Source organism: Ylistrum balloti, unplaced genomic scaffold, assembly GCF_031769215.1.
Source record: "Ylistrum balloti isolate Yb309-2 unplaced genomic scaffold, AGI_CSIRO_Ybal_v1 Utg369846, whole genome shotgun sequence".
In the NCBI taxonomy this organism is placed as follows: domain Eukaryota; kingdom Metazoa; phylum Mollusca; class Bivalvia; order Pectinida; family Pectinidae; genus Ylistrum; species Ylistrum balloti.
The window spans coordinates 617,497-689,585 of NW_026782001.1; the positions used below are offsets into that span (position 1 = coordinate 617,497).

General features: G+C 34.5%; 1 protein-coding gene across 1 annotated transcript; it reads right to left on the bottom strand.

Annotated features, from left to right (window-relative positions):
• Window positions 1–19,287: 19,287 nt before the first annotated feature.
• LOC132545421 (myomodulin neuropeptides 2-like) lies at window positions 19,288–34,486 on the bottom strand. The gene is made up of 2 exons (XM_060209110.1): window positions 34,430–34,486; window positions 19,288–20,243 (listed from the first exon to the last, which is right to left on the bottom strand). The coding sequence occupies exons 1-2, from the start codon at window positions 34,479–34,481 to the stop codon at window positions 19,288–19,290; spliced, it is 1,008 nt and encodes a 335-aa protein (XP_060065093.1). The 5' UTR covers window positions 34,482–34,486.
• Window positions 34,487–72,089: the final 37,603 nt, after the last annotated feature.

Sequence of the window (72,089 nt, forward strand, 5' to 3'; positions counted from 1 at the left end):
TTTGTTCATTAGATTACCCCATTATAGGGGTTTTTAATTAAGATCAAAAAAATAAATCCTTGCTAAAATTGGTCTTGTCATGTTAAAGTGGACAATGTGGGGTTTCATTTTTTTTTTTTTTTCAAAATAAGATTTTAGCATTGTGTTGGAGATTACTATTTGGGCAGTCTCGAATCTGTGTCTACGCACCAAAAGCTAGCTTTACAGGAAGTGAAATTTTCATAGTGTTTACATGTGGCCATGTTATGAAGAATTTCCGAGTTGGAATTTGCTGAAATGTAAGTAATTTATAACCATGACAGTGTTGTTGATTTTAAGATAGGTGTTTAGGAAATAAAATCTTCTAGAAAGTTGTAGTCTTAGGTTGGAATTAGCAGTATTTTTTTTTGCATTTTTAGCTATTTTCAGTAGGTAACCATGGCAATCACATGTCAGAAATCAGCGGAAATTTTTGATTTACACAAATTTTATCTCTCTACTATTAATGTAATTGTTATGAAGTTTATAAATACATATACATGTAATGATGTAATTTTCATAACCAATCTGCTATACCTGTATATCTCAAACATGACCAATAATTTCAGGAAAAATGCAAATTAACTGTTTCCTGCTACCTCTGTAATCATTATCTTGCAGATATTTTGATTTTTCAAGAATATAATTAGCATGTCTTTCCAAACGCCCAACTAATATTCCATTAGCAAGTCGTGGGTGAAGCGAAGAACATTGATATCCATTTATAAAAAGATGTCCCATAGCCATTGACCTGCTCAATTAAGTCCATTTGTTTACTTTCGTTTCTCTATAAATCTTCATAATTGACCAATGGTTTGTCATACTTTAAATATGTTTACATTCTACATTTTGGAATTAGGTTATTGTAGGCGAAAATGTGGCCTGCATGATTTTACAATACAGTAATTGGCCTTTCTTTTTGTAATCTTATACATCACTGGAGATGTAATTTTAAAATTAAACCTTTACCCTTTACAATATCAATTACACAGCTATTGTCCTTTTTTCATTCCATATCCAAAGCCATAATTTTGACAATTATTGACATAGAGATACCATCTTTGGAACAAATACACATCGTGTCATTTCTTATTCATTTTGTATGGTTATGTAAAATTTCTCATCCCTAACACGTTTCTCACTCAAATTATAATGTAAGATTATGTATCGATTAGCTTTTAATAGTTGCGATAAAAAACAAATCTATCACATCTGCTTTTATTATCATAAATAGCAAAGATTGTCTCAATTTTAAAATACAAATTCGTAATTAGAACAAACGGAGCTCTATAATATCAAATTGAGGTTAATCCTAGAATCTATACACAACTGTTAATCTTTGAATCACGTTCAAAAGCAACTTCGTTATTGCGTCGTTACATCACACGATATATTATAGTTTTATTTAGAAATCGTTTTTAATCCTGCCACCACGACATGGGAAGATCATATTTCAAGACTCTATTATCGTTATCTTCCTATTATATAACGTTAATCGAACTACTCGCTGTTAAATGTATATCTCGTTGGTCTAAAATGTTATCTGATGTATAGAAAGCACTTTTAATTCTTGAATTACTGGACTAGTTCACCCCGTCCAGATTCTGATATTTCTTTCGATCACTTTAGATTTTCCTCGGTCGCTTCCTAGGCTTCAAAATGTAGGTCCTCAGCGAAACAGCTGTGCGATGCAGTTTAATTCATTGTTTCGCTTTGTTGTATCTGACTCTAATATTGTATTAAAAGGTGCTATTCACTTGTTGGTTTTATTGTAAATCAGATAATTTGAGCTGATTGATTTTAAACTGTTCCCATTTGCTGCTAGAGGGAATTTATATCCTATTTTGGTCTGGTGTAAGAGAGAGAAAAGCACTTCAGTCATGTAATTTACTACCAGAAAATCAAACAAGTTCACCTAAGGAATATCTTATGTCTAAGTGGTTTAGTAGATTAATAAACAAATGATTGAGCTAGGTTTTATTAACGTTCATCTTACCTTTTGGTGTCAAACATCGTCTACTTCAGGATTTTTGTAAGGGACTAAAATTTTACTGACTTTTCAACAACTTTTATTTTGGGAATTTATTTCCGATCAAAAGAAAATTCAATACAGAAGAATATGGAACTATATTTACACACTGCAAATTCAAATTTCATTGGCACGTACATCACTTAAATGTAACAATATAAACTAATTATTTGTAATATTTGTAGGTAGAACTTCAGTACAAAATCTAAAAGTGTAAGGAACCATATGAAAACCTTGACGGCTTCCACGTTGAATATTAATTTCCTTTGAAATTCCCTGGTGATTTCAGATACAATATTATACTAGCCAGGTGAATGGTTCTTCTGCTCATTAGTTTGGCTGTTGGTTCTGCTATTGTATACATAGTTCTCATTTGAGAACGTGACATTGTCGGATTGACCAAAGTTTACATGGCGGGTGTCGTCGAAGAAGAAGGAGAATCTTCCTACACACCTGGTCTTCTTCTACTTGTACTTTTTCAGGAGACTCCATGTAAATCTTTCTTTTGTTCACATTTTCCTTTATTCTTTTGCAGCATTAAAAACATTGTACAAATGAAACGCGTGTGTGACGAAAATAGACGATGACGTCATCACGATCACACGAGGGTCGTCACTCACAGTACTTTGAATTCGTTTCTTATTCTTATCGAAACACAATCTGTCTGCATTAGATTTTAATTTTACGAAACAAAATCTGTCTGATGTAGTGTTGTCGTGTAAATGTAAATGCAATCAAATTAACCATTTTATTGATATTTTTACTATGAACCCTGTAAACAAGATCATCCGTCTTAACATGTTTTAGTGTTGAAATTTTGTTTTAACTTTGAAATTTGTGAGGTCAAATAGATCCCATAGACTAGGTCTACCTGTCGTGGTTTGTCAATTCTCCAGTAGGCTGCCACGTGGAATACGTCTTCGTAGATCCAACAGCTTAGTCAGTATACATATAAACCTATACAAACTGTTTTATAACTCTCTGTTACTCCTTTATATAGCGTCGATAATCTAGTGTTAGTTTTAACGGTCAGGTGCAGATCAGCGGCGGATGTTAGTAACGGAAATAGGTCCATCCTATCACATTTAGACATAGCGATGTCATAATCAACTAGTTGCGTCACATGAACTGAATGACGACACAACAAGACAGTTTCCATAGATACAGACTTGTGTTTATTTCGTGTATGACATTATAATACTCATAATTCAATGGATGATTGCACGTAAAATACTTGTTTTAGGTATTATCGAGGAAAGCATATATACTTCATGAAAAATAAAGGGGACATTTTGTTGGAATCAAAATGTGATAACAGTTTTAGTGAAAGACAGAATTGCCATATATTGGGATACTTGTCCGCTGCGCAATTTTTGCGAGCTTCATTATAATGTGCTAATGCAGTTCTCAGGTTATTCATCTTTTTTCCCCCATTTTTCATAGCCTGAGATAATTTAAAATGCCTCTTTTAAGGACTTTGAATATTTCAAATATATATATACCAGTGTAGATACAAGTAACACACCGACTTGTATTTATCACGACTAGAGAATGTTCAGGTGCAAGTACTTCATCAGATCTTTAGATGTGTTACTCATGCGTTGATTACGAAACGAAGAAAAATAATTTGATTTTATCGATATATCGTAATACCTTATAATAACAGTAAATCGATAACTAATCATTGGAATTGGATTATTGAAGTGATGAATTAAATAACTGATGTCATACTTTTGAATTGGATATAAATAGGTAAAAATACATAATTGAAATTGAAACAGTATTCTACATTTTATTTTATATATACTCAAAACAATGACGTATGTCACCAGTCACGAAAACAGTTTTGGTCCGACATTCCCACTTCGCCATGGTCATCCAATCATGTATATATTTCCTTCAGTATCATTTACACTGACATACAAGTGTACACTATCAATACTGTGCTTTGGTGTGTTGTTTGAATACTATATATGTTAAACATTTGGTTGGTCATTATAAAAGAAAGCACAGTATTTCGTAAAAAAAAGTTTTCGGTTCTTTAACCAGTTTAACCCGTACATCGTTGATACAGCTGCTGGCAATGTAAGCAGAACTTGTCCCTTCTCCATCCACCCTCGATCTCCGCGCGGTGATTCATTCCATAGGTAAATCATTTTTTATTGGACATAAAAAATCAATTACTCTAATAAAAGTTGCTATTTATGGCAAACGGGAGTTGTTATATCATATCGGAAAATTAACAATTATGAATTGTTTCACGGGTAATTTAATTTATTTTCCTGGCAACGATTTTTCTGTTTCATATTCGGCGAGTGTATAATAGGGAGCAATATCGAACCTGTCGCTCTACACCTACAAACAAAACGATTTGTCTTCTAACGTATTTTTTTCCCATTAAACAATTAATGTATCTTACAACAGTTCTAACAAAACGTTTTTTCTCAGCTTATTTGTGTGTCGTTAATTTATTGGTATCTACATTTGTTGAATAAATCAACCATTGGTTTTAGTAACATATAATGCATTGAAATCTGTTGATTTGGAAAAGAGACTACCACCGCCATTGATTACCCATCAAGCACATGGCGAACTACACAGGCTAATAAAATCATTTTAAAGGAGAAAATGACTTGTCATGAATGGTAAATGAAATTGGCTTTTTATGACAAAATCAACATTCTCATCTGCTGACTAATGGTAGGTATGTTATATCCCTTGTCCTGCCTTAGAACAGCAAGCACATTGTGATTTTGAAGAGGTAGTCAAACAGATGGTGATACAGAGGCGATATTTATCGAAATAAGGCTTGGCTAGCATCCGCTATATTCAAAAACCTTACTAGTAAACTCTTTGTTGCAGCATGATGTATTTCCGAAAGAGATTGTATCAATGAGTTGTGTTTTATTTTCCAATTAACAATTCACTTTTAGAATTTCAGATATTTTGTATAGTATTGATATTAGAGAGACCGTCAGTATTTTTTCGGCTAAGGAAGATTTGAAGGACTCATTTTTTCCAGCCTACAGATCTTTACTAAACTGCTTTGTTCTGATTGCAAATAGTTTATATCAGTTTAATAACAACGAAAAGAAAAGGCAGACACAAACATACAATGTATTTTGGTCAAGTACTAGCAAAACATTCATATTGTGTCACGGCATGCTCTGTCATATCACTGTAGTGTACAAATACAGCGTGAAGTGAACAATTAATCCCCTCAATATATAAGCATTATAGACCGATCTTACAAGGAACCCTTTGAATCTGACAGGCCACTTTAGGCTTCCATGCCGGTGTTAGGCCAGCGCTTTATAAGGAAATGCTTAATACCTTAAAGATGGTTCAAATATCCCCGATGTTATCAATGGCTTAGCACAGAAAATGAGAAGTTATAACAGATATTAGCGAAACGACTTACATTTTTTGATATCTTTGTTCAATGGTTATTTTCGTCGTGATTTTATTCCCTCGTCGAAATGGCGAAAATTAGAGCCTGTCGAATATAACTGAAATAAAAATCAAAACAATAAATTAATCTCCTTAAACGACACATTTTTGTTGAAATAAGTGTATCAACATAAGTTCTCTTGTTTTGATATATTGGAGTATTACTGTACATGCACATTGAAAATTAAGAAAAAAATTCCCCTGTTCTGGAAATTAGACCTAGCAAATTTATATCGCATGAAATATACTGGAAAAGCCGGAGGATTATACTTAAAAGTTTGAATCATGGACAATAGGTTCAGTTACTTGTGTAATTCTTGATTATAAGGGAATGAAACAATATCCATTTACATAAATGTATCAATAAACTTGAGCATTCACAGCATTTAAAAGAAGTATGTCGTTACTTCTAAAATATAATAACAATCGTGAATACGTTATAAATAAATTTGCATTAAAGTCGTTTAAATATTTATTTAATTCAAACATAATTATAGCATACAGTAATGAAAATAAACGTTATTATTGATTACGTAATAAGAAATTTTTCCGTATTTTTCCTCTGGCACTAAACACCTCTCTGAAAAATATCGACAATGATTACATGGCACCACTTTACAGATCAGTTGACCAGTTTTCATTGAGAGCCACCCCAATTCATGCCGTCCGAATTACGAAAGTTAGGGATAAAATTTCAGCAAGTGTATATATACAATAGATATAAAGGATATATCTATCGGGACAACATAGCTTTACGGGAGAGTGATTGGAGAGGTTATTAAAGATGTTCAAATATCAAGCAACAACCTGATGCTTTAGTTAATAAGTATTATAGATATATTGAAAAAGTGTCATTAAAAAGAAATTCCGAAAAAACTAAATTAAAACTGTAAGTAAACTGAGTTGTTCTATAGATTACACAACAGTATTTCTACAGACATACCGTAGTACGGCAGATATAACACTATAACATGGAGAATGTTGATGCTGCTGGGACATTGTCAAAAGTATTGCTAATGTATTGATTGTACAACTGACACACAAGTGAATAGAACACTTTGATACAAATGTAAGGCTAGATACAGTAGAGCAAACTTATGAATTACATTGAAGTTTACAGCTACAATTGTGGAGCCTAGGAAGCAAATGTGAAAACAATCCAAAGTGATAAGAGAAAAGTCCAAATCTCGACGGGGAGATGCACTAGGCCCATACTTAAGTAGATTACGTAATCGTGATTTTCAGATAATTTAGAAACAACGAGATCTACAATAGGGTTCTAATGTTCCATTAATCCTTATCCCGACATCACCATTATCACACATACCACTAATCACCAAAAACACCTACATTTTCATGTGGGTGGATTTAAAAAAAAATTAGATTAAAATTTGAGGAAGAAAGAGAAGAATTATTACATTACGTAAGATAGACTTATCTCTACGAAAAATTGAAAAAAGGACCTATTCCAAAAAATGTTGGAAATTTTTTGTTCTGGTAAAATAATTATTTGCTTGGGCGTTGAAATTCAGAGTTGAATATTATGTGTGTTTTACAAAGAATGAAGGCTAATGAATTAATTAGTTATAAAATATAGATATTTAGAAGACATGTAGCGATATTTTTGTATGTATAACCATCAGATTTGAGATTTAAAGTGAAATCGTGTTATTTAAACTGAATTCAAAATAGTAACTCATATACAGTACAAAAGCCATCGGTACAAATGTTGTAGCCACACTAATTCCAGATGTAAATAAAAAGATGTCTATAATTAATTTTATTACTTAAAAAAGAGAAGAAATAGAAACAAAATACTATGAAACAAATTAATGTTAAGTCAGTATTGCTACAATGGATGTGGAATAACTGACATTTTAGAAAGATAGATATACGTTCGACTAGTTCCTTATCCGAATGACTCCACTAAGAAGCTTAAGAACATAGAAGAGGTACAAATGATCGCCTTATTACTTTGAAGACTCTGCTACAAGAGGCATTAACAAAGAACCTGGAGGCGGTAATTCACATGAAAAAATACCGTGGCACCACCTGTCAGTTCGATATCATGACAGATCTCATCAAAATGTCCTATGTGGCCATCTTCCAATTAGCATATCAAATTACAATCTCATTGGTTTTAGTGCTAGAGAGGTCCACCTGCGTTTGTATGTATCTTTTTCAAAGAAACAAATAAAATACGGACAACACGTAAGCATAATTTTAATGAAACTCAAATTCCATGAAATTAAGCCAATATATCAACAACAGTTTGACACGGAGACCTCTGAAAAGGTATAGTGACAATAGGACCAGGTGTTGTGGAAGAGTTATCGCCTTCTGCTTCAACAACGGCATTCACAATGTAAACTTTGGTCAATCTTACTAAATAATGTTACGTTCCTTGTGAATAACGTAAACAACAACAGAACTGCCTGGCATACTGTTATAAAGAACACCAAACACGCTAAGTTCATATCATCATTCATGATCGTAATATACCACTCATTTTGGTAGAGTGACAACTTGTTTGCCCGTTGTTAGTATGGTGGCTTTCAGAAGCACTTAAAATTCGGCTTCAGTTTCCTAATATCACAAGTACACTTACCGACAAACATACTCACTTTGCAGAAATGAGCAGAACTGTGAACAGCCTGAGGTTGTGAAATGTGAAAAAGGTATTCATATACTGATATATGGTATTATATATGCAATAGTAAGGCGAACGTATTGATTGGAATGTAAATAGTTTAAAAAAAATTCTCCAACACGACAACACGTGTATCCCTAGTCTTAATACAACAGAATAATTTCACAGTGATATAAAACCGTTATGAAGTAGTATACGGTATCCTATGAGTATCCTATAACATACATATGTCCATTGTCAAACACAGAGTTGAACAAACTCGCACGGTTGATGTAAAATAATGCTGTTGTTTTACAAGTAGAATCATATTAGGCGGATTTTAGTTATATACCGATTTTCACGAGCTCAGATATTCAAATGTAAACGACTTTTAGGTCACTTGAAACAAAGTCTCAGGTTGACATATTGCGATCCCCTTTTTATTCAGCGTCGTGCATTATATACTTTTAACATTTTCGACTTCTCCTGGAAAACGTTTACAAATCATCCATGTCTAAAGGCTCACCAAATTTATAATACCCTTTTATAGATGTTGGGTTTACAAACTGGGCATATAAGGATTTGATTAATATAAGAAGGATTATTGAAACAGACATATATATTTTACAACATTTGTGAAACAAGCGCGGGAGAGGTCTAACTGTGGGAGGAAATCGGGGTACATGGGGAAAGTCAACATGATCGGTCAGGCGACCTCCTACCTTTTCACGAGTGTTCCAGATATCGCACCCCGGACGGCTAGGTGAAAGGCAAGTGCGTTACCGACCACCAAATATTGTACATTCTAGATACAGGGGTCTTAGGTGCGGGACCAAAAAGGGTCAAATTGATTGAAACTTCAAAAATCTTCTGCTCAAATTCAAAGTATGGTAGAATCACGTATTCCTCATCGAAAGATGGCGTTCAGATGCTTTACCGAAATTGCAAATTTTATGATCCCAGGGTGTCACAATTCCCCCTAGGGAGAGGGTAAAGTTTATTATAGTTTATGAAGGAAAATTAGATTTTTGAACATTATTTGTTTATTTTCTATTGGAAATCGTTCAAACTTGGTTAGGATGGCATATTTCAGATAATAATTTAATGAAATGCATATGTTAACCTCGGCTCACCCCAGGGTCTGTTGGGTGTGGTCAAAAATGGGTAAAACAGGTTAAAATTTAAAATAAATTCTTCTCAAATCAAAGGTATGGTACAACCAAACACTCTTAAATATAATTGCCGTTTACATAAGAATTATTTTTAGGCAAAACATATTTTACTGCATTTTTGATTTGGTTGAGCTAAATAAAGTTCGTTCACAGTGCTTCCCTTTGCATATTTTCTCAGCTCTTTATAAATGCTTAAAGGATTCGTTGGTACAAAGCATCTAAGAAGGTGAATTACCTTACTGGGACAGATCAATATTTACATGACGGATGTAATCCTTAAAGTAGAGGACACTAACCTTTCTGTCTTATCATTACTCTTTTCCCACTTTTCCGTCTCCGTGCATTTTTTCTTCTTTTGTCCATGATTTGACATCGGTTTATTGATTTTGATAACATGTCGACATTTTAATGTGTTTTTTAAAAAATAACTCTTCAGACGTACTTTAAATAATGCTGAAATAGGACTACAGAGAGCAATGAAGAGGTCATTTTGAGAATATCAAAGCAATATACAGATTTTATCGATATAACGATATAACTGATGACTCACTAAAGTGTTAACAATAGTACTTGTCTCAATACTGAGATGGTACTGTAGTTATACTGTAGGGATATCACTGATAATTCACTAATAAACAATTAATTAAATTGTATCATACCGCTGTTTCGTCCATCTAGGTCTCGTCAATGACGTTGATCATAAATTTGATTACGGTTTGAGTTTATCTTTAGCCCCTTTATTTTGACATTGCGTTACACATTTGCCTACCACACAAGGTTATATATCACGTAGGTGATTAACATTTCAATGTAGGATATGATTGATTGATTTAGATATTTTAATCTTCCTTAATCGCCTCATTAGATTCAAAATTTAAGTCCTTAGCATTGCTTACGAGTCCAGGAAAGGAGAAATAGCTGTATGATGCAGTGCAATATATTATTTGGATCTACTGTGTTTATTTCTAAATTTGTATTGTAAAGTTCTATTCACTTGTGTGTCTTTTGTAAATATTCTAATAGATTTTAACTAATGTACATCATGTCTTCTATGAAATGCTAATTGAACACTGTTTCTGTGGGTCACATGTTCGATACTTTTCGTACTAAAGACCATCACCAATAGACATGTTTCTTTACTATGAGGTTTTGTAAAATTTGAACTTTTGAGTTGAGTTTTCTCCATAACAGTATGCTAAGCGTGATGACTTCAATTTGCCTATTCGTGAATATTCAATTTCTCGAAAGCAAAAATGCCTGCTTCCCCAACCTATAGTGCTTGCATGTAGCAGTTGATTAAGTAATCTTAGAACTGTTCCGTATATCACGATGTTCGTGCACGATGTCAGCAACTGACAGACAAACTCGCAATGCAGAGCTTTAAGAGATGCAGGTTGATGAAGGTTATGGGAAAGCTTTATGGTCGTCATTAAAGGGTATATTTTTCTGTGAGCAATATGACACTGGATGTGTGTGATGCTCTGTATTATGCCTAATGGTTCTGTAATTGTTTACCTTGTTCTCATTTAGGAACGTGACATTACATGACTAGTGAAGCAAAAGACGCTTATCCTTCCAGCACGCCATATAGTATTTTCCTTGCACTCTGTTTCAGCATTATCTGTGTAAGTCTTTTGTTATTATTTCATCATAGATTCATCTAATTTGAATTTTAATCAAGATTTTGTTTTGATTATGTTTCTTTCTTTGTTTTGATGAGATTCCTTTCGTGAGCTGTTTTGGTATCAAAAGTCCCTTAATGACTTATGAACTATCGCGGGTCTTGAAACGATACAAAAACCTATACATGTACAAAGAAATTCTGATACTGATTTTGGCCAATTATGATTACCATAGAGGCTTCCTGGCAAGCTTAAAATGTTTTCAGATAATGATGGTTTTTTCATGAATCATTATTTTTCTAAACACGAATGATCTGTCAATTAGGACATACGAATATTACCTGCTGTTCCCGTTGCAGGATTCGTAAATGGTTAACAAATCTTGGATTTTGTTTTTGCAGACGGTTTTAGGATTCTGTCTCCGACCGAGACATATTACATCATTAGTTGACACTGTACTCACGCTCACGATTGTAGAAGTGTGGTGATTGATTTATCCATTGTCTTCTTTATGTCACCGGGTGTGGTGCTCTGTAAGGGGACTTCAGTGTGGTAGAACTGAAATAGGTCAGTTTCACACTAACATTTCGTAGCCTTCCGAAAAAGCACTCGTTGAAGAATGCATTATCCTTTCAAACACAGAAAGGCCACCCCTAAATGTAAATCAATATAGTTTCCAATAGTTTCAAAGCTCTAGGCACTTAACTGTACGATTACCCATTGTTATAAACTATGATCAGTTAGCCATGAATGTGTCAACAATCGTTTACTGTTCTCCACACAGTATTCCTGGTGCCCGAAGATCTCTCCTGTATTAGAGTATTCCATTTCCAACGTATTGATGTCCAATCATAAATATTTTCAAATATTCAAATATTGTACAAACATAACAGCAAAAGCAAAAGTATTTCAATAATATCTGTAAACAAAATGGTACGACATGAAAGTGGTTGAGATATAGCTTAGGTTGTTAGTAGGAAACAAACCTGTTTATTGTAATAGGTGTAAAACAAAAATGTTCAGATGATAGACCAAGTATAAAAGTGTTAACGAAAATTCATCAACATAATAAGTTTTAACCAGAATAGGTCGAAAGTTGTTCACTGAATATAATAGATGACAAAAGTGTTTATCTAGAATGTCTAGAGAATAAAGATATCTACTAGTACATATCGAAATCAAAGGCGTTTATAGAAACAGATCGACAACAAATATGTTTACCGCTTTAGATCGAGAACAAATGCATTTAATGGCATATATCTAGAATAAATGCTTTACATAAAATAGATGAAGATCAAAGACTTTAACTTAGATAGACAAAGATCAAAGGCGTTAACTGAAACAGGCAAAGAACAAAGGTTTTAATTGAAATAGACCAAGAGCAATGGTTTTAACTGATATAGATTATGAACAAAGGTTTTTAATTAAAGTTGATCAAGAACAAAGGCTTTAACTGAAATAGATCAAGATCAAAGACTAAATGAAATAGACTAAGAACAAATGTGTTAACCATAATAGATTAGACCAAATGTGTTAACTTAAATTAGACAAAGAACAAATGTGTTAACTGAAATAGACAAAGAACAAAGGTGTTAACTGAAATAGACAATGAACAAAGGCGTTAACCGAAATAGATCAAGATCAAAGGGGTTAACTGAAGTAGATAAAAAAATCAATGGCGTTAACCGTAATATGTAAAGATCAAAGGCGTTCACCGGAATAGATGACGAACCAAAGCGTTAAGATCAAGAAAAAAGACTTTAACTGAAAAAGTATTTAGATACATGGATGAAATTACTGAAGGTGTTAGCAAAAGAGGCAAAATGAAATTAACACATTACATAGCGAATAATAGGCCTCCTTACGATCATTATTTTTTATCTTATAATCATAGCTGTTGCTGTTTTGTTTTGAAAAGTATATAGTGTTACAATCGGTGTTTTGTAGATCTTTTTTGATAGATAGAAACATTGAGAATGTATGGAGTTGATCACTACACGGAACGTAATATCATTAGATTTTTTTTCTTCTTCGAGATTAGTAAATGACAGAATAGACATAATAAAGAAAACGAACCCGCATGTATATAGATCAGATGGCTGCTTCAGATAAAAAAGCTTAACCAAATACAGATATTCATGTGTTTCAATAAATATATCATAGTAGCTGTAGGTATATACATAATTACAATGGGTGCAAGAGGCAAGTTTTACTGTTACGATAGAATTGTGTGCAAAACAGAAATAATACTGTTTGTTAATTAAATCTGGAAACCTGATCTACTTGACGTGTGACAGATCGTGAATAGACCAGGTGTTTGTAAGCATCCATGTGTAATTGGTTTCATTGTAACGGAAGTATCATAGAGGTATATTCTGTAGCCTTCAACACTATGATAGTAGGATACGTGCAGTCGTGTTAACGAACAAGTAATGAGGACAACGTTAGATATTATTGAAGAAATGATATTAAAAACGTATGTGTTATCACTAATGAAAAACACGAATTAGAGACTAAAATGGATTAATTCCCAGTCAGTGGCCTGCAGAAGGTACCACGTCCTCCGGCCAGTTAACTACAATATCTGTAATACTGTGATGAAAAAAATCGGGATGTTAATGCAAGTGAGCTGCTTTAATATTAAATTTAAAATGATTAAATATTAAACACAACAAGCTGTTGATCTTTCTATGTTTACGCCAATAATTCAAGTGTTATGTTTGCAGGAATAGCTTAAGTGTGCATATAAGTTTATATATCGACATTTGTAGGGAAACAACTGCTTGATATATTCTTAATGTACATGGTAAAGAAGAGGGTACATTTGTATATCCTAGAAAATCAGAATCAGAGAAATAATTTTTTACCTGATACAGAAAGATAATATCGTTCTGCATCAAATGTCAATTTTCATCCTGTCGGCGCTATCGGTAAGAAAGTCGAACCTCGTTATCTCGAAGTCGGTGATTCTGGAGGGAAACTTCGAATTATCAGAGTGTTCGATTTGAATCTTTTCGAATGTTTGGTTTGAAAATACCCTTGACCGACGGTATACTAAGAATCAAACAGGGTCTTCGAGTAAAAAAACATCTAATTCTTGCAATACGAATCTAGTAACACTACAGTGACAGAAATTCACCAGAACCTTGAAAAGGTACTTGTGATATAAGACAATGTGTTCTGGAAGAATAAGCGTCTTCTGATTCAAAGGTGACACGCGTAATGCAAATTTTGCTCAAAACTACGCAGTAAGGAATATCATTTTCAAAAAAATGAAAAAAAGGAAACAACAAAGCCACCAGACATAGTATCAAACACGTCCAACTGAATATTTCGAAATAAAAACTTACTGACGACTATAAAATTTCTCCATAGTCTTTATCAACTTACATCTCTCGAACCTCTGTTTCAGTATAACCCTAATGATAAACGAAATGGCATCATACTACTATTTCGTTCTTTAAGAACTTTACAATGACGTTGAATACCAGAACAGAGTCAGTTGGGAAAAAGAAAATTGCCTTATTTGCCTGATCAATTACTAGGACTAGGAAATGTGGAATAACCAAAAAGGGACAAGAAATTAGAAATTGTAAACAGTTACAAAAGACGAAGGAATAGAATAGTCTAAAATGTTATTTTACATACCAGCATATATTTGTAAGTTGACAGCAAAAGATGTGAACTACATGTTCTTTGAAGCATATCTTTACAAATACTGTGTCGTTTTGTTCTATAAAGCAGCTACACCACTCAATGTATCTGTGGTCTGAAATCGGCGGACGAATTGCGATTTCACTATTTTTTTTTATCTATCAATCTGTAAAGTGTCTAATTTCAAAAACGTAGAGAAAACGTAGAGACTACAAACAAAATGTCATTCTAATTATACTGGTTTAATCGATTCAATGTGTCGTTTTCAAATACATCAGCGACGAATCTAGAAAGTTTAGTTTCATGGTGATGATAGAGTCCTCAAAAGAGCCGATGTTTTAGAAGAGTATCAGTGAAATGGTAATACATGTACCGCCTGTAGATAACAATGTGATGCATTGTATTAGGTTACGAGCAATATCCGTTACATATTCAGATAAAGAGCATGTTTACACTTCAATTATCATTTCAAAGTCCGGGAATAGCAATATTATTGAACCTCATTTTTTCAAAATATAGGTTTTCTTTATTTCACAGTAAATGGAACTCGAGATATGTACTTGTGACCCCATTGAAATTCAACTAGCAAGTGCAGTCCATAGGCACTGTTTCTCCAAAGTTATGTAAACTGGACGTATCTGTGTTTCATGTTACACCAGACATTTGTTTTCATTGATGAAACGATCTATGTATCACTTATCCTTTCGACCTTCCCCAACCTTGAAATGACGTTGTAAAATAAAAATAATAAACCTTAAACTAAAAAATATTAACAAGTAGAAGATAGCATGGATATCCTTCAAAATGTTTAGAGAAGATAGATAAAGTTAGTTACTCCGGAAGAGTAATGTTCTTTCTTCATTTTGGTCCTTAGCATTACTGACGAGTCCTAGAAGGACGAAATAGTTGCAGTTTAAATCATTGTTTGGCCCCACTGTATCTCACACTTTGTGTTAAATGGCGCTATTAACTTGTGTGACTTTTGTACATCAACGACGCCCGACATGTAGATCCGGGTAAGTCTCATACAAGATCGATGATGCTAAGGCAAAATTTGAACAAAGTCAATACGTAATTCGATACTTCATGGTCCTCAATGTGGTGAAGTGTGTTGGGACAACGAAATTTAAAGACAAATTATTAGAATAATGAAGCACAATTTCACACTTCATATCCAGCGTCGAAATAAATCATTTTCCACCAAGTTCATAATGGCAACAATTAAGGTTGATTTAAGCATTCATAAAACAGCATGTTTCGTAATCCTGTGATTGGTGCCCTTCAGCAATTAACGTCTATCAAAGTAACTATGATATATGAAGCAACCCTGAAGTGTCTAAGCTAGCTACCACAGGACTGGTGGTCAACCCAATGTTCGCGAGCGGAATTGAATTTCTTACAAGTGTTATATGGCTCAGTAGTATGTTATCTGTTGAACTAATTCTATAGTTCGAGATAAGTTGTGAAACCAGTGAGTCTACCTTAACAATGATAATGTCATACATTGTTTTGCAATGTTGTATCTTAATTTTTATTTGTATTGAAATGAACTATTATCTTGGATGTTTTCTGCGCAATCATTGATCAGGAGTTCAATATGAATTATCTCAACAATAAAGATATTCTAACTTTAGCAAAAGAAATTGTTGATAAAGCCAATTTTTTATTGAAATCTTCCATAAAATGTTTCTTTTACTTTCCATTTTCATTTCTCCAGTAATTTCAACCTTTCACGAAAACACATCTCACAAGAAAAAAGGCACAGAATATTTGTGTAGATTTGTAATCATTCGGGAAGAAAAATAGCATTACAGCGACGGTCATAAGGACTAGTACCATTCTCACGGTTCCTAATTCAAGATTATGTGTTATTTTGCAAAGACTGCTGCCAAATAGTTAAAATATCATATTGATGTGACTTTGCTAAGAAATAAAAGCTCTAATAATTGAAGTACTTTCATGTTCTCTCACACAGGTGTGTGGAATACAACGTTTAAAACAGAAATATTCACAGTAGGAAACATTTTATGTTCAGTAAATGGTTACATAACAAATGATCTTTTGAATTTAGACTTTGATACTATTAGCATCACATACTTTGATTTGATGGTTTTATATTGGTAGGTAGAGGTAACATCGTGGTTTACTAATTGCAGATCAGGCACTAGATAAAATTTGGTCTATCGCCAAATTTACAAATATGTAGGGTTTCGATGGTAATCAGATAAGCCTAGTTTATATTATCTGTTATATACATGTAAATACTTTTTTTTTTTTTTTTTTTTTTTGTAAATTCAGATTTTTCAATTGATGTGACTAAGAGATTTCTATACCTTCCATAGTTTTACATTTTCACATATCTAGGCACGTCCGGCCCAAGTGTCTTTCACTACTTATCCATGTATGTAAGGGTATTACGTGTTATTCGGTCTTGGTACTTTCAGTCGTGGTAGACCTTAAAATTTAATGACACAGTATTGAAAGACAAGTATATGTACCACTAGATATTTGTTGTACGTCACAACTGTGTGTGGAAACCCTCTTCTTATAGAAGAGGTAGGTACACCGTAGTTTTATCATATATTGTATATTAACGAATGTCATTAATTTAGTAATTTCATGTGATTCATTGTCAGATGTGAAACTGGTAAATTCTTTTGTATTATTAGAATTATGATAACAGTTAAATGTAACCTTTTTTTAAATATTTTGTAATAGTTTATACGGCAGAACGTGTAAGCGTTAATTACAGTGAGAATATAAAGGTATTCATCCATGTATAAGTTATTATGGAATTGTATTTTAATCCTATGTAATATGTTTCATGTTTTAGGGTTTTTTCATCCCTTCGCTGATTAAACGTGATATGATTGAGAACCCTCAGTTGTGTGTTGATCCCTCGGAAACACGATAATAGTCATTACGAATAACGTTTATGTAGTCATAACGTCTTCGATATTCTTGTCTTTAATTTATCATTTCCTTATAGTAGCAACACTGCTTTACCACAAGTATTGCTTGTACTAAATGTGTAAAGTTATATCATTTTTTAATTTTTTATATTCCAATTGAAAATATGAACATCTTATCATTAAAACCTGTATAAAAACTTAGTTGTAGCTCAAAATTTCGAACACTATATAAGTGGTGAGTATCACTTCCAGAACAGGTCTTTATTTCTATAGAGTTTGATATCAAGTATATAAGATTTGTGAAGAGAACTTAATCTAACCATCGGCTTTTTGGGTTTGCTGAGTTTTGTACCGTATATTCTAGTATGTCGGCCTCTATTGACTGGTGGAAATGTTTACTATAGGTTACTGTTGTTGACATAGTTGACTTTATAAGAGTTTCATGATATTCAGTATAGAACTCGCTACTTCATTGTATTGTCATGAAGTCTCGGACCCTGTTTCCAACAATCTCTCTAGGAACGTTTCAGATAAACACTTTCGTTCTGGTTATATGAAGAGAGGTGAATGCTACTTATATCGAACATGACGGACATCAAATGGTTAAATGTAGTTTCCGGTTGATTGGTACTGTTGATGTCTACGACTACAGAAGCGTTGGTTTTTACAGTCCTTCATTTACTAAATGTTTTGCTGAATTCAATCTTCAGCTCCACCCGGTGTATTAGTGACTATTTGCAAAGTGAGCATTTGGCAACAAATGCCATGTGATAAAAACAGTTATTGACATGTTTTCAGGTGAATAGAAGGTTTTATCAACCCGAGGTGATATCTAACGAAGCCGTAACCCAAGAAGATTGATAGGATCAAGCTTGAGGGTAGGCCAACATACTATAAATAGAATACCGAGACCAATATATCCTGACAAATATGGATACAAATTCCGGTAAATGACGACTTTTATTTTACCGATTTGTCATCTACATTAAACACTGTATAGAGACAATGGTAATCATTGCTATAGTGCATTTAGAATTGATTTGTATAACAAAAATGATCAGATACTATCTCACAATAATATCAAACTGATCTTACACAATATCATTCTATCACGTGTCTCACGTTTCAAGTCGACAACTTCCGGTTTAGCACGTGTTAATGTTTTGAACATGCAGGCCGTCTTACCCCGCAAGAAAGAGATATCTTATCCATACCGGAAGTGTGGATATATCTGTCCGATAGGATAGAAATTATTTCTCTGGGCAAGGTGCCCCGGGAAATATCATCTTCTTGAGTTTTCCTTATCACCCGAAAACAGGTCAACAATTGTATAATATTCTTCAAATGGTTCCAATTCTAAAAGAGACTTTCATCTATGCCGGCTTCATTGGAGAAATCCCAGGTCTTGCTGTAGAAATGATTGGAACTGAAATATTTCTCAAGTTATATCGTAGCAAACTTTCTTTTTGGATCCACGAATTAAATACCAGAATTCAAAGAATTTGTGTTCATCATTTGTATTTTTCCAACGAGAGATATTATGAGCGTAATGGGCGAATCTTTATACATATCTATGTAAAGATCATGTTTGATAAAAACAATCTGCATATATAAACAATAAAACAAAAAAGGAAACACAGAAACGTTAAATTTGTTCAATAAATAAGTCAGCCCCGCGGAGTTCTGAGTCATAGATTTGTTCACCCAGTTCTTGTCTTAGATAAAAATCACCATGATTTATATATAAACACTACTGTACAAGAGTCAAAAATATATGCTATCTGATATTAGTCCATTTTCATTATTTATATACATTTCTTCCCAGTCTGAGCATGTGCATGCCGCGTGTTTCCACACTGTGTTCAGATTCTGATCCACTATCATCAGTGTCCTTTTTACCCAAGCGCATCATGCGTAATGATCTTTTTCCGTCATCAGGGCGTTTGCCGAGACGAAGCATGCGCAAACGTTTTCCAAGACGGAGCATACCTAGAGATCGCTTGTCGTCGCCTTTATTAGCTTCTTGTTGGAGTTCACTTCTGCCAAGCCTGAGCATGTTCATTCCTCGTTTTCCAATTCTCCAAAGGTTCATTCCCCGTCCGAGCCTAAGCATATGCATTCCGCGTTTGTCGGCATCGTCTGTTTCATCAGATTCCTTCGTAGGATCAAGAGTATAAACGTAGTCGTACATGTCGTCACGCCCCAGCCTTGGCAAGGGCACAGCACGCTCGCCACCGAAAATTATTCGCCCAAATCTCGGAAGCGGTAGTGCCTTTTCCTCTTCGTTTTTGTCTTCTTCTTCATCTTCGATATAATTTTCTTTCTGTTCATCCTCCTGTTTGTCCTGTGTATCTGTAGATCGCCTGAACCTCCCCGGACGCGGTGCCAGTCTGATTTGTCGGGGTGACTCATCATCAAGATCGTAAATGCCTTCGGCACCGTCATCGAAGGACGTTCTGTCGGAATTGATGTGATCAAACAGCCACTGAAGTTCATTATCCTCACGACCGTACCTGGGAAGAGGGACCTGTCTCCGATGGTTGAACTTGTCCCCTAAAACTGATACTAATAGGTATTTTAGTTCATCTGAGCTCAAAGTGTCCAGCGATCTGCTCATCCTAGGTATGGGCATATTACGTTTTCCTAGTCGAAGCATCTGAAGACCGCGTCCTAAACGCAACATACTGAGTCCTCCTCGTCGTACTCTGTTTAACGGGGATCCAGTTTCTTCCGATGTGCTGTCATCTTCAGTGGAACCTGAAAAATGGAAACAAAAAGAAAGATAAGTTACACGGTATTAAACATTGTACAAAAGACGCACAAGTGAATGGCACATTTCAGTACAAAGTAATGATTAGATACGAAAACGTTAAATCAATCAGAAAACACAATCACACAGCTATTCCTTCTTTCTAAGACTTGTCAGTGATGATAAGGGCCTAGATTTTAAGACCTATGAGGCAAATGAGAGGAAAATCCGACGTGACTGGGGAAATGTCAAAATCTAAATAAGGAGGTGCTTTTGTCCCATTTGATAATTTCAAAAGAACTTCAAGTTCAAGTGTGTATTCTGAACCGTGTAAACATTAGGGGTGAAGCAATAATGATGGCATAGAAGAAAACATATTTTATCACAAAAGTGGCGAACACCAAGCATTTTCGATACTTTTGAAGTCTTTTGAAAAACTATAATGTCTTGAAATAAAATAACTATTGGTTATTTAAGAGTGCTTCTCTTGCTGCAGTCCGTACACAAGACGACTGTTTAAAAATCTTTCGTTTATCTATTAAAACTAGTTATACCCGCGATATCGCCAAACCTTCCTACAAATTGCTGTCCTCCCAATGTTGGCTTTCACACGATTTTTCTATCAATCGAATAACTGTAGAAATAACGTAAAGGTGAAGTGTATTGTGTGTGTGTGTGTGTGTTTCCCCCCCCCCCCCCCTTTTTTTTGTATTTTAATCGGAAGTAAGTCCAGACACTTCAAAATTTGCGATAAGCATGAGTCAATAATCTATTATTTTGATTATAGATCTAGAAACAATAAAGAAAAAGCGCAAATATTTGTCTTCCGTAAAAAGAGCAATAGCACACTCACAGCGTGTAAACGTAATGTATCGACAATTGAACGAAAAGGAAAACATAGTGAGAAAATTTGCTCGCCAGACAACATCGACACGCGTCACTGTTAATACAAAGCTACCGAGCAACACTTAAATGGCGTGTACTATTTAGTTGACGGAGTGTTTTTGACTGGTTGGAAGGCTAGAGGAGTTGTAAGATAAAGTTTGCTGTCAATGAAATGGTCATTTGTCACAGAGATGTGTAAAGCGTGGCGTCTTACAAGTTTGTCGGTAAACAAGGAGTGCGGAATTATGTACTCACTGTCTCGCTAAACCGATGTTATCCAGAGGATCTCAGCTAATTACTTAAGATCGATTAGATCGGAGAAGGGATTTGTGCGTGAAAGAAGGGTAAAAGTCATAGAAACGCAGTATTTCATACTTGTTCCAAATAGCAATGCCCAGTTTATACCAGTTTATTTTTTTGAAAAGAAGGAAAATATTTAAGAAATATAAATGTTTAAAGTTTAATCTTATAACATGAGGTCTTTTGTCTCACATTTTGGCATCGTGTTCGTAAATTCCATAGATTTCGATGTACGCTCCTGTATTACAAAATGTATATTTCTAAAACTAAATGTTACACGTTAGTTTTGGGGAAATCATTCAAAAAACATATCTGAAATGCGAAAAATATAAACCTGTTCCTCTTCCCCCTCCCAATACAGCTGTGATTCGTTATGCATGTAACGGATTTAAAACGCTTTCATTAGAATAATCTGTTTAATGGTATGTTCTCACTTGAATATATGAACGACAGAATGGATGCACGTAGTTCATGCGTCTCAGTGACGAGGTCAGACACGTGATTTCAGCTGATTGCGTACTGAAATATGATAATACCATCAGTGATTCGTCACCGGAAACAGATTAATATATCAGAGCATGTTCGGGAATCGCGTAATCAGAAAAGCGGAGAATTCCGGCAATCTTTCAAACAAATCTCTTGTTGAAAGTAAACTAGCTGTAGTCGTAATGTGGAAAATAATTTATCAATAAGCATACCAACACGGGCGTGTTGCCTTTCCCGGATATGTTCAGATATCATACCGTTAAATTGGATTCTGCAATATCAAAGATTATTAACGCAATGTTTGAATTTAACACTTTACTGAATATTTATATCTAAAATGTTTAGTTTAATGTGAATCAATAGCACGTGGAATCAGATAAATATATCGGAACAAATGGAAATTCGATAAATATTTAATCCGAATTCGAAATTGGATTTCTATCGCGTGTATCAGGTAGGACACAGGAAGATGGCAGTACAGCCTTCGCTGACGCAGAAAAAAAAAGTGTTAATTTTTTATTAGTTCAGCTTGGCGTGAATCCTGTACCAACACACATACTACAATTTTATCGGGCTATTTCAGGACAAGAAAGTCTTAATTCACAGAAAGGTCTCCTAGGGGTTGTTGCAATCACCGAGAAGTCAAGGTTATGAATCCAAAATTGAATCAGAGTGTCCGCTGGTAAAGTCTGATTGTATTACTGTCGTATGATATAGGTAGGATTGCTTGTTTTTACATGTGGGCCTACACCCACTTAAAAGTTCTTCATTTTCATATAATATCTATTTCACAATCTCTAAAATACATACATCCTGATGCATGTGCAATGTATTTGAATATTTTACTATTTGCAGTTTTTGCTTTTTTGTCTCTAATTTGTTATTTATTTATTTAAATTTTCTATAGAATTTCTTCATTGTAAAATATTTTCAAACCCACAAATAGAATCTTTCCTTTGTGGTGATAAATGTGTAAGGCAGGAATACACATTAATTCAAAAACACCGCGATGGGATTTATCAAAGCGATATCCATATTACACATTCAAACAGCTAGCCTGATAAAGGCTTGCTTGACCGTGTAAAGCGTCTTGTATCTTAACTATAGTGGCATATCTTTCCATTTTGGATTTCCATTACTGTAACTACGGATTTATCGCTGAAAAAGACGTTCATATCTTTAACTCATCTGACTTTTTTTTTTTTTTAAATTGATTTTTTTATTTTTTTTTATTTTTTTTTTGGGATGGGGGGAAGCTGCAAAACAACCATGCGAATGCATCTTTATCAAAACCATGTCCTCGCGCCAATGTGTAACTTACACGCCTCAGTTCTGTTTGTATAGTCATGAGGGGAGATAATCAATAAAACTCCTTTCTAAGGAAATTGGTAATGATTTGCAACCGATTCACAATATTTTCAGACTGCGTGTCTTTACAAAATATCATCAATATATGTTGTTTTTCGTTTAGCAATAAAACATTTGATCGTACTGGTTACGAATTGATCAGTTTGTCCACTAAGAAAGTCGACGACCATCATTCGGCAGATTCCCTCTCAAGTACAGTAGCATATGGAATAAAATTCGCCTCGCATTGTCAGAGTAAGCTACCCATAATCCCATAAACTTTATCCTGATGATTTTTAATGGCACCCCCGCCGTGTTACGAGATAATTGCTCATAAAACAATGTCATCTACATTTCTGTGGAGGTTTTGGCAAACAATCACAGGTGCCTTAACTGCCTTTTTCTCCCAGGGCCGGGCGCTGCGCGTTCACAACAAGCCCGCGGTGACGTACAAATTAAGTCGTTATAAGTGTCCGTATTGGCTTTGTACGTTTTATGAACGTCACGGAAACACCGAAGACAATAAAAGGCGAAAATCTATGAACACTCGAGGCATATGGATTACTTACTGGATCAGCTAAATGGTATACCCATTCATAAATGTATAATGTTTTAATGTTAGATCATAAATAAGATTGATAGATTATAAAACCTAACAGTTCGTGTCAGGAGAGGTAATATGAAATTATTATTTTTCCTTAAAGCTTGAAAATCGAAGTTTTACAATGCAGGATGTAATTTCCCAGTCAAGGTAACATTTTTTTTCTCTGTCTATCCGACATTAATCAGGCCACGGTTCGACGAGATCGGCCATTACCGGCCATTTTGTTCTTGAAGTCGAGCTATTTGTGTGCCAATCTAGTGTAATAAGGTGACCTGACAGCCTCGTTGACTTTATCACACATGATTAATGTGGCACCTACCACATCCTTTCCACATAAAAGTCTTTGAATTAGTTGTAGAGAACCTTCCTTTTTATCATATAACGGTGAAATATATCTGTTTTCATATGGCAGTCTCGCAGAACATCCGGTCTTTGTACAACGTGTCACTAGTTTCTTAGAATTTACCCTTCTTTCTCTGTTATGAAAGAGTATTTCTATCCACATCTTAAACATCCTTATGTATTACTTTGTGTTAATTCTTTTTGGTATGCTTTCTACAAAACATAATTGATTTCTGTGTTTGCAGTATTAAGTCAAGTCAAACGATGAACACGTTTCCGTCATTTTTTGGTTGTCTTCAATATTGATGTTGGGTAAACATAATTTTAGTTGACTGTCAGGATTGCAGAATTAATTCTATACCAGGCCACCCAACGGATGCAAAAACCAAATAATGACAATTGATCCAAAAGCCAGCGTGTTTAACCATATTAAACAATTTATTGGTGTTAGCTGTGCTCTTCAATATACAAATGTAGTTATAGTTGCATTTAAGGTTTTTTTTTAATTAAATCTTTATTCAATCGTGATTCAGTGATACCTTTGTTTTCCTGTTTCCTGTACACTTGTTGTTGATTTCGGTATTATATGTATCACGTCCATTAACACTAATTCCAGCGAATTCTAGTTGTTTAAACATGTACTGTCCGGTGACAGGTACCCAGTTAATTGAGCTCGGCACTTCGACAGTCTCCGCTGTACGCAGTATTACAGGCGATAATGGTTAGTTTCTGTCCATCATCATTAATATTAATATCTACTTTACTTTAATTCAATAATAAGTTAATACCTAGGCTTGCAGCAGAAGTACCGGAAGTGAGAAAAGGATCCTATTCAATGTTAGGATAATGGTAGTGAGTAGTATGTGATGTTCAGAGAGGAGACGGACAAAGAAATGCGGATTTTCCAGATTAACGTTGGTAGTTATTGTTATCACGTGACAGGTCATTACATTGTACTTGACTGCCCACGATGTTTACCTGAATATGACTTAATCTGACGTGATTTCTGACTATAATTCGTACACAACCTGCGTTCGGTGAGAACATTATACATGTATATTACGTACCATTGATGTTACCATACAAGTTCTACTACATGCGTTTATTAAAGGTTTATCAATATTGGCGACGGTCATTACGATAAAATTAATACACAGCAAAACTCTATTTGCACCTCATCCCATCAAGAGTTTCAAATTAACACTCTTGTTAAAAACAATTTCAAAACCCCGAAGAAAATTCATGTACAGTGCCAAACAGAATACTCGTAACGTTTCAACTGTCCGCTCTGTTTGACCCAAGCCCCTACGTTTCCGATTGATGTACAGTAGCCACGCTAGTGCAAAGATACTAAATATACACAGAAAGATACTCTAAGGAATAATAAGCGAAACTGATATATGCTATGACATGTTAACTATTTTTCAGTTTTGAATAATCACAAAATTCCAATGTGAAAAGATTATTGTCGTTTTCATTAAAAATCCTAATATGATTTTTCACTTCCAGATTAAGATCATGGTAATATAACGCAGTTTCTTATGTAACGATCTCACGCAAAATCCTCCAAGTATGACTTTAAAATGAGATCAAATTTTGTCCAAAATTCCAAGTTGTTTTTGCATCGTACCTTTCGCCGTTTGTCTTAGTTACAAAAGAGGATAGTTGTAACAACCGAGAGAAATGTAAACTTGACGTGAAGTATTCGGATCGCTCAAATAGTTAGTATACTTGAAAGCTATTTTTTCATGAAAAGCTATCTGTGATAAGATCAATTAAGGAATGAAATTCAATACTCCTCTTTTTTAACACAGGTCAATAACGACCGTTACTGATGGCAACTCCAATACCAGGTTACTCAATAAGGCTTAACACCCACACCATAAACCAATAGTCGCCCCTTCTAGTGGAGTACAAACAATGAACCGGCAAACACGCCATTCATTTACACAGAGTGAAAAAACATAATGATAAAATTGTGTTAATATATAATTAAAGTAAACAGCGTGGGTATTATCTTCTCACAACTCTGGCATGTAAATTCCCAAAATTAAAAACACACATATTTTGTTTCAAGCAACGGTGGCGCTTTGCTTTATAAATAAGATCTGTTTGGCTAATGATGTTAACATTTAATTAATTTCAGCCTTTCAAACCTTCCGAGCAATAAATCTATTCAAATCAGCTAGTTTCTCATGTTTTGTTGTCCTAGTACCTCACATTCTGACATCGCCGTATTTATAGTTCCCGCAAGAGGTAAAGCCTTTCGTGTTGGTTTGTTATCAGATAGCTATTTATACGACACGCTGAACTTTTTACCGATTGGGTGTAATTATTTATACGACACGCTGAACGATTTACCGATTTAAACGAAATAAGATACTGGCATCAAACTTAAGCAATGACAAAGAAAAAGGCAACAAAGCAAAAATATATAAATCAAGCCGGGAGCTAAATTTGTATGTAGACTACTTCCGGTCAGGGTCTTGTTGAAGTACATGTAACCCCTGCTTCTTTCCCACAATCCGTCTTCCAACCACGCGCCCTCTGTCTTTTCTTATTTACATGATGTTATATAATGGCCCACCAAATGAACACCCACTAACCGACTAATCAGCGAACCATGTTCTAAAGCTCCCAGCAATAAAGGTGTTTATATCAAAGATGCAAAAAGACGACATAAAACAATGGTATACGTGTTTAATTCTTCCACGACGACTATTCTGGGGACCACCAATGCCGCAAGCGACACGTGACTTTTGGTACGGAACTGGCCAGTGAATTCGATCATAAATCAATGGCCTTTTTTTCTTTGATGGGTAAAATTATCTGGAAGTGCCCCAAGACATAATTAATAATTGATCAGTCTAATGTGTATAATGGCGGCCATTCGTGCCCTCTCGGACTGTAACCAGTAGCGCTCTACATTAAATAGCGAAGGAGCTTCCGGCGAACAACCACCGTCATTGTCATCAACACGCTTGTCATTTTCCCAGACGTGCCTTATAATGGTGACACAACAGAACACTCCCTTTGCAATCACGCATTTGCATTTTGTTTTCCAGAATAAAACATCTTCAAGGTTGTTCAGTTTATTGTAGAATAATAAATCAATTATATAATTTTTTTGTGTTTCTTCTTGACGTGTCTCAGAGTCTATACCATGTAATATCGACATTAATTGATAGCCATTATAACCATTTGACCTTGACAGGCTTTTGTTAAGTTGAGGAGTTGAAAAAAAAATTTGATAGATTGATATAAATATATTAACATTTTAGGTTATCACAATTCGCCTTTAAATCTTAGTCCTTTTTTACTTGCGCTACATTACACAATATTCCTTAAATGAGATTTGTTGATCAACGCCTTGATGTGAAAAATATAAATGACGATGGATGAGAAATCATCATTGAATGATAAAGCGACTGGAGACAGTCTTCAGTAGACTAAAACTACTGACACAATAACGGAAGTTATTTCTGAAATAGTTGTTGAATACAGAAATAGTTATGCTACTAAAATGTTTTAATGAAACGTTAGACGAATGGATATCTCATTCGTAACGTCTTGAGAGAATATAATCTCTAAGTTACAATCTAGATTACAATACGTGAGATATATCTAGTCATCTAGCAAATACATATCTCGTCAATAGCATCAAAATCATCGGTTTTATCATTAAACATCCCTTTATTCTGATAATGTGATAGCATATACACAAATTGTAACCACTACTTTTGAATCTTATCTTGTCCTGTATCGAGGTCCCTTGTCATCCACGAGAGAATTACCAAGAGGTTGACAAGATTAGTTAAGGATTCAACAATACACAAACGCTGTCAATCCGATCATTCGAAAGGTCAAGGCCGATTAATCAGCTGTAGTAATAGGTACCTCACCGCGTGTCATTATTAATGAAAATCTGCTTTGCCCTTGGAATATTACCTATGATACTACATTCTGTATTTATGTAAAATTACATAAAAATATCATTACTTGTAATTTCGGTTTCAAAATGAAATCAGGAACAGCCAGGTAACATGGCAATTAAAAAAGGCAAATAAATCACATGTTATGTATTTTGACAAGATAAAACACATTTCATTTTAGGCATTGAAGGCATGTAAAAGAACTAACTGTGACATTCATAGTGAATCTTATAAGACATTGATCAACAGATACGATTCGGTTTCTGTTCGCCTGTCAAATATCTATTGACTAGTCTGTTAATCAATCATCATTTATATGTGTCAAAAATAGAATCAATTATGATCCATAAATATTTGTTGTTTTAACAACAAGATATAATATCTGCGTATTTCTGTCGGAACGCAGTACGGTATTTACCTCGACTAGAGATAGGTCCGGACTAATTAGAGCAATCGATGATTGAATACATGATTGTTGACGCGACGATGTTTACGACGAAGTACGATAGCTCACGCGCTACGTCTCGTGTCCGAACGATGAAGACTGACTCTTTATCTGATTACGAGAGTTCCGTGCCATTGGCTGTCTTGGACCTCGTCCTGTTTCTGCCGATAAATCAGTGCTTATCGCAAAAATCTTTCCTTTCATTGAACTCGCTTCCGCTAAGAATCGGTTCGATTACTGATCCAAAGTGTTTATCTGAAACTAAGACTGCTTTTCCGCTCGAATTTAAATCATTTGACGTCACCAACAAGCGATGTGTAATGTGAAAGATTGACATTCAACGTGCCAATAGTCAGTTGTGTTCCGGATTTTTAGAGCTTGGTCCGGATCTAATTTTGTATTTTGGTGTGTTTATTTCCGGTTCCCGTGGAAGAACTGTTTGGCAGTTTGCCTTATCCAATTAGTTTTTACTTCTATTTAACGTGATTTATATTGAAGTTGTATTAATTATGACAAATATCTCAAAACGATATATAATAACTTTCTCTTCTGGTTAACCATTGCTAATTTCTCTTTCTTAGTCTATATAAGGTAAATGGAATGCCAAATTGAATGTTCGATGTATATTTATATACGGTTTCCCGTTTTCATCTAAAGAATTACTATGAAAGCGACCAAAGGGCGCCTTATTGTATTACAGACGCTTTAATTAACTTTGGAAAGGGAACTTAAAGGTTATGAATTGTCGTTTGTTATTAATCACAGAGATTTTTTTTGTACTTCCATATAAACCAAAAACGAGCACGAAGAGTGATTAAATTTAGTGTAGATCAGTGAGCACTGGTCTGATTATTCATGAAGGAATCGTTTACGTAGCAGAACATATGAGTAACAAACAGATATTTGGCAAAGTTTACAGCTTACCTGTTCTGGCATATCACAACTTTCAAAATATCCATCCGGGAGAAATAGATAGATATATCCCCTCCCCCCTTAAAAAAAGTTTGCTTATAATATTGACGAGAAATACTATTAAGCAGGGATATTTTCATCGGAAACAAAAAAGAAGCTTGGCAGGGTAATCGAAGGTGTACTGAATTCCATAGATTCTGAGCTGTCTTCTGCTTATTATTTCTTATATGGAAGTATGACCCATGCTAAGCACACAGGTCTTTTATGAGGTCTAATCCCGACCCTTGAGTCAGGTAGAAACAGGTTACATAATTAGTGGTAATTTAAATAAGACATGATATATCATATATTGGGTAGCTGCCTTTGGCGTTTCGTTTCTATCTACTATCTTAACTCGAGTGCCTCTTGTCGCTAGGGCACAATCCACCTTACCATCGGAACAGAACAGTGATCCGGTAATTGCATCTAATTGGCCATTTCTTATCTCTGAATGTTGATGCTAGAAACTGATGCTCGAACATGGTTGAGCTAATACACTTTTATGTATGTTTAGAACGAGGAAGCTGAGAAGTAGAGAACCAATTGAACTTCCATAAACGGCATTAACGTCACATGTATTGCCGTGCACGTGCCCGACCATGCATATGTCCATGCATCATTCTGGCTTTGTGCCACCTGGAAAACAGTTTTGATATTAGTAAGTACATTCAAGCATCGAATAAACCAACTTTTATATGATAACGAAGAACGTTGATTTATCTGTTAACACTCAATCAAATAAGATTTCTAAACCTGTGACAGTTATTGTGGCGCGCCCGCGGTTTTACTCTGCTGGGGTTTGTGGCTTTTTGGACCCAATTAGATACACAGTCGAGTCTTTAAAATAATAATTATAATTAGGGTAGCGTATGCGTAATCGTCAGAACGAATGAATCAACTTTAGTGATTTTAAAGGTTTTCTTTGCATTCATTGTAAACGTGTTTGTAGTCTAAATCTGCCGCTATAGATTTTGTATTGTTAACGGAGGTAGCGCAATACAGTTCTGTACATATCAAAGTGCCATTAGCGAAGACAAGATAGTACAATAAAGTGTCGATGCCAATCAGCACTGAATGGAAGCACGAACATATTGTCTGTAGGTGACAATCCTGGGAGTGTATGATTGTCGACGTCCTGTGCCTTTGTTATATACCTCGACAGTAACTTCTGTAAATGTATCAGGTCTCATACAATACATGGATACAAGAGTCAAATTTTAGTAGGAAATAAATCAAATATGTTACATAGGACGTGTTGTGTTTGAAACAGTTGATAGCATCTCCGGCACTTGATACATGAAGCTGTAAGTAATTCTAACACGGATATGTGAATGAATATTTTTATAGCTGTCGTCCACGATTCATTTACCAAGTAGATGTCAGTAAAGAAAAAACGTGTTTTTGTTTATAGAGCTATCATGTTTTACAACATGTCGATATAACATTGTAAATATGAACATAAGAAAAATATAAAAATACATGACATGTTTTATCTCGATTCCGTATGTTTAAATAGGAATCAAATCTTTGGTTAATTTACAAAAGATATTATTTGTCTTCAGACTGATGAAATACGAAAAAATATTTCATCAAATGAACACGGATGGTAGATTCTGTTTAGCAAAAGACAAATGTTTTAAAAGTTTTAAAATATTCTCGAAAAACAACGTTTTTATCAGAGCTCGTTTATATCATACATTCTAAACCGTTTTATGGCGCACATAGTGTTGCACGAAAACATAATCTCATTTGTAACGTCACAATATCAACCCTGGAAACGTGACTGCTACATAGTTTACTTTGATTAAGTTAAATTATCATATCATTATTTAGAATAAGTAACAAAGAAAAACAAAAAAATACAACGCGATATCAGTAATAATTGTGGAATATGATCACTTCACAGCCCTTCACCAAAATACATTTTTTCATTCTTTTTATTTTATTTTCCCATTATTTTTTTCCAATATGTCATGAATGCATTACTTAAATAAGGAATATATTCATTGAATTGCTCTGTATTACCTTAGCGTTATAACTTTAAGGTGAAAATACGTGAAATTTGTAAGTGTTCCTTTATTTCATTGTTTTTCAATTTTGAAATTTTGTTAATCCACAGAAGTCCGGATTCCTTCCTCGTTAGTGGCTTCCTAATACAACAACGATTCTGAAGTTCACAACATCATAGGGACACCTGCTATTGGGTGGGTAGGGGACGATATTCTATAGAAACGACAACATATAATCTAAACCATAAGCAAAGACTCTACACGCATAACCGTCGTCTCACCAGACGAAACCATTTATTTAACAGATGTACGTTTTTTTTAATGAACAAAAAGATCTATACTCTCAAAGCACAATGTCGAGAATGCATTCACCTACACTAAAACAAACATTGACCGTTTCTGATGTCTTGTACGGTGTTTCAGAATTATCTAATTTTTTTATCGTTGGGATTCTCATGAAGGGTACCAAATCAATGTTAATCTCCTTAAGTTGACTTTGAAATGATGAATAAAACTGCAATTAAATGTACCCAATCTACGTTATCAGGTTAAGGCTTTTATCCGTCCTGTAATTGTGTAATTTGATGACACGATGTTTGAAGGACTTGAAGGACGAAGTTGCGTTTCGCAATCGTGTCTGTCAAATAAATTGTATCGGTAATATTTATTCAATTATGAAGACCGACTCACGATTGGGGAAAAGGTAAGGCTTGTCGAAGATATTTTGTTGTAATTATTTAGAAAAAAAATGGAGGGGGGCGGGAGCGGAATTAACCAGTTCTACTTACATAATTGTAAGTAATTGTAAAAGTTACGCAGCGAAAGAAAAAAAACTTAAATCGACTTAGAAATCTCGATTTCTAGGGGTTTAGAAGTTAGAAAGAAAACATTTACACACGGGAGTGTTAACTCTCTTAAGATATTTTTATTTTCCACTGATCGTCTCTCTTTAGATCATTCAATTAAAACTTGAATTTATGCGTGAATCTCAGAAATCCTACTACACCGAGAAAAATTGTTTATTCAATTCACTACAAGCCTTCTAAAAAGAGCAAGCATTTGTGTTTAAGTTTAGAAAATGATTTTAAACATGTAGACGGCTCCATCTATACGGGTACTGATATTAGTGTGTATGCTTTAATTGTCTTTATTACAGTTTCAGATCAATGTATACACTGTATTGCGTGTCGAGCAAGAGTATAAATACAGTTATATAAAAGGACAGTGTTCAGCGGACTGTCTGAGAATGCTGGAGCCCTTATGTAGACAAGAAAATGCCATCACTAGAAAAATGAAGTAAACGTTTTACAAGTAGTTAATAACAATTGCAAACATGTGTACTATACCTATGCTAATATGAATCTGTGTCTGACATTCCCATCCTGACCGCTATACATAGAAACTCCGGCTATGGTGGATGTTCGGTTTATAGCCCAATTTATGTACCCACAAAGACCTATTATAGAACATGATGATGTTTTTTTCCAGACACTGGTGTATACTTAACAATCAAGTACATGCATGTTTATAATTCTGTTATTTGGTTAAGTATGATGATGTAAAATAAATTAAGTTTAAACCTCTACTAAATAGCGCCATTGGAGTAATAAACATAGATAATTGGTTTATATCCACAAAGCGTATTGGACATTGTAAGATATAGAATAACAGAATAGTTTGTTTCGATTTTCCAAGTTTTTCATCTTCCGCATTCGGCTTATAATATATTTAAATTAATTGATTTAACTTGACGTAATAATGTCAATTCCATGTACTTTTGTTAAAACTTGGAAGCGATCACACTATAAAGTTGGTTTACGTTTTCGTCATTGAATCAAGAGCTCTAATGATCACCATTCATTATGCACTCTAGGCTTCAGCATTGTAATTTCAAAAACAAATGGACATTCCGTCAAATTTCATTAATTTAGGTCTTGTGCTCGTTTTATATTACTCAAATTATTCCATACGCCTCAATGAAAAGGCAATGCCAAGCTATATAAATTACTGGTTTTTTACGAAAGGTTTCCCGGGAAGGTTTTATGAACTAAAGTGAACGAACGAAAATCAAATCAAACCTTTAACTTTTGCAAATTTTATCATTATAAAGAGAAGAAATGCTTTGAAATGGACACTAATTGTATTTGACAGAGCACGGAGGTATTACAAAAAGCGTTTGTTTAAGATGTCAATAACGGAGACCCGCTTCGGCTAGTGGTAGGATTGATTACGTCATAACCAGTCTGTTATCGGGTCTCTGTTCCTTAGATCATCTTACAATGTATACCTTCTAAATGATGTCATTATTGATAAACAACTGTCTACTTCACAACATTTGAAATTCCCTCAGGAATAACTTGTAACAACCTATCGGTACACGATTCTCCTCCTCTTACAACCTCTGCTTTTACACCATTTTTCGTTATGTCTTCACACTCTTCACAAACATCGAAATGACAATTTAATATCACTTTGCTAGACTCTACATTTATTCTTGTCATATACTAACAATAGCCGAAAATTACGATAGAAAATAATACTTGCATACATTTCCACGATATAAAAATAAAATAATGTTTTAGTTAATTTTTCTTTTGGTACTGTTTGCAAATATCAAACGGTATTTAGCTGTTGTATAATATCAGATAAACTTGGTAGAGAAAATTAGAATGCTTCGACATCGCGTGGTAACGGAATTATCTGAAAACATTTCTTACTTGGCATTTTATACACTTCGATTTATATAGTAATGATCGGATAAAATGTGATGCGATAATTTTTTAAGAATTAAATGCAGTCTTATCGCTAATATTTCTTTCAAATGATGAAATTATTAATGATAAAAAGGTATGATTTCTTATTTAATGCATAGATAATATTGTCATAGACTTACCTGATGTTAGGTGACAATGAAGTAGCAGTAATATAGGTAAAATGTATTTCATCCTAATCTCCAACACACACCAGCTATCCAAAAAGTCACGTAAATGATAGACAAGCAATGTCCGTCACGCAATGTCCAGTGTTTGGTGGCTGCAGTGGATCACAGTTGATGCTGAGCGCTTGCCGTATGCCACCTTTGTTGTCGTAACGGGTGATACCGCTCTTATATCTTAGCTGTGACGGAAAGTGACGCCAACCATCCAACCATCGAATCATTGATCTACGATTAACTCTTTTGTCAGTGAAATCTGTATTCGGTTAGGACACGCCCCTCCTAGCGACGAAATCAGTTGCCGCATCCAATCGTTGACTAAGAGAAATAACCATTGTTGCCCAAACTGCCTTTCCCTTGGGCCCTACCCTTGAACACGTAGTGAATGACAATGATAATGGCATGATTGTCTCCCACTCGAGTACATTAAATTAAAGCGTACCTTGACGTGTGGGGTGCCAGTCTTCAGACTAGTTTACATGGTTTATAGCCAATAATCCCTAGGTCTTTCATCAGATTAGTGACCAGTTTTCTGTGGGACATTCTCTCGTTAAGCTGTGCACTGTTTTAAGGATGATATATTTGTGCAATTGTTTTCATTACATTCTCTCTACCTGAAATCTCTGTTACATTAACGTTCAGTTACGTAATGCCTGTCTTTGAAGTTATTGTTCGTTTAGATGTTTTTTTTATTCATTGAAACCTTTTATCTGCTAACGAAACTGATATTTTCATTGGATCTACAGACCAGGGAAATATTGTTGAATCGAAAAATCACCAAACATGTTTGCTATCATTGGCACGTTTTACTTTAGATATGATACCCATATGTAGTAGACGCACACTCTGACAATTATCCTAATTGTCTTAACTGTATTTTCATGCTAAGGACCTTTTTTCTTAAGACCATTTTCCTGCTTAAGCTGAAGTTAAGGGTTCAAACCACACAGTTATTGCTTTTCTTGGAGACCGACCTTGTACCATGGCAATTACTTGTGAAAAGGTAAAAGGATAAAATGAATTCCCATATACCTTAAACCTGAATCAGAACAAAACATACCACAATTCCTCACTCCCTCCTCTTCGATCTCGAGACTCGAATTTCCAACTCATAATTTGCAATTTTCAACTGTAATATAGTTTTCTTTCTTTCTTTATCGGACTGCATTATTTTAAGGTTGAAGTTATGTTTGTTTGTAGGTAACGATTTATGGTTTTCTGTGCTGAGAACAGCAAACATGTCAATACCACTAGTGCGTAGAATTATTTCTGAATGGTTTTGAATATTGAGATTTGATACGATCAATGAGCGATATTAATTATCTAGACCACTTTTACTTGGGTAAAATGGTATTGTCCATCCATATAATATTTCTAATGCGTATATTGATTTCCGATAAATTCTAGAACCTTGTCAGGTCCTTCTCCACAACAGTTGAATCATTTTTAGCAGTTTGCTTTTCATTTTTGTACAAACAAGACAAATTCTGAAATATTTTGCCTTTTAAAAAATCAGAGTAGACTTTTCTGAGATTCTGCTGATAAAAAAATCATGGTGTTGTCCTCTTTGACTCGATCGATGTTTAGTGGTATTTCTTTTTCCATTTTAAAACAATGCTTTTGGTCCAAAATAGACATGTTCAAAGATGTATATATAGAAAGACTTGATTGTTCTGACAGACAACTGTTGTGTAACACACACCCTGGAACCAACTGTGTTCATAATTGTTTCCGATGTTGATTCGTTTGGCTATCCTTATTCTATGGTTATCATGGACTGTCCATTCTTCTGTATTTACACAGCAGTAAAATTAGGTATCGTACCTCTTCTATCTACCTATGATGTTCGTAAATCCATCAACAGAATTAAACCTGTTGTGACTTAGAACAAAACCAAATCAAAATAATCTAAAGACGACATATGATAAGCATCAGTTATTGGAACAAGGTACAAATGCATATTGAACAACTCACTGATTGAATCATATACTCTTTCAACAATACTTCCGAAAGGATTGTCATTGCGTTTCTCTATGGAAGAATTTGAAACCATGAAAGACCATGCCTGATTATCGCGTGATGCCGTTTCAAATACGGATTACTGTGATACTGCAGGGAACCATTTTACCGAGTGAATAGGAAGAAAAGGCTACAATCATAACCTGATATCACGTTACTATCGCAGCTTCCATTATATCATGATTTTTTTTCAACCTGACATTTCACTTTTAATCTCATTATCATTTACATCATTCGCTACGAATTTCCGCCCACCCCCCCTAAAAAAAAAAAAAAAAAATTGTACCAAGGTTCCCCTGAATGCGTTTTGTTTAAGAAATGTTTCATTGAATATTAGAACTAATGCTATGTTGAATAAGCTCAAGTGATATAAACTTTTTAAGACGTCAGTTACATTGGTATTGTATTGTACAGTCAATTGGACACCTTTAAGAGACAAAGTTCAAAAATTAAAAAACGGTCCTTTCTAAGGCAAACCAAGATTTCGATAGAGCAGTATAGAGAGAAAACATAAATTAGAACAACCAATACATAACAGTTAATATGTCGCTACATACCAGATATCAGCAGACAAAATCTTAAAACCAAGTCCATCCACTACAGCATAGAGAATTCAGTAACACAGCTGCAAGTCCATAAGAAACAACCAATGTTACGGAAGGGGAAACGTTGTTCTAAATATCAAACCCAAAATATTTCCGCGTAAGTATTTACAAGAAAATTACACGTTTGAATATATTTTAATTAGATACAACAGAAATAAATATTCAATAAACTGCAACATACAATAACGGACTCCTTCAACCACTTTCAATTATGCTAGAGACCTTAGGAAAAAGCGTTCGACTTGATATACTCACAAAACCTTAATCAATCTTAATTTTCGTTTCTTACGGAAAGTACCATAAAGGTTATCATTCAAACCTAATTGTATTTCTATCCGGATGAACAGTCGTAGACACTAATGTGGACATATACAGTATCCTTGATAGACGTGGCTGGATTGTAATGGTAGCAGGGGACAATGGTACGGTATTTAAGGTAGACAAATACTATTGGGAGTACAGTACAAGGCATTAGATACCACAGATTGGCGCTCATAGACGTTTGTTAAATCCTATAGAATTATACAACCGAACTAAACAAATGATGTTGTCTGTGGACGTGATCAATACGTACTGCTCGTGAAGAATATACAGCCGTCAACACACAAGTATGTCAAAGAGTCAGACATTAGGGTCTGCTTACACGGAACACAGGTACTCCAGACAGTGATGTCATTATACACGGGACACAGGTACTCCAGACAGTGATGTCATTATACACGGGACACAGGTACTCCAGACAGTGATTTCATTATACACGGGACACAGGTACTCCAGACACCGATGTCATTATACACGGGACACAGTTACTCCAGACAGTGATGTCATTATACACGGGACACAGGTACTCCAGACAGTGATGTCATTATACACGGGACACAGGGACTCCAGACAGTGATGTCATTATACACGGGACACCGGTACTCCAGACACCGATGTCATTATACACGGGACACAGTTACTCCAGACAGTGATTTCATTATACACGGGACACAGGTACTCCAGACACCGATGTCATTATACACGGGACACAGGTACTCCAGATAGTGATGTCATTATACACGGGACACAGTTACTCCAGACACCGATGTCATTATACACGGGACACAGGTACTCCAGACAGTGATGTCATTATACACGGGACACAGGGACTCCAGACAGTGATGTCATTATACACGGGACACAGGTACTCCAGACAGCGATGTCATTATACACGGGACACAGGTACTCCAGACAGTGATGTCGTTATACACGAGACACAGGTACTCCAGGCAGTGATGTCATTATACACGAGACACAGGTACTCCAGACAGTGATGTCATTATACACGGGACACAGGTACTCCAGACAGTGATGTCATTATACACGGGACACAGGTACTCCAGACAGTGATGTCATTATACACGGGACACAGGTACTCCAGACAGTGATGTCATTATACACGGAACACAGGTACTCCAGACAGCGATGTCATTATACACGGGACACAGGTACTCCAGACAGCGATATCATTATACACGAGACACAGGTACTCCAGATAGTGATGTCATTATACACGGGACACAGGTACTCCAGATAGTGATGTCATTATACACGGGACACAGGTACTCCAGACAGCGATATCATTATACACGTGACACAGGTACTCCAGACAGCGATGTCATTATACACGGAACACAGGTACTCCAGACAGTGATGTCATTATACACGGAACACAGGTACTCCAGACAGCGATGTCATTATACACGTGACACAGGTACTCCAGACAGCGATATCATTATACACGAGACACAGGTACTCCAGATAGTGATGTCATTATACACGGGACACAGGTACTCCAGACAGTGATGTCATTATACACGTGACACAGGTACTCCAGACAGTGATGTCATTATACACGTGACACAGGTAATCCAGACAGTGATGTCATTATACATGGGATACAAGGACTCAGTACGAGTACACAAGAAACTCAGGTTATCCAGAATGTAACATTATTACACATGGGGCATCATTGTACTGCGCTCTCAGGTATTCTATATGAGTATAGAAAGATATGTATAGATCAGGATAATTTTCCTACCAACAGTTCTATGTTAATCAAAAATAAAAGTAGTCTCATCTTACAACTGTCTTAAGGTTTTTTTTGTGTTGAGGCGCCTTATCGTTATAGCGTTATACTCATATTGACGTCACCACAGAAAACATTCAGTGTCACGAGCTTAAAATATGAACAAAATAAAAATAACACGGAGACTCCTGAAAAAGTAAAACGAGAATAGGACGGGTTGTACAAGGAGAGCAAACATCATTTGCTTCATCGACGAAACCCGCCATGTAAACTTTGGTCAATCTAAGTAAGTTATGTCACGTCAACAAACAAGGTATACGACCACGAACTAACAGGCAGAGTAACGAACACATTCAGCTACATATCATACAAAAAATATCATATTTCTCAGAGATCACTATACTACCCGTACAACTTCCACATAAATTTCATTAACCTGCATCTTTAAAACCCAGTGTTACGAGTTTTCCCGTCAGCTGACGACTTCTTGCACAAAAAATAATGGGATAATGGGAACAAGTCATGTAATATCGAATCAACTGCGGCATGTTAACACCATGTGCTGGAGATGCAGGAATGTTGCTATCTAAAAATGGAAAATTCAAAATAGAGAAATTGAAATCATCACACTACAGAGTGAGAGTAACTCCAGTATAGGTTCCGTATTAGTCTAATAAAGCAATGTTTTCAAGGTGTTTTGAATAAAGACATAGTGAAGTAAAAGTAGCTTAGTTTTGTTAGAAACAGAATCTTCAGATCGTTACCGTTTTCTATAAGGTTCATGGATCTTGTTATGCAACGCGTATACAAGCAAATGAAACATACACTTCAAATATGTAACCGCACATTGTTCCAGACATTTAGACAGTACTAGAGTCAGCACAATTTTATATGATACATTACAACTCTGATATGTATTCACTATAAAAGTAAGGATCAGATTTAGGAAATATTTCAAAGATTAGGGATTTCACTAACATATTCCAATTTCAACATGTGATCTGTGAAATGACTTGTATTTTGGCTGTAATCGCCGATCAAGGTATTATACTGGTGTTATGTCAGGAGCGGTTATGCGGAACCTCAGTACGATGGCTAAATCGTGACAGTAAAGCTTCTGTGAGCTTCTGCTATCCTATTATATGAATCCATTTTTCTACCTACATTTACAATGATAAGCACTCCTTTATTTTATGTTTCGTATACCTGAGGCCTATGTTGTAGGTTCTGACTGGAAGTTATCATTTTGTTACAGTATTGTGATTTGGTATGATCATTTAAGGTCTAAACAACTGAAGTTAAGACTAAAATAACTTTGTAAGACACAAATGACCAATATCTTATACATAACATGGCCTGAACTTAACGTTCAACCTTGATCGATTACCACGTCAATACCATAACTGCATATTATAATACTATGATTGGGTAAATATTAACCACAGCTGTTGAAAAGTTCACACAAAATGACATTGAATCGGCACAGAATTCGATGGAACGGGAAATGGGTAACATTAGGAGAGTGGAAGGGGTCATATTTAACCTTGAACCTTGACCGATGACCATCTGAATACGATATGGGGTAGAACTTGATGCTATGAGATAGTGGTGAATTTGAACCAATCAGCTGAGCGCACACACAATGACTTTGAATCGAAAGGCGTCTCGACGGAAAGGGCAAACAGAGTGAAAATGCTTCCGTAGGACTGACTACGTGTCTACATCTATCGCATCTAATACTTGTCACTAACTTTACGTATTGGATGACGACAATAACGTTTTATTCCCGCACCATATTAGTTTTTGAAAAGTCTTAAGAGAACGAAGAACTCTAAAACAACAAATAAAACTAAGTGGTTTCTTTAAACTTCGTTGTGTAAATCATAACAGATAATGGGATTTGCAGACATTGCCAATGGTAACAATACTGCCCCACATACCGTTTCGATAAAGGTAATTTTATATTTGAAATATAACTTGCAATAGTGATCCTCCTCATTAATTTCGATGACGGTCACTCTAGTCTTTTCAGTAGGAAATTTAGAATTTCGTATAATTCTTTTCCACTTCTAGAATATCTAATTACCATCTTTGCATAAATGAATACTTCCAATAATATTTCTATTCAGTAACAATAACGACAATTATTTAGAAACCTGTCAGACTCATACAGTACCGCGCATTGTTTAACGGTGTGCCATACTGGTCAGTGGAGTCCTTTCTGTAACTCATCTTAATAGAGTCAGTTCTACGATCAATGTGTGGTAAGCACTACAGAATAAGTGAACTACATTTTCAGCTACATATTTACCCAGCTCGATATTACAATAATCTCATGATATCATTGATAAATATTCTTTTTGTGACATGAAGCTTGTCGTGTTTGATGCTCGTTAATTTGCCCGTTGGTTCCGTTGTTGTATACCTTGTTCTCATACGAGAACGTGACATTACTTGGATTAACGAAGGTTTTCATGGCGGGTGTCGTCGATAAAGCAGAAGATGTTTACTCTTCCGGAAAACCTGGTCTTATTCTCTTTGTAATTTTCTTGGTATTTCTTGATGTTTTATTTTTTTTCCAGCTCTTTTTCCATATTCCAGTTTGTACATCTTGCCAGTCTATATACAATATGTCTGACTAGAGCGTACAATTGGAGGCATTGCATAGCGGTTGTTCTGATACAAATATAGAGATGGATACAACAGAGCCAAACAATGAATTAAACTGCATCATGCAGCAGTTTCGTCTCTCTAAAGCTCTTCTGTGATGCGAAGGGCCTAGATTCTGAAGCCATGGAGGTATGATTAAAAATATATCTGATCATTTATAAACAAACACCCTGTAAGTGTGTATACTTTGAACAGTGTCATTATTTGAATGAATTGAAACATGAAGGTTACGGAAGACCTCAGGGACTAAGATCTTTTCTGTTTTTTGAGAGAATTTTAATATTTGAGTTTATATTTACTATGATACTCTGAAATGTAATTATTTGAATGCAGCTACGATGTCTATGAAGTTGAATATTAAGTGTTTCTCCATTTCAATGCGTTCTTAATGCAATACATGTTTAAAGATAAAATACAGTACATCTTTGCAGATTTCAGTCAAAGATCCAGAATTTGCTTTGTTTAACAATATGCTATGATCAGTAGAAACCGAGGATATTATTAATTTTATTATCAGTGATAACTTATCACCCATGTTTTAAATCTAATGATTGATTTGACGACGTTATTTAGTGCACAATTTCCGACATCAAACACTTATGACTAAGCCAAAGCTAATAGTGGTACAAACCAAACGCTGGTGTAACCATGTAATTTGGTGCATTATTTGTGACGTCACAAGAAAGGTTATTAAGACGTCACGAAATCAGGACTAAAGCCGAGCTAGTGGCGTTTTAATGTATTACAACAATACTGATTACACCTCCCCTGAAATAGCCAGGGTTTGGATCCAGTAAGAATCCATTAAACACATGTATAAATGCATCCCTTGTTTACATACAAACAATGCTGTTTATCTTTATTTATTAGATAAGAACATCAATAAGCTTTTAACATTTGAATAATCTTTAACCCATGGTTTAAAGTGATTAATCAAACGCTTGAATCTTTCAGAAGCAACATGTAGTTATTATGAGACTGAGATTTCCGTCGTATTGATTTTGTAAAGATGTAAGAAAATGTTCTCGATCCGAGAGATATCACTATGACATAAATCTACGTAAAGTGAATTGACGATTATCAAATTAAGAAAAAATAAATAAAACGAAAAATTAATCTAAAGGAAATGTACAAAACTCTTTATCCCTATAATCTGTTATTGTTGTCGGATAATAGTGTTGTGTATGTTTAGTGTGATAAAACTTAATTACAGGGACAAAACAATGTTTATTTCCACATATATAAGTGTGACTTAGGCTTCAGGTAGATATATTAAAGTGATGAAAGTGAAACAGATAAAAAATATTCGTGGACACAAGGATGCCATTCTGTCTCAAATAAGAGAAAATGTCAATCATTTAGCCTATATATATATATATATATATATATATATATATATTCCCTTTCCCACTGTTAAAAAAGGAGTGTTAATAATGGACCGGAAGTAAAATATAGAAATACATAAAACATCCGTCTGTCTCTTCGATGTTGTAAACGCATTAAGAATCTTTGATTTTCCTCGGTCGCCCCCTCGTTTAAAATACATTGGATCCCACGCATCAATAACGTGTCTTATAAGGACGGAAGCAATTCATTATTCTATTGTAATGTTTCTGCTTCTATCTCGTATATATGATATTGATGATTGTAGAAACAGAAGCGAATAGCAAATGAACTTCAGAATTAGAATGCGGTAGTATTTAAATTTTATTAAACTGTTTCGTCCTTCAAATTTGATTTAGAATTATATTTTTCGGCAGATATGTAAGCTATGGAGATTGAATCACCGTAGGGACTAGGCAATTGCATGGAGATAATGAGCGTTAATTTCGTTGCTACTGAGGATGTTCTAAAGGTACTGTTTGGAACCGAAATTGACCGAGTAGACCTTGAAGTTATTCAATGATCACCTTATCAGATTTCAACTGGCATAATGGTAAAGTATCGAGAAACTGAGTTGGAAAACTCGAAAACTTACATTACAGTTAAAATATTAGTGTAATGAGTTCTACATTACGTATTCCGTTATGTAAGAACCAGACTTTTTGATCACTTCAGAGCATGTTTGGCCAGTAAACATCCAGGAAAAGTCATCCTACTGATATCTGTATCACCTCCAACTACATACCCTAATCAATAAAGAAGCTACGAAAGTAGTACCTCATCTGTAATTATCTTTATGTCTACAATGATGTATAGGTTCATTCTGTAGTCACCCACATCATTGTAGTATAGATTTAATAAATAACAGTCAGATGCGGGACTCTAAGTACAGAGAGTCAGAACAAGATGAAAAGAAATAAAGTTATGGGTTTCTTTTCACGTAAACTATCAAACGAATGAAATAATAATGTACTAAATTTTCTTTATGAACAATAAAATAAATATGATAAAGATCTATTGAAAACTGTGATGTCTGCATGAAGGGGTTGTTCCTCCGAGACCTGTCCTAGTTAAGGATTTTAATTGAAAAATTATTTCGTTTTCTTAATATTTGAATCAAACTAACAAAATGGCCATAACCAATGGTTAGATCATTTACAGGGAAGCATGCCACGTCATCATCTGTTAACTTATTATACAAGGACATATAACAGTGAACACTTACGTGTCAAATCCATCTGGTCAAGGTCTTTTATGTATTTGTGCATTAATATATCGCCAGAAAGTGGGTTGTGTTAAAAAAAATGAGATTTCGAGAATGGAATCATGATGGAGAACGGAATAATAAAAGTTGATCTTGTATAAGTTTACGACGGGGTAAAAATCAAATTAAATTTTAATTTTCTCTGTCAACGAAACATTTTAATCCTACAGCTCAAACTTCTCTGATGAATAAATATAGTCTACATAATTTTGATTGACACCATAGTTAAATCATCCCGAGAATAATACAAAATGACTCGCATAAATTGGAGAAAATATATATATAATAAATCATCTTATCGGTAAAAAAGAAGATTTTTGACATTGAAAATAACGGCATGTAAATTGAGTATGAACGCGGGCATTTCTATACAAATGGAACTTATCATTTATTTTATTTTAATTGTTATGTTTGTAAAATGTTAATTGATCCCTATAAAGAAAACATCAACTGCGCTGGAAATGTGACAAAGCAAATATCAAATTTGATTGAAAATGGTTCAGCCCTAAAGACAGTGCTACAAGGATTTTATGTTTTCCTTTATTTGTAAATTATCCAAAATACTGAAAATATTGTTTTCCTGCTTCCACTAAATTACAGGTAAACTCACCTGAGCCCGTTTTAAAGATACAAAAAAGCAATGTACAAGCATAGTTCTGTGGATCAAATGTCCGGTTACTGGAATTCCCTACGCTATACCTCATTCTGTCTGCTGGGAACAGTACTCAAGTCTCATATTTTATACACATATCTATAATTTTCCCTTCTATACACAGAAAGAAACCTAAGGAGAGACCAACAGAATGTGATCGGGTAGGCAGCTCACACCTTTTCAAGCCCGGATTCCGATTTGAGTGTCGGCATTCTAGGCAAAAGGAAAGGTGCACCATCAAATATGGTAAAACATCTAGACATGACGTTGTTGATCTAAAATAAACAGATCATCAAATTACTCAAGTCTACTCCAACGCAAGTTTCATGCGCGTGGTATTATTGCCAACCATTTCCTTACCTTCAGTCGAAAACGTTCTGTTCATGAGGAATAAATGGCTTAATTAATACCTTCGCTTGAATGCATTTCTGTACATTAAATGCAAATGAATAAGCAAAACCAGTCTCGACGTTCTGTAACGAGTAAAAAGCTTCAGATACGGACATTATGGCTGAGATTCAGACCATGTAGATTTCATCAGACAAATGAAGTTTTGAGATCTAAGATAACTTTGGTAGGCATTTGATAGGCTAAGCGGAACCTTAATCGGCATTATAGGGGCTTTCGGTCTAATTTGGTGAAATGGTTAGAGAATTAAGAATGTTTATTAGACACTCGCCTTTTAAGCAGTGATTGGTGTGTGGAGAATATTAATGGAGCTGGAAGTGACGTGACACTCAGCAGGGATGTTGGCTCCAAAAGTGCAGTCTGTCACAATGACAACAGTAACGTATGGCTTATCGGCTGATATATTGATGCATCGAAGAGACCTAAGCAGAGAAAGGTCAGCTGTATCACATACCATTTTAGCTATTTACTCGTTAGATAGAAAGAGTAATTGTGCTGTTTTCAAAATAAAAGTAAAATAAAATTAAGAAATATAATATCAATAAAATAAAATTAAAAAATAATCGAAGGAAAAATACTTTCACTGAAGAATTGCAATGAGAAAAAGACACATTTTGAAATACATTGTGTATGTAAAATTCAATATCAAGGAATGCATATTTTGTACTGATTCAATCGCATTCAAACAACAGAAATCGTAGTGACATGATTTTCTTTTCTGTTGATGTTAAAATTGATTATTAATATTCGTCTATAATTTTCCTGCCGGAAGAGTCAGCATTAATCTGCCATAGGAATTGGAATTGAAAATTTGGCACGCTTTTGTAAAGATATGGGTAATCTACTTTACAACCACTTATATAATCTTACTACTGTGAACTATTCAATTCCGCCAAATTACATATATGCATTACTTCATAAGAGGATTGTGATATCGTCAAAAACGTTTCTATCGGATGAAGCGCTCTTAACGATGACCGAATTTTTAATCATATGTAGTGGGAGGTTAACATACTGACCTTTACATGGAAAAGTGTAAAAACTAAAAATGATCAATCATGTGTTCAACATTATAAACCAAGACACAAAAGGCAAACTTTTGTAACGTAGCAAAACAAAAACAGAAGAAAGATGTGTGTTTTCAAGTCACAAAGGTGCTGTATTTACGAAAACCTTCGGCAAAGTTTTGTAACGTAACAAAAAAAAAACAAAAAACAAAAAAAACAAAAAAAAAATGAAACTGAATGATCTGTGTTTTCAAGCCACAAAAGGTGTTTTAATTGCGTAAACCTTCGGCAAACTTTTGTAACGTAACAGCAGAGCGAACATAGGTGTATCGGAATACCCAGGAGGAATGTTCTGACAATATTTGAGTGGTTGCTGTCCAGACAGATCAGAAGCCAGTGCACAAATCTAATAGACAAAATCTGTGAATCGGCAGATGTGGGGATATACTTGCCGTTGGAAAAGTTCTTCGATGAAGCTCTCTGTTAGATATTGGAATATATCTGAGTGTTGTATTAAAGTCTAGAAACAAAACGTCTGTATAATATCATCACGTAAGCTGTGGCTTCAGAAGGTAGGTCAATGTCATACAACTCCGATGACAACGTAAGAGTCAAAGAAGGTATATATTTCACAGGTTAATGATAGTTCATTGAGAAGTTGCAATTTTACTGAACAAGATATATCATAACGTTAAACGATAAATAACATTGTTAAACTATTGAATTTAACAATCATATCCATAACTGATACACACAGTGTAATTAATAATGTATGACTGTGTCATATCTTATTCATTATATTCTTCGCTGAATGCTTGGGAGTTGTTAAATGAGTTCATAAAATTGTTGTCATAACTTGTATTCTTATAGCGAGTTAAGCTTAAAACTAAACAGTTAGAACGCTTAATTTGGATTCGACGAAAACATCAACGACTTTCAATATTTTGCTCATGGCATTTAAAGAAAAAACAATCAATGAGATGTTTTTCTTGAACGCGAAAATGTAGATGGAGGTACAAAGCCATTTTCAGCTCTTGCTAAAATGTTTACACACGTTAGGTGTAGAAAAAATTAAAATCAAGGCTGCACACATTTTCCCTAAAAATACAAAAATAACACTTTTTTTTAAAAAGATGTGTGAGCGTGACTACGAAGAATGCAATTGCTTTGCTAGCAATCAACATCAGTAGAACGTTTTAATAGGCGTGTGTGATGTGGCAGCATACAAGGTAAAATACTACCTAGATTAACGGAAGTTGTAACATTAGGCAGGGTCGTTTATGATGCTACAAATGTACTTTTTATTTGTTCGTGCGGTGCATGATCATGGTCTTCATAGAGACGCTTCATGGAACCGGAAACAGCCAGGTCACTACCGTACAACAGCGGCATCTTTAATCTAAGTGTTTCTTAGTTAGGAAGAAGTTTGTGGTTTGTCATATAGAGCTTGGTCTCTCATGGCCTGGCGAATGATTTGATTACTTCGCTAATGTGTTTGTAGTTACTGTTCAACTACAAAACACGCAAAGGACAACAAATACACTTCGGTGCACAACGCACTAGAAAACAAGTGTAAGTCGAAAGACGGAGAAGACAAAAACATTGTGTTCAAGATATCAGATTGTACAAAAAAAGAGAAAAAAAACACAGGTAAAGAACGCCTTCTAATGCAAAGTTACAGTTAGAGACAGACAACAATGAGGCTAATGAGCAAAAATCTACAGTAATCGAAATAAATGTTTAGATGGTAAGGTTCAGTAGGTTCACAATTCAATATATTTGGTATCTTTCATATATCTGATAATGTTAGAAACAATATGGTGTACGTGCATATGAAATGTGAGACAATCCGGATTATCTACCTGTGTCACACTTGTACTCATATATCTGATGAATTATATCACAGATCGTGACTTAGAGAGATCCAGGAATTATATAATGACAGCAATTAGATTTATATAGTGATATATGGATTCGATCACCGTGTAAACAGTAGAACCAACGTTATCAGGAATAGTAAAGGAGACAAAAACAAGCTATTTCCAGTACTATTACATAAGTTGCATATTGCACAACAGTTGGCAGTCTGTTGGAAATAGAACATGTTCAAAAAATCAAACTTGTGTAGTTCTAGAATTAACATCTGGGTTTGTTTGTTTGTTTGTGTGTGTGTGTGTGTGTGTGTGTGTGTGTGTGTGTGTGTGTGTGTGTGTGTGTGTGTGTGTGTGTGTGTGTGTGTGTGTGTGTGTATGTATGTGAGAGGGTGTGTGTGTGTGAGGGTGTGTGCGTGTGTGCGTGTGTATGTGTGTGGTGTTTAAATACTATATGTATTTTAGCGTATAACGCTAAACAATGTATACCATTTTAACTGCGATGGAACATTTCCCGTTAATATTCTGATCGATGAAAGGTTAACAGTCAGGTCCATTTAAGTATTTGAAATGCATCAAATAAACCAGCGCCTTGTTTTGTGGTTTTTTTCAATTTCAACAGTGAAATTGTGTTCATAAAGTTCAAAGAGTATAGAGTATTCCCTTTTAACTTCTGTCTTCATCGTTCGTTCTGAGAACGATATCGGGTGTTTATCTTAACAGTAGGTTTCCTGTATGTCTGTATGTACTGCAATTGTCACCAATACCCATCCATTAGTGCTGCAAAACATATCTTTGTTTTGCTTTAAAATGGCAGGACAACATAAATAAATTTTGCACATGGTTTTTGAAAGTCTTGATGTCGACTGAGAGTACAGGACCATCATCCATCCATCCCAAATAATTTCTGGATAAAACTTCTCCATTTTTGTATTAGATATTATTTTATGAAAATACAAAAAAATAAGCACAAATGGAACTTCTTTCAAAATATCTATGTTCATAGTAAGCATTCAGGTACACCTTCAAGAAGACGACGACACGTACATTGGTATTTTTCGCTGGAGTGATAAATGTAATGTACTTTACAATATTTATCGATAGATAACAGAACTTCTTATACTGATACCTAGCCACGTCATATGAACACATTTAGTTAAAAGCCTTTCGTAGAGCATCCTTAACTGCATCACTGATTCATTCTATCATTTTTGTATTGCAGGAATTGTTTTTCACAAAGGGAAGATAAAAAACGTTTTATTCTGACACTTAACTAAATGTTTTAAGTGTGTAAGTGTGAACCACAAACCACGTGAGAACGTGTCAGTAGAATCGTAATCCGAACTGAGAATCGATAATGCAAGGGCAAAAAGTACAAAAAAACACGACCAGGTGTTCCCGAAGTGTTAGCGCTCAATTCGCCATATCAATCCAAGAAAGTAATGTTTGCATCAACCTAATTTTTTTTTATTCAATTGTAGTAAGAGGGAATCGATGTCAACTGCATAATTCGACATCACATTATCAGGGGATATTCTGTAGAGAAGTAGTAGCCGAGCAAGTTGAATCAATGATAAAGAAGATAGGAATTTACTAACCTGCAATGTTATCTCACCAAGAAAAGTACCAAATTATCAATGATCTTATGTTTTTCACGATGAAAAATTGCAAGGCAAACGTCATATATATGAAAAATGCAACAGCATCCAGCGTTACACAATGAGAAATGAAAAATGCTGACACAAAGCGAGCCTCCTAAACAATAATGGAACGCAATGAGAACTACAGACACCAAATGTCAAGTAAGCGTACACCAGATAACGCAGGAAAACTGGGAGAAATATGACCCATTTTGTGACAGAAGTGAACACATTGCTATAATAACACGATACAGACTAAAGACACTGGCCTGCTTGACAAGTGATGGATAGCTAAATCCCACTACAAACGGCTTGAATAGGACTTTCAGTTATGACGGAAAAAGAACGATACTGACACCGTTTATTTCAACTAGGAATTGATTATAATGGTGCTACCAATAGCAGAAAGAAGCAACGATGATACATTTACCATGACCTTTGGGTATTTCAACGATATATGAGTGACTAGTATTTATAAATCGTTGTTGCTGACAATTCAAATACAACCACGAAAATACCGACATGTCAATGTCAATTCCTAAACAAGTACAATGCGAATAAGATCAGGTTTTCGGATTAACAAGCGTCTTCCTCCGTCAAGTAAATCCATGTAAGTAATGTTACGTTCCCGAAAGAGAACGAGGAAAACATCTACGAAATGACCAGACACACTAACTTACAGAATATTTCCCGGTGAACAATAGCAATGTGATAAATAATGTCATCAACAAAATTTTTATTATGATACTATTACTGTTTTTACGAAACTCCAAACATGTATTATTAGTATTAAATTCATAATATCTAGAAAAATATCATTGTTATGCAAATCGTAATTCTCAGCAATAGTATTCTTACTGCAAATATCATAATTTGAAGAAAAGAATATTGTTACGAAAAACTTAATATCTAGTATTCGCACTCTTACTATGAAAACCATTTATATCTATAAATAGCATTCTTACTAAAAATCTTAACATCTAGTAATAATATTCTTACTACGAAAACCGTTATATGTAAAAATATTTTTAATTCAACTAAAATCCTTACATCTAGGAATAGTATAATCGTTTCACCTGGGCATGTACTTTTACGAAAATCCTTCAGAACTTTGTATTGTTTCTATAAAAATCCTAACATCTAAAATGACGACCAATTACTTCTGAAATGAAGAAAAAATGGTCTTGCTAAGAAATATAAAGGAACCACTGTAATGAAAACTTCATTATTTAGGAATTGTAGCATTATACATTATATCCTGGAATCAGCTAGAAATTGTTATCATTGTTACGAAAATTCTCACATTTATTAAAAAAACTTATCAAATAAAAACTATCAAACATTATGACAAGTTTTTGTGAATAATGTTACGTTTCGTCCGATATCTCGTTCGGATATCGAAAGGTAGGATGTCATTTTGACCAAACGCATCACAGCTCGAAAAGAACTGACTGCGTATAAAGTTTAAATCTGCATCACAGCTCAATAAGAACTGACTGCGTATAAAGTTTAAATCTGCATCACAGCTCAATAAGAACTGACTGCGTATAAAGTTTAAATTTGCATCACAGCTCAATAAGAACTGACTGCGTATAAAGTTTAAACTTGCATCACAACTCAACAAGAACTGACTGCGTATAAAGTTTAAATCTGCATCACAGCTCAATAAGAACTGACTGCGTATAAAGTTTAAACTTGCATCACAGCTCAATAAGAACTGACTGCGTATAAAGTTTAAACTTGCATCACAGCTCAATAAGAACTGACTGCGTATAAAGTTTAAATCTACACACAACTCAACAAGAACTGATTGCATTTAAAGTTTAAATCTGCATCACAGCTCAATAAAACCTGAATGCGTATGACGTTTGTATCCGCCGCTGCCCACAACCAATTTCGGGTTCGGGGTAAAGGATGGACCCAATGTTAACATTTGCAAAATGTCTAGACTGTGAGCATTGCTTGTTCCACATTGCAACGTAAGCTGATAACAATACTATAATGCGATATAGAAACAAATATGGCCACTTATCTGATACCTTAGTGCTTTATTAAGATAACTCGCTCAAATACAGGTGGTCCCAAATTCGAACGTCTTCTCATTGCTGTATGAGCAGAGTCTGATCCTAATTTTGACAAATGTTTTGTACATGTTAAGAAATAGCTAGCGTTAGGATATCTACCAATAATACGTATTACAAATCAGTAACGTGATATTTAGTTGTTAACTTGGATTGATCTGACTTATAGATATCCAAGAAATAGAAACTGTTTTCACAGTTGAAATTTCCTGTTCTGAAGCGCGAGTAATGAGCGACGTTTTAAATGATTAAGCGATCGACGTTCTGAGAATAGCATTTTCCTCTTTAAATAACTTGCATGTGTAAAATTCTGGCTGATATTGATGTAGTGAGTATACTTTCTGTGGTTCTGACTTGTTTTTGTGTGTCGGGGGTTGGTTCTGGTTAATTATAAATGACTGAACTGGGTGATTGTTTTTCGAGGATTGTTTGAAAAAGCAACGACTGGCATAACACTGTTAAACTTTTACGAAGGAGTTTGCGTAATAGAAGTTATAAGAGGATATCTCAATTCAATGTGATAAAAAACAAACAATTGTGTTGATATCTTGTGAGTTAGTTCCGTTTTATAATAATATGGTTAACTATGAACTTGATGACGACTTGAAAGTATATGTTAAAAATACGTTGAAATAGGTTTGTTCATATAAATATCTGCTTGGGAAAATTTTTAGCAACTTACTTCGGAATTCATGTTTTAATCATAGTAAAATTTAGTATATTATTCATAGTATAGAAAGACATGAAAGGACATCAAAAGATGAAAGACAATGTGAAAAAACAGCACGTTTAAGCAGAGGTTTAGAGGACGAGCTGCATTTCATATTTGTTACAACGAGCTCAATGTACGTTGCATTATACATTAAAAGAACGAGCTAAGCTCATATATTTTCAGGTAAGTCAATTTACTTGCAGTTGTAAATAAGAAGACAGTAAATAAGCAGTGTTAATTTCGCATTGCTCTTAATAAACTATGGCCAAGTGTAATCAAAATTGTCATCTAGCATAGGTCACATACGATGTACGTAACAAATAAAGATTTCACTAATGCTGTTATTCCCTGCTCTTTTTTATCAGGTGTTTTAGGTTTCATCATCAAACTGGAAATGAAGTATATATTGAATCATTGGTTTCTTTGATTAAAATAACAGCAGTGGCTGTATCGATTAGCAAACTTACCTTGTTTTCCACATCCTATATGTTCATTGCGTCTTTAGAATATATTTAAAAATTGGTCTACTTCGCATTGTATGAGAAACAAGGTTTATAACTTACCAACCAATGAATTCAAGATATAACTCGGCACTTATTGGCCAATGAAAATATTTTTTGCGAAAATTATTTGCAAATACGGTCGCAGTTTACAACATTGGAATTGGAAATCAAGAACAGGATAGATTTTTCAACATCATCCGCCATTCTCGTTCTTTTCATACCATGGAACGAACATGAACATCTTTTCACCAAGCTGTAGCTGTATGGAAAGTGTGGTGACTTCAATTTTAACATTGTGAATTTTCCATTTCCTTATAGCAATATAGCTGCATCACCGAACCTATGGTGTGTACATGTCACAATTGATCTGACATCCAAGTGGTGTTTCGAATTTCACGATTTTTTTGCAAGATGTCGGCAACTGGCAGACAAAAGTATAATACAGTATTTTAAAAGAAAGAGGTTGACAAAATGAAGGGGATGTTTTGCGGTCGCCGTTGTAATCTCGTTGAGAAATGTTATTTTTCTTTGTGCGATATGAAGCTATACGTGTTATGTGCTCGTTACTTTGCCTGTTAGGTCCGTTGTTGTATACCCTGTTCTCATTTGAGGATCTGACATAACTTACTTTGATTGACCAAAATTTACATAGTGTTAATAAAACTGAAGACGCTTACTCTCTCTGAACACCTTGTCTTATTAACCTTGTGCTTTTTTCAGCAGTTTCCTTATAAATCTTCCTTTGTTCAAACTTTGCCCTTGATTCTGTTAACATGTTGGTATCTTTTCTTTAGTTTTTAAGGACAAAATGTTACCACATAAAAAAGTAGGTAATTTCCATTAGGTAAGTATAATAACACGATAATGATAAAACTATGTCAGATTTCCTTGTCCACTGTCTACTTAATATTCACGTGTAAACATGGGACTGATAAGAGTATATGTGACCGACTTTGGCCGATCAATCACCATCAAGTGGACATTTAGTCTTGCCCATGGTCGGCCAGAGAAGTAATCCTTTTCTGTTAGATGATGTGATACAAAAGGATCATATACAAAACAGACCTTCATCAAAGTAACAGTTCAAGAGATATTAATAAGTAGAGTCATAGATGTCTTAAATAATGCAATTTAACGTTTTGTACCATAATGCAACACCATAATTTTGGGATGCGGGGTTTCACATAATCACTGTTGCGTTTTCTGCTTTTTCTTGTTTTTATAATTTTCGTAATAATAACAGCATTATAAGCGTTTCTCAGCTATGCAGAATAAGAAGGAAACATGTCACGTATAGCTTCCGATTCAAGATGGCGCTATCTTGTTAAACTGCTTTTAGTAAAACTTACCCATTGTCAAGATACATGTTAATGTTTTTTTTACAAATTTGATATAAAGTTGTTTTATATTTTCTAACAAGTGCGAAGTCATCGATTGTACATAATATTCCTGATATAAACATTATTCATACCCAATATCTTTGATAAAACAATATACAAATTGCAGTTGATGACTGTATTTTTAGAACAGCTTCATACAATTGTTTTATAGATTACAGCTTTTACGTGCGAACTATGAATAATCTAATTGATGATACATGAGCATTTCATGATTCTTTGAACTAATTACTTATATGTTCACTATTTAGAATAAAACCTGTAATGTTGATTTATATAGAACAATGTCCAGTCATTATTCTGATTATCAATTGTTTAGCACTATGTCACATGTGTCAATGAAAGGGAGCCATACAGAGAATTAATTTTGACACAACCATCATTCGCAGACACTACCCTTAAAGTGTATAAGCAGTAGGTAAATTGACGACATCTGTCAGATCAACATTCACTGCCTATTATGATCGCAACTACTTTAACATATAATTTATATAAAATCTGAATCAATGAATTAATGGGATGGTAAAAAAAGAAACCAAAAGAATAGACAGTTACATCAGACTATTAATGGAAAACGTTAATTGATCTTAAAGTACTTAATTATTTTTGTTTTAGAATTGAGACCTCAATCCATATAATATTTTTAGCGGCCATGAATGCAGACAACCGCCTACACTATTTTTCAGAGAAGACCTTTCATGTCTAATCAGCTTTAGATCTGATAAAGTATTTTTCAAACTTTGTCGCTGTTATATGAATAAGATAAACATTGACAATTGTTGAAATAGATTATTTATGAGTGCTGCTTATTGTGATTAAAAGACAATTTATAACCTGAATGGTATAAAGTTGAGAATATGTTTGTAAGCTTACCATATAATTAAGCGAAGATTTTTAATGTAGTCATAAAAATATCTATGCAGATTTGAATTTTTAGCTTGTTTGTTTCTATCCTCATATTATTATAAGATGGCCACTTGCTGACCTAACATGTTCCTTGGTACCCGATCGTTATACACTGCCATCCATTCCAGTTCCTATATTTGCATGATTCTTATTGCCATGGCACTCCACCACGGTGTCGGAGGAACCTAGTTTCTGTCTACATTACTGTCCTAGGAATCTAACAGTTATCTCTTCAATTTCATGTGTTATATATTAAATATCATTTGGATCAGATATATTGAAGTGTTCTAAAACATCAAAGTAATCCATGTAATATTTCCAAAATTGCCAACGAAACACTCTTTCGAAACTACAACCCTCTGAATGCTAATCAAAACATTACATGATGAAAAATCATATTATAAGTACACATATCGGAAATTTCTTTGTGAAAGTCCACAGCCTTCTATTTCAATTTCTCAGTCTCAACACAAACTTATCGATATGTCAATCATTTCCAATAAATGGTTTCTGGTGAGATAATGAGTTATAGAGTTTAATTGCTTCAATGTGTTGTTTACATGTCCTGAAGCAAGTGTTTCCTGAGAGCTTTATAATAAGTGGATGTGAATGGTTATACAATTATATCTGTATATGCATTTTACAAAAACAGGAGAAAAAAAGAATGCGCGAACTGTTCAATAGAAAGGACAAATAGTGTGCTATCACGAATGACAGAATAATGAGACAGCCAACTGTAGCTAAGTTTTCAATTGATAAAGTCGTATCAATCAATCTTGATAAATAGTCACAAGTCATTTGGACATAAATGTGGAAGCACTGACGATACTAGTATACATGTACTTCAGAATAGGGTCACGTTATATGTTTTTGTTCTAATACGTACATCAGGTAACCGCGAAAGCATACTAGCTTGTGTACCATGAATAAGAAAAAAATGAACAGACGGACGTATCGTGTAGGAAAGAAAAACTTAACCTCTCGTGTCATACTGAAACACATAAAAGTCCTGCACGAAAAAAATTTAAAGTCACAGTAAAATTCAAATAGATATTCAAACTTGTACTGTTTAGGTTTTTTTTATCCTGTTTCTCGCTTATTTCAAACACGGAATGAAATTAATAGTTTTAAAACACAATGAATATGAGATAACCTTGATTCGTTTCATATTTTCAGTTTCAGTGTATCTAGTCCGAAGGACCGATAAGCTTTTGCCATACTTGAGTGTACGTCTTCCGTCCGTCAACTCTTCTTTTTCCATCGCTATATGCCAGGAGAGTTCAGCTTCTTAGGACGGGAGTGGCAGGGTCCAAAAAGGGGATATAGAGCAAATTATGCCAATTCCTACTTCTGTTGGAATGCCAGGATTATGCTCAGATTTGGTCAATAGCATCAATGGGAGAATGGAAAACCAAGTTTTATAAACGTTGGATCTCGGCTCCCAAAGGCGGAAGGAGCAGGGCAAAATAAGGACAATAGAAGCCAGCAAATCCTTCTTCTGTAGGTATGTCAGGGATATATTCTAATATGATCTGAAGAATCCTTGGCTGAAGTGGACTTCATTTTGTATAAAGGTGGGAGGGGGAAGGGAGTTCTAATCTGCCTGAGGGTTGTGAGTCGTGGCCCACAAAATTTGAATTTTGTCTCCTAAATTCATATTCTTCTGTTAGAATGAATGTATCTTGAAGTCTTCCTACAAATATCCTATTGGTGGAGGGGAGTCAAGGCACTAATGTGGAAAATGAAGGAAAACATTTCAATTTTTTTTTCTTCTTGAATATATTTGTTTGTTGAAACAGAGCAAGAAGCTTTAAAATTAATCATGTGTGGAGGTGAATGTAACCATATGATTGTGAATAAGGTGTTTCGAGTGAAAGCTGAAATAAACAAGTGAACACTGCTCATAGTCCTCTTATACAAAATTTTGATGAAACTATAAAAATATCTTCCATCCGATAAACAAGCATTAACGGTAATAATTTCATACTTTCTATATATATTGTAACTTATCTTATTCCTCATCAGCAAAAAGGACATATAATCATTTTTCGGCAGTGTGATGATAAATATCTGCTAATTTAAAGGGAAAAGATCTTCGAAATAATGTTCCATAATTGTTAATTTGATACCTAAGTCGTGATGTCGTCTTGAATTATCAGGCTACATTATATGGAGAGGATATCCGCTGTTGAACATTAATCCTAGAACTAGGAAACAATTTTCTTCAATAAGGTATGGATATGATACTCGATGTGAAATTACCACACTTTTAGCCTTTAAAGTGTTTTTTTCATTCGTCTAACAGATAACGAGGCATTTTTATAGACCAGTATTTTATCATTTCAATACAGTATAAACATTTTATGACATCATCGGGAAATGACTTTTTATTGAAATAAGGTTATGGAGATATTTTTTCATCATTAACGCATGATAAATTCTGAACTAAGATCTGATAAGAAAGACAGGAATGGTGAAGAGAAACAAGTACCTATTGCCTATGATAACCTGATGCCCAATGTTACCACCAGGACCGAGGAGGAAATGTAAAATCTTTTAAATTTTATGTGGGAATATCCATGTTAAAATGAACATAACAAATCTCCATGAATCGTGACAATGTTCGGTTCCATACGTTTTATGATGATGGTTTGAGCCATGTAAGGATATATTTTTGAATACTATTGTTCAGGGCAAAGGTCGTTACATTTAGTGATTTTGGACACAAAAGCGGGGCTTCATCTTAATATAAGGATCTTAAAGACAAACAATGATATACTAAGCACAACGCCGATCCCATCAGTTGTAAACAGGCCTCATTATTTACACCACTGACGGACAATTCTGTGTTGGTCACGGTACAAGATGTTGGTTATAGGTTACCTCAAATTTGATCTAATTTACTTGCTGAATGAAATCTTTTTGCTTTGAAAACCTGGTCTTACACTGTAGATATGCTACTACAAAGTATGGCTTAACTGTCGGGTTGCTATTGAACATTTTTGCGGAATCCAGAAAATATACTTACAACCATTAAAAGTTCTAACTATATAATGTCATATGATACATTGCATGGCGTGTCGTCAAAGTTAAATGAAAAAATAAATGTTAAAAAAATACTAAGATATCAACACAGCTTTATTTCAAACATGAAATCTATGCAAGGAGGACTAGACAAAAACAACTGAAAGACTTACAAGGAGCTTAAAGCCACGTGTTTCCTTCTGAACGTTAAAGCGTCTTCATATTTTGAAACTTAAGTTAACTATAGTTAAAGGTGGTTCATTGACTTATTTTCACAGCGAACAAATACACACATGCTGTCCTTACTTCTTATACTTGTTCACTGGTAGTGTATTTCCTAGACATACCTATAGTGTCGTCGTTGGTTCCACTTATATAATATCATTATACATGTACATCACATTCGTACTTTTTGGAATCTGGATATACAAATGACCTCGATAGCCAAAATACAAACATCGACAAAAAAAAGTTAGATAAATATCATATTCACACTATTTTAAAGTGCCAAGTGAAGGATTGAGCAATTCATCCAGTTTTCATGCAAATTTGTAGGACCAAAATGTCGACAACTGACAGATAAACATATAAACAGATCAAATGCAGGGTTTCGTCGAGAGATGAACATTACTGGGGGGAAAAACAGGAAGAAAACACATAAAAAAAATTGTAGTCCAAAATTTGATTCAATAACACTTGAACAAAATATGAACAAAGGAAAAATGTACACAAACATTCCTGAAAAAGTACAAGGAACAAGACCAGGTATTCCGGAAGAGTAAGCGTCCCTGCTATATCGGAGACACCAGAAAGTAAATCTTGGTCAATCCAGGTAACTTATGTCGTGTTCTTAAATGAGAACACGGTAAACAACTATGGAACCAACAGGCAAACTAACGAGCAGCAAACACCTGCAGTTTACTTTAGCACATCAAAATAAAATATTTCTCATTGAGATTACTGTTGTACAGACATATTTAGTTGATAAAGAATTGTATTATTTAATCCCTGACTTCCATTAACGGATTTTTTAAAATTTTGACTAGCAACTGGACAAATCCATCATCAAGCGCGTTACGGCCTGTTCTTATTTATTTCTTATGTTATTGACCTGTTGTTCCTACGCCATTGGAGGTTATAAGGTGGTCACCAACAATATCTTTATGTCAGTAGTTGGAAAATATCTAGTAGATAAACACATGTATCGTATATATTTGTATACATATGGAACGGTTAAACGACTAAATGAGTTATTCTCATTTCAACACGAGGGGGCGAATTCTGCGCTAGGCAAAATAAATCATTTATATGCCTTCCACTATCTGCTTTATATCAGCGTTGTATAATTGGGGCTTGGGTTTTTGACACGTGTTTGTTTTAATATCCTCGACACCTTGTTGGTTTCCTAGAGTATTATACACACATATTAGAATGACCAGACAACGCCCAAATGTAGATAGGATTATGCGGTTTCTAATTACGGTAGACGAACACATAATCGAATTCATCATGGAAACAGTTTGATATCAGGATTCTGACCTTAAAACCTTCATAATTAGTATCATAATTTAAACATCTAAAAAAAAAACCCCGACATGTCAACATAGTCTTAATTTAAACTAGATTTCAATGAAACCAGGTTAAAACAACAAATCTATACATTATCGATCAAGTTAGTAATGTTTCGTTCCCAAATCGGAACAAGTAACTGCATTATTGTTTCTTTAAACACATCTAATATTTCGCGAATGTCTGAGGTACTGATAGTTTACGGTATTAAATTTCACGCAAGTCAATACATTAATGTACAATGTAGGGATAATAGATACATTTTCTACGATTTCTGTGAACCACGAATATATTTGACTGATGCTTAATTTAGTTTCGCTTTATAGTAAATGACTGCGAATACAACGAAATTGAAGTCCATGCCAATATTACCACTTATATAGTAAACAAATAACGGAACTAACGGATGACAGGAAAAAGGAATATTTAATAATATTTAATAATTGATATTTAAACCTGCACAAGATATCAACAGGAAGTGAAGAATCATTAACCAAAGGATAGGAACAATAATCTATCGTTTTAAGCTACTAGGTGATTGTAGAAATCCTAGACATAAAACTATGGATTTCATAGATGATTTCTGATCACAATACTCACAGTTGAAGATGTGTCCTATCTTATTGAATACATATATATATACTTCTGTTCCCAACATTTGCAATAATCCGAATATCGAAATCTATCTAAATTTCTAAAGGGTATTTCTAAGATATTTCTAATCGTTTGATGTTTTTCTTTGGAATATAGGATACTCAAATTATCACTTGTTTTGTCTGTTAACATAAGTACGTCGTTTCTACTCAAATCATCATAATTAATTGCATCTTAAGCCTAATCTTCTCGAGGTGTAATTCTTTCCCTCAGATGTTGTCTTTGTTTTTAGGATTTATATCAAGTTATATTAAAATTTGCATCGTGAAAAGAAACACATTGTATCTTTGTGTATTGGGACATTAATTTGATACAAATCACAAAATGCAAATTAAATTCTGTAATAATCAGGTCTGACCTAATAGTACATACGTATATAAATAACGTCTGTATCTCCATTTAGATTGTTTTACAAGACAAAGGAAGAGAAGCAATTGTCAAAACTGGTTCGTAAAATTAAAGAGCTAACACCTAATAACCTCTATGAAAAAGGACTTGAGTCTGGAAAGATGAAAATATCGGACGTCATCTTATCTGACACGTGGTGAATATAACACATATTATGCATTACCACGTGTATTGGAGGTGGGTGTGAAGTACAGAGTGCAAAACAACATTGTGTCAAATACATATATATCTATTATGTAATTCTTCGGTCTGGCGTTGTCAAGTAGACACCAGAGAGGTAAATTATGAATGCTACGTATGAAAGCATTTGTTCAGAATACAAAAGTATCCAAATTTCATCACATCTATTGAAATACTGAGATTGCACCAATTTCTAGCTTATGTTGACCAATATTTACATGGCTAAAGTGTTGTCGATGAAGTAGAACACGATAACCCTGATGTTATTTACCTAGTTCTTGTTTAGGAGTCTCTGTGTAAATATTTCTTTTACCTTATTACGAGAAATTGTTAAGCACGACAAGGAGCAAATCATGTTTAAAACCGTCTATTAACCAAAATCCAAATTTTAAGAAACTTAAGAATTCTGTTGTAAAATATTTTCTAAAAGTATGTAGTGTGTTTAAACTTGGATACTGTATATTTAGCTTCTAAGAATTTTCAAAAAATTGCAACCATTACTAAAGCCAACAGGTACAAAGGTAATTGGAAATTTGAAAAGACAGTATCTTCTACATCAGCCGCTTTTCTCGACCTTTTCTCTACAGCGTATTATACCGTGGTTGTATTATAAACGTGATGAAATTAATTTCCCTATTGTGAATTTTCTATTTCTACATAACAATATCCGGCATCCAGAACCTATGGTAAATATATGTCACAGTTGATTCGATGTTCAAGGAGCTGTCCCATTATTACGTTTTTCGTGCAGGAAGTTGTCAATCGAGGACAAAAGTTTCACAGGGTTTCCAAAAATGCAGGTTGATGCAAAGTATGAGGAGGTGTTACGGTCGTCATAGTGATCTCATTCTAAAAATTTCATTTCTTTGTGCAATGTGAAGCTGGACGTGTTTAGTTTATGCTGTTGTTTACGTTGTTTTCATTTGACAACGTGAAATACATGGTTTGACGAGGCGGATGAAGCATAAGAGGCATGCTCTCCCTGAACACCTGGTCTTATCTCCATGACTTTTTCAAAAGTATCCGTGTAAATGTTTCTTTTGGCCATATAATGTCCTAGTTTTATTGAATTTGAGTTTGGAGTATGTTGACATATTGGTATTTTCTTGCTTTTATGTAATATATATATATATGTCTATGTAATTTGCAACAAAATGTTCACCTTGTGGTGACCATTTCAAGTTTTCTGTGTGTAGAGTATACGCATATACATTTGAAATGGGCAACGCATTACACGTGCATTATAAAACTAACACACCAGATCGATATAATGCCAAGCTATAGCATGATGTTACACTAAAGTAGAAGTTCTTATAACCACCCACAACATACAACCAAAGTGTTAACAATGCGTAGTCAAATAGACTTCAGTACATTGTTACCATGTAGATGATGTTTTGGTATATATTCTGTTTACAATTATCACACTGGTGTGATTAGGATTATTTACCATCTCGTACACTACGCACGTCAGAGTTAGTATGTTCCGAACGTACACTACGTACATCAGGACTAGTATGCTCCGAACGTACACTACGTACGTCAGGACTAGTATGCTCCGAACGTACACTACGTACGTCAGGACTAGTATGCTCCGAACGTACACTACGTACGTATGCTCCGAACGTACACTACGTAACTACGTATGTCAGTGCTAGTATGTTCCGAACGTACACTACGTACGTCAGGGCTAGTATGCTCCGAACGTACACTACGTACGTCAGGGCTAGTATGCTCCGAACGTACACTACGTACGTCAGGGCTAGTATGGTCCGAACGTACACTACGTACGTCAGGGCTGGTGTGCTCCGAACGTACAATACGTAACTACGTATGTCAGGGCTAGTATGCTCCAAACTGGTCTTTTGCTAGATGAAGATGACCATGTAGTCATCGAAACGTCACACTCTAATCTGATACATGTTTTGTTTTAAGACCTTCTATTTGAATGCCATTACCAACATGAATAAAAAATTCAGAAATATGATGTTACATTCTCTCTGTAACACGTCCAATTCCAATAAACGTAATAATATAGTTACGTGAGTTGACATGCGATAATTTCATTTTGTAAAGAATTTCAAATTAATGCGCTATTTAGCAGAAGTTATTGAATGCAACTGCTTTAGGCTTTCATCTTATCAAACTCGTGAAATAAATCATTGTCTAATAGTGACCTTCTAAAGGATTTGCAAATCTGCATCTTCCTTATCTTGTAAACAAATTTATATGCAAATATACGGTTGTAAGCAGGTATACATTACTGAGTACCACGGCGGGAGTAATGTCTTAACTCTTGGTTTATATCTGATACAAAGTCCAAATTTATGTCAATATACAAATAAATGCATTCAAGGGCCGTGTTTCTTCAACAATTTGAAAATAAGTAATAAGTTAAAATTCAATATGTTGATAATTAGTGGTCCAAAACCACATCAAAATCAGCAGAAACCCTTCGGAAAAGACATATTTAGTAAGTGCTGCCGAAAGCATTTCGAGTTTTTAGTCATAAGCAATCCATTCTTGAACCTTAGTCAGTGAGATTACGAACGGAGACGAAAATACCATCTTCACACTTACTCTACCATCCGTTAAAGGAAACGGTTGGTAAACATATCTCTATTACTTAAAGATTTGTTCCTTCAAATGGGAACTTATCTGTTATGTATAGCGTATAGCCGTTAGCAGGAAGAAGGTGAGGCAGTAAACAGTAGTCTGTAGACAGTAAGCAATGAACTGTTAAATATAGCAAGAAGTAGGCAGGACGCTTTCGAATATGGAATTACATAGTATAAGTCTTACTAGTGTGTCTTTGGTACAGTATGTTTATAACTTCAATAACATCAATATTGATTATGCACCGTGAATATTATCAGATCAGACCAAACAACGATAAAAGTTGAAACATAAAATTGGAATACTACCTCCTCTGAAATAAAATTTTACTAGAGGATGTGTTTTAAGATCCGTGTAAGACCGACCGGCACTGTGAAACGGTGAGTAGTTGAGATAAACCAGAAAACTGAATGTTAATTGAAGATATATACTTTTTAAAAGTGAAACTATGTTCATGCGTTGATTACTTTGCTAACCAGGTACAAACGTTGTCTCAAGTGATTATGGTGCATGCTTGTTTGTCCTTCTGCTTCAGGCTGTATTTTAAATTCATCAACTGCCAGTAATATCGGCAATGTGAATTCTTTGTTTGAATATTCATGAAGTTGAAAACATGCATTAGACTAGATCGACGAGAACGTATTGTTTTATGTATTTTTATAATCGATTATAACCAGGTTATTACCACAGAATGGAATAATCAAAGGTCTAGAACAGTGTGACTTGTTACATGTATATATGGCGAGCAATCACACGGTGAAGATGACCTCAAGCCTTTAAACTATAAAACGACCAGGATAAAACTATTATGACATTATTGATAAAAATAGAAAGCGTAGCATCTACTGCGAAAGACCTGCTTAAAGTCTATCACACGTGTAAATTTAATTGTTTACACAGACAATTTTAAATCTATTTAAAATCCCATGGATATTTTCGTAAATTTAGGTATAATGAAAACTCAATTTAACCACCAGTGACCGGATTATTTCATTCTCTTGATCATAACTCTACTTGAGTTGCAGATTGAATATACCGACCAGACGTCTAGACCAAGATAATTCAGCCTTGCTCAAGTTAATATCTTTATCAATTATCCAATGAATGAATTACAAAGAAGATGCATTAATATTAACAGTTTATTTGCGATAGATTCAAGTAAAATTTGTAAGAGATCATTAATGAATAGAACCGTTAATATTTTACATATGCGAAACAAAAGGGACTATATTTAGATAACGGAATAGATGTTTTGTTTTAGAGAGCGCAGTATATGGTTTGAAAGTATATGGTTAAATATCCTAAAGCTATAATCATTTAACAAAGTGGTCACCTATATATGGGAGGCGAGGTGTATGTGTTTGTGGGAAGCTGTAGTATTTTCCCTCTGAAATGAAACCAAGAGTAGTCATTCTACACGAGCTGTATGTATGACTTCAGTGTGTCTGTTGTATAACAGTCCGCTCGAATTTATGTTGAGGTGTTGAAAATTAGAAATAATTGAATACCTGATAGTCATTTGATGACACAAAATAAAAAAACGCGCCCTATGAAGTGAAAATAGGCCTGTTAATCAGATACCGGAAGTGATAATCTAAATTAGTTTCGGAATTCAATCATATTGGTCATTGTTATGTTAGACAGCCAAATGGTTTGACCAACAAATATAGAATATTCATCTGTCAATTAATGAGTCAGAGATTGTGAATACCTGGAAAAGTTAATAACACCTTAACTACAAATTTAGAAGTGGACACAATATAGCCAAACAATGAATTATACGGTTTCATAGAAATACAGCTGTTTCGTCCTACTATGACTCTTCAGTGGTGCTAAGGGCCTAAATAGTGAAGCTTAGGTGGTGACTGAGGAAAATGCAAATTGATCGAAAAAAGGCCAAAAGGAGCAAAAGATTAATCGAAAAAAAATCCTATGTCGAATCAATTCGGCAATAGGACAATTAGATTTGATCGTCAACATGTTTGGATTGGATCAAGTTAGTATGGTTGTAAACGTCATCTGATAAAATGGAATATCGTCCGGTTTCATACACGCCAATAGCACTTTGCTGGTAACAAAATTTTAGGCCCACATTTTATGTTTTGTTATTAAGCATTGCTGTTTCATTGAAAGCGTAATACTTGGGAAGTTATTATGTTTACCAGATCGGTATCTACAGCTATGTGTTACATCCATATATGGAATAGAATATTATATTGTCAAAGTTGAAACAACATCAAAATAAACAAAGCGCTAAATAATCAAATCAGCGCATATTTCAAATAATGATTGGTTGCATTAATCGATAATGGAAATGAAAACTGCCTATAAATTTGTTTGAAATCTGTAATCATCCGTTCGTCAAGAGCATACTTGTGTAGCATATCTTTCAATAACGATATGTTATTAATTATAGTGAAAACGCACAGAAATTTATCCAATCTTGTAGAATTGATCTTGACAACTTAATGGGATTTGTATCAGTTCACCTCCCATGACGGGTCACGTGATTACAATGGTGCTGTAATTGTACACTGGCACCGATTTGTCACGGCGTTTCTCATCATAACCGAGAGTTGAACTTACAAATAAGGTTATCCATTTTTGTTATAGAAACCTGAAAATCGTCATTTATCAATTGACAGACATTGATTCGGGGAACAGTGAACACGTAGTCAAAAACAACGAATAGCAATATGTCCACACAATTATAATTCACACTCGAATTCAATATTACTAGAACAAAATACGTTCAAAAGAAGTTTAAATGGAGACTACTGGAAACGTACAAGTATAATAAGAACAGGTGTAACAGACGAGAAAGCATCGCCTGCTTCATCGACAACACCTGTCACAAAAAAAACAAGCTGAGTAATATAATGTTCCCAAATACGAACAAAGTAAACAAAAATGGAACCGCCACGTCCGTCATCACATTGCACAAGGGAATAGAACATTGCCGAACGAGATCATTGTGATAATCGAAGAGCTTCTTCATAATCATCATCAGTCAGTATCGTCCGAAATCCAGTGTCGAGTCAGTTGCCTATGACTTGCAAGGAAATCATGATATTGGAAACAAACCCTTGAATATTGAACCATCTGCGACATGTTAACGCCACAAGTTGGAGAGGCAGGGGCATTGTTATCCAGAAACTGAAAAATCACAATTGGGAAATCATCAAGCTTTTCACACAGTCTGGTGAGAAGTTGTCCCTGTTGGTTTCGCTGTAGCAGAAGATCGGGGTTCAGAATGTATGGAGTTTATCTGAGGCTTTATATCAAAATCTACCCAGAAGAAAAATAAAAAAATCATGAATTGCTACAAGAAAAAGTTATATCAGCGATCAATCAAAACCAAAGACACTTAGGAAAATTCAATTCTACTTAAATTAATATTAAACATATAATCATCCAATATATATAACAATACTTTTACGCCATGTCTCGTGGGATCACTTACAGTTTGTTTAATTACTTATCAATTTCGTTTTTTTTATTATAGGAGTATGAGTTTTTCAAAAGATTAGTAAAAATGTAAATTTGCCTTGTTATGATATACAACATATCATTAGAAATAAAGGATTTAATCATATCATGGTTCCATTGTACCAGATACTTTTCTGCATGTCTGAAGTAATGATAAGAAAATGGAGAAAACAATAAATGAAATTTTACACAATAATACATTTAAGATAATCTGATAGATGTCATTCTAAGACCAAATAGCTATGAAAAATCATCATTTAATATTAAAAATCATGATATTCTGCTCTATTTTTTTTCGATCAGTATTTCAGTATCTTGAGGATGTGACATTTCGTACTTGAAAATAAATCTTATAGACATTTTTTGTGGTAAGAATGTTCCAAAGTTCAATTAAAATAAATAAAATGATGAGATAACATTTCACAAGATGAGATAATTATCAAAAAGTAGTCTTGAGAAATAGTAACATGCTGCATAGATATATGTTACTAATTTTACACTTTCAAATTTTCCCGAAATATGTCTCATAATTCAGCGTTTCAAAAAGGTTAATGTTGGCATCAAGGAACAAGATACCCTTTGTGTAAGTAAAGCTCAGCATCACTGACGGGTTCAACAAGGTCAAAATAACTGTAAGATGCAGTTTAATTCATTGGTTGGTTGTATTGTACCTGACTATAAGTATATTTTGAGGTACTTTTCACCTGTGTGTCTATTGTACAATCCTTTACATCCTACGACGCCGTTGTATTATCTTTATTTGTATACAAAATGTATTTTCATCTTTTCTTACGACCGCCATATACAGATGACCTTAAGACAACTTCTCTGCATTCACTTTTACTACCTCTTGACAAACGTATGGTGCAGCTGGGAAGACAATAAATGACAATTAGAATAGTCGCAGCGATACATTATAGTAGACTTTTTGTTCCATTGAAAGTCCGCTGTGTACGGAACGGGGACTGTCAACTTGACTATGCTACTTCTGTATTCTTCAGTTATGATAGAGACAAAGCACTTGTCAATATTTCTTAACATGGTGTAAAATTTACAGCACTATCGTAATCGTTGAATGTGCACTTAATACTTGAAAATATAATCTTATAACGTATTTACCGCCCTTCTTTGCTACAACAAGGAACTAGGCTTGCCTGTTCAAAAAACTCGTCATGACTTATGATACTCACCTGCTTTGTTTATGCTGGATTCCTGAAAGACATATAAAACATTTGATTAAACTATCTAATTAATTAATTACAGATAGTTCCGTCTACACAACGTTAAAACATGAACCGTATGACGCATTAGTAAATACACATCTTTAATGCGTTGTTTTCATGAGGATATGTCTGTGTTTCTGTGTGTATTAAAGATGCCGATATTAATGTATAATTTTTAAACCTCTTACTGATTCAGAAAATCTATGGGAATTCAATACAAACGCCAAAGTTCTGGTTCCGAGACTAAATTATTTAATAATATTTATAAATCAAACCATTAAAGACTAGACCAGTGTAACGTTCAGTAATGTTTAATAATTAGAATTATAGAAGTATGGTACAACAGTTTCATTTTGTTTATGTTATTATATCAAGCTTGAGTCGCGATTGCTGAGTGCATCGGATTTAATCAACATCAGGCAAAAATCCTAGGGGTAAGGTTCGATTATCATGTGCCTCTGTAATGTCTTGAATAGCTTCAGGCCTGAAGCGTGTTATTCAGTGATGAAAGCATAGTCAAATACTTAGAAACCTCGTTTTAAAATGATCCTGTCTGCTACTCTCAACAAGCAAACAGAGAAGACAGAAATCATGGTGTGGTTGGACATTCAGTCATTCAAAGTTTGTTTTTCGATTTGGCTTGATGATTAAATCTGTGAATTTGTGAATTAAACAATTCTTTTTGCAAAATATTAGTCTGTTCGTACCAAAATATATCCGGTTTACAGCAAAATATAACAAAACGTTTGTCCTGAATTCATGATCCATGATAGAGAATAGATTCAAATTAAGGTATTCCCAATAGTACCTGTAATATATGTGGTATATAATATAGACATCGGATGATTAATTTTAACTCCACAGTACAATTTACATGCCCATATTGCCAAAATCAACCCCAGGGATGTCACTAGACATCGTCTGATGTCGTATAAGACACGGAGTTCTGAGCTGTAATTGGTGCACATGTAAATCATATGAGGACTTTTCCCATCTTAAATCTCCTCAATTTTCTCTTGGGACATTAGTTCTATTTTCTTCTCTAAAACATGTCTAAATTACAGACGTTCGATTCTGTACTTATCCATTGGATTATTTAACTGACTTATTATTCAAATTAATTGCTTTGATGTGTATTTTATCGCCTGGTCTAGCCTATGGATGGTGACATCGCGTTGCCGTTCTTAAATCCTTTTCAGGCGTAACCGTGGAGGTACACTCTTATTCCTGTAGTCTGGAGTCGTATATACACGTTTTATGGTATGACCTTAACTGAGTTTTCATAAAATATGAGAGCTATACCATGAAATATGCTTGTGTTGAGTAGCAATAAATTACACACGAATTTGAAATGAATATAAACGATTATTGAGGAATATATAATAGAAAATCCATTGTTACGTCACAATGCTATATATGAGTAAGTGACGTCGTATCATTACCTTCCCCAGACGTAATTATGACTTATATAACACAAGTGTCATACAGTGAAATACTTCCTGTGTGTATTATCTGGATAATACGGCAATTTTTCACAGGGAATGTCCATAATAAGCTATTAAAGTGTGAAAAAACAGTGACACATTACAGAATACATTGATAGAAACACAAGACATATTTATAATACAGAATAGACAATAGATTAACTACATTTTAAATATATATGTTTCATCCCTCAAGGTCTCATTAGATTTTCTGGGGGACTAAAATACTATATAATTTGCTCGATTTTCTGGTTGACAACACATCTCAGTCGTTCTTGTGGTAAGATCTTAAAGAGACCATTGACATACCTATGGTAACTAAATATGCCTCTCTGCTGTCTGACTTGATTTTGAGCTTATCAAAATAGGTCACAAAGACCTTGAAAAATCCTCCATTTTCACTTTCAGATTTATTAATGACGTCTTGCTTTTAAATAACAAGAGATTTATTGACCAAGATCATCGTATATATTCACCAAAATAGGAAATCAAGGAATCGACAGACTCCTGTAAATCAGCCGCTTATCGCGGTCTTTTTCTTCAAAGATACTATCATAAAAATATTTCTCTTAGCTATGATAAGCCGAATTATTTCAATTTCCCTGTTGTAACTTTTCCATTTCTGGATAGCTACAACTATGCCTCCAAGCCAATGGTGTTTACATGATGGTGTTGATGTGCATTTCAATTGCCCGTTTCCAATATTACGATTTTCTTTTAAGATTTTGACAGGCAAGCTCATAACACAGGAGTTCAGGAAATGCACGTTAATGAAAGTTGTGAGGGGATTTTACGGTCATCATAAGTAATCTTATTGAGAAATACTCTTTTTGCGATATGAAGCTGAGGTGTCTGATACTCGTTAGTTTGCTTGTTATTTCCCATGTTTTATACTTCATAATGAAATGTGACATTATTTTCTTGAATCGAGAAAGATTTATATGACGGGTGCGTAGCAATGAAGCAGAAGACGTTTACTTTTCGGGTTTTATTCTCCTTGTAATTATACAGGTCCTCCGTGTAAATATTTCTTTTGTTCGCACTTTGCACAAGTTTCATCCAATGCGGTTCTGGATCATCAATCTGTCCACATGCTTGTATTTTCTTGATGGTTTCAAACATCCTGTCTACAGTGATAAAGAATGGTGATAACACTGAAAATATTTTCTTTTTTAAAGAAATATTTTGGGAGTTGAAGGAATATTCGTTCTGACATAATCAAGATGATTTCGGAACATTTTTGTTCAGGTGGGAAATGTCAATAGAATGAAATTTGAGTATAACATACTAGCACTGACATATATTAGTGTACGAGATGGTACACCTCTATGATAAAATGTTTTAAAAAGCGCAGCCGAATTGACCACAATACATTCTTGCTTTACATTTGTATTTTTTCTCTATTATCTGTTTAACATCTTGTCACACTAATTCTACCTTAGTGTACATAGGACTACAGCACAGCCGAAAGCATTGGTCGGTTCCTTACCATCTCGTTATACTAAGTACGCCAGTGCTAGTACGCTCCACACAGGTCATTTGTTTGATGAAGGTGACCGAATAGACATAGAAATGCTATATTCAAATCTTCCACCAGTGGTGCAATAGGAACTTCACTCTTACAACCAAGATAAACTTCATATTGTGTGTAAAAATTATTACAATGACGTATTCTAGTTTTAAGTGATTTAAAAAAAAATTATTTTTGCTGGAGCATCTTACACCTACTTCCGTTTATTCGAGCATCAAATATATATTTGAAAAACATCTTTGTAAAATTGA

Bases quoted from the DNA above. Each gene is read 5' to 3' on its own strand.
- LOC132545421 (XM_060209110.1), bottom strand. From the start codon at position 34,481: ATGAAATACATTTTACCTATATTACTGCTACTTCATTGTCACCTAACA. The intron at 20,244-34,429 runs GTAAGTCTATGA...TCCATTTTTCAG, and splicing joins TCATTGTCACCTAACATCAG to GTTCCACTGAAGATGACAGC.